The following is a 72,089-nucleotide window of genomic DNA, read 5'->3' as shown; positions in this document are numbered from 1 at the left end:
CCATTAAAATATGAATATATATGAAGTAATATTAAAATTTTAAATTAAATTACATTATTATAAATTTTAAATTAAAAAAAAAAACTTGTTAATCGAATTTTGAAATTCTTACGATTTCGAAATCGATTAAAAAATATAGAGTAACTTTATTAAGAAAATAAAAAGTTAAAAAATATTTATTAAGGTTAAAAAAAAACTTTCAAAACATTAGAGGTACAAAGTGAGATGTTAGAGGTGCATGTAAAAGGTCCACCCAATTCACATTGAAGCACAACCTTCTAAACCAATAAACATGTTTAACCTGATTACTTGTGTTTGTTCATCGAGCATCTGTTCTCCTTTTCCAAAGGACTGAGAACCATTTCTTAAAGGTATGTCTTTCTTAGAGATTGATTTCCTGATTTCGTCATTTTATTTTGATTAAATATATCTTTTAGTCTTTATATTTGATTTTCATTCTAAATTAGGTCCTCATGTTTTTTTTCTCAATTGCATCCTAATATTTGTAAATTTAAGGGAATTAAGCCCTCTTCGTTTAACGTCGTAGGCCAATTGAGAGGCTTAATTACCTCAAATTTACAAATATTAAAATGCAATTGGGATAAAAAAAACGGAGAACTTAATTACCTCAAATTTATAAATATTAGGATACAATTGGGACAAAAAACAACATGAAAACCTAATTGAAAATGAAAATCAAACATGAGGACTAAAACATATATTTAACCTTTTTACTTTTACTTTTGTTTTGCATTACGATGCATTATGATTTACAGATAAACAGTGTTTCCAAAGGAACACTGAACAATAAAGATAGAGATGACGAGGAAACATATGCTTTCGATGTTTAGGGTACTATTCTCTAAATACCCGTGTTGTCCAACATATACCTTAAAAAACAAAATCCCGAGGGTCCTGCTACCTTCCAGCCAAAACTAACCTTACTTTTTTGTTCTCCTTTCTCTACCACCGCTACCCTTTACACTGCCCTCTGTTGAATTGGCTCATCTTGCTCTGTTATGTTTTTTACAGGAGATTGGTTGTGTTCTTTTTAATTTTTTTAATTCGTTTCCAAAATTTTGTTTCCTTTTGTATTGCAGTTTCGTGTTTTTGTTACAAAATTGTTGCGGTTATTTTTGTCCATTTTACTGCAGGATGTAGAGTGTGACATGCTAATAATATTGTTAAATTTCAGTAACTGTCCCAATACAAAGTTTTTGATCAAGTTATCTTCTTGTTTGTGTTAGTAACGGTTTATCTTGGTATTACTGTTTTGCAGAATCGGGTGAATGGATACGGATTAAAAGGAAAGCCAATGATTATACAGTTTGGTCAGAATCCCGCTGCTGCTAAGTCTTGATTGAGTCCATGTATTGATGTATAACAGATGACTAATGATGCATTCTTAATTCACTCATGGCGAGAGGAATCTGCACTACCCATTAAGACCACAACATTCTGCAATGACAGTGATATGAATGCTAGTACGTATATTCTCCTTGGGCTTATGGATGCTATGTGAGTCTAGATTTCACATTGTTGGCAATAGGGGTTTTAAATGCTTACTAATATGATTGTAAGTGCAGACCAACATTCCCAATTGGAATGATTTATTAATCATATGATTCTTGGTTTGTTTTCCGCTTTGGAAGCAAAAGTATAGGGAGCTTGGATCCTGAAAGCGTTGCACAAACTATCACATTAAACTCTTCCATTGAATTACTGTATAGGGATGCTATCATTGTTATGTGTTGTCTTCCACAGATTGTCTCTAAGGCATAATTGCAGTTCCTAGCTTTGGTGCCAAAACTTACGCCGAGTGTCATTGCTGAATGTGGTAAACTTCCTTCGTTCTTTGAGATTGAAATTAATAGAAGTAGAGCATTCTACAAATTGTTAAAACATAAAGGTAATGTGTGAAGGAGTAGGCGATGCAAATGATTTGGACCATTTTCGATGAAAAATTTGATTTTATAGAAGACCCAAAAAATCCTTTATAAAGTTATAATGGAAACCATAACAGGTTATGGTGGAAACATTGTAGTCAAAAGAAGTACAATACCGCCACATATTGTAATGAAAAAGTAATGATATTAGGTCTAGAAATTCAAATAATAATAACATCAAAACATCACAAATTTGAAGTTCAAAACTTAAAATAACAACAAATCACAAAAGATCTAATCATCATATTCTTCATTCCCAATATAATTATCTATATTTATAATAAAGAATGATACAAGTATATATGACAACCAAACTTAAATATGGTAAATAGGAGATATTGTTAAAAAACAATATCTACCAATATCAAACAATATCAAAAGTCTATGTTTCCTTGTGCAATATATCTAACCGTCTTAATTATTATCATTCAATGAGGCATACCCCTCCTTCTCTTCCCCTTCTGAGAAAGCCTTGTCAAAGTTAAGTAATCTTTCAAACCCAGAATCAGAGCTATCATGCAATTCATTCTGAACCCTAATTTGAATCTTCTCTTTACCCTTCCTATTGGTGTTGGAGTTGCACCTGGACCTTTCTTAGAAGCATAGGAAGATTCAATAATAATACCACCACTTGATGGTTGCTTTCTTTTATTGGTTGTTTGTCTACTTGTATAAACTATTGGTCTTCCAATACCTGAAGTTTCTTAAAGAGTTGTACAATTAAGAGTGTGATCATCATAAAAAACCAACTCATTTTTTCTCTTATTGTAGCAGCAAGATTTATACAAAACATATCCATTGGAACTTTTCTTCCTTTGCTATTTCTCCCTTTATCATTACTAGTAATAGAAATTTAAATTTATCTTCCCTCTCATGATTATCATTGACTGAACTATATCTAGGATTGATGAAGCAGCTGGATGTTTTTTCTTTATATAATTTCTGAACTTCTTCCCTCCCATTTTTTTTAGTCTTGGTGCAAGCAACAACGTTGCCCTTCTTTGTCTTTAGATGCTCTTTTGCTATAGTAACTCCTCCTTTCATAACTTTTCCAAAATAATTACAAACAATTATATTTAAATTTGGCCCATCCATTGTGTGACAATGTTTCCAACATTGGTCACTGAAGGGGATATTCTTGAACTGCTTGATCATTGGCCATTATTATGGGTGGAAAAGAGGTGTATTTTCAAAAATAATTATACTGAAAGTGGAGTAGAAGAATAACATTGAAAGAAAAGCATACTTGCAATCAGAGGTTGGCAGTGACGACAACAATTGGCGGTTGGTGTTTGGCACTAAGCAGCTAGTTAGGACACAAGTCGAATGAGGAAGAAGATAGGAGTGTGGTTAAGGTTGTGCGTATTAGGTTAAATAAATTTTTATCAGCCTTGGCCCAATTTTTAACCATGCTTTTTAAACCCTCAGAAAACATATAACGTCGGAGCCTTGCAATTCAAGTTTATTATCTTGTGTTGTCGCTGCCCTTAGGGTTTCTTCACCCACTTTGTTGGTCTTTCATCTCCCCTAAAGTTTATTATCCGTCTTTGTCATTCTATGTTTGCCAATTGCTATGCAAGCCATGAGCTGTCATGAGAAACCCGTTTCGTTAACACCTTGTTGTGGGGTTGGAAAACCGCAAATGGTTTCCACCATGGCACACCATAGCTGAGATTTAGTAACAGTAGGACCATCAAACTAGCACTCGAATCTATTCCAAATTTGTTAATACTGCACTTGGTTTAGTTGTGTTCCTAGACTAAAGGTTAGGATTAACCTTATTAAAGGATTAGTAAGCTCTAGTAAAGGTAGGAATGAATTGTTATGTTTTGATCAATAAAAGAGGTTGACTCATTATTGTAAAAGTTAATAGTTATTGATCAACTATGGTCAATGTCAACCATAGTCAATGGTTGACCATAGTAAATCATTGTTAGTTTTAAATCTTTTTTACCGTTGTACACTGTGTATATTGTAGTATAAATACATTGTTGTACAAAACATTGAAAATGTGATATTCAAACTGTATTTCTTAGCCATCATAGATTCTTACCATCAAAGTATCGTTATAGAGGATGGAGAAAATCATTTAATAGGAGGACATAAGAATGTTGGGTTCCAAAATTATTGTATAGTGATAAAGTTTCTGAAAAAGTATAAGATATAAACAACAAATTTGGTAAGCCTTTTGCAAGAGATCTAGTCACAAGTGGGTGGAAGAAAAAGGTCAATATTGTTTTATTTGTCATATTTGAAGTCCTTGTACGATAGACATTTCCTTGATGTGATGCATATTGAAAAAATGTATTTGATATTGTGATAGGTACACTATTGAATGTTCCTGGAAATGTTCCTGGAAATTCTAAAGATGACATCAATATATCAAATGGGAATATGAACAGAATTGGCACCAATAAAAAAAAAAAAGTAAACATCAATATCTACCTCTAACGGCTCATACTCTATCTAGAAAAGAGAAAAATGTGTTTTGTATGTTTCTAGGAGTTAAAGTTCCAGAGGGGTACTCATCAAACATCAAGAACCTAGTATCTATGAAAGCCCTAAAGCTAATAGGTTTAAAGTCTCATGATCGTCGTAGAACATTTGTTATCGATAGACATACATTCCATTTTGCCTAAAAACATAAGATGGACCATAACTAAACTATGCTATTTCTTTAGAGCCATATGTAGCAAAGTGATTGACACTGAAGAATTACAAGCACTAAAAAGAGAAATTATTGTAACTTTGTGTGAGCTTAAAATGTTTTTCTCACCTTCTTTCTTTGACATAATGGTTCATGTTACCATTCACTTAGTTAAAGAGACACAATATTGTAGACTAGCTTATATAAGATTGATGTATCCAACGGATCATTATATGAAGATATTAAAGGGCTATGTGAAAATTTGAAGTTCAACAAAAAGATGTATAGTGGAACAATATGTACTTAAGAAGCTATTGAATTTTGTACTGATTACCAATCAATAGGACTTTCAAAGTCTTGACACTTAACATGAACTACAGGAGAAGGAATTACTGAAAATACCATAATGACTATATCCCGTAAAGATTGGGAACAAGCTCAATTGTATATCCTATACAATGGCGATGAAGTTGAACCATATGATGAGAGACACAAAGACACACTAAAAAAATATAATCCAACTTAGACCACCAATTGGATAAGTAAAGAATACAATGCATCTTTTATATAATGCCTAAAAGGCCACACTTTTGTAGAGTTAAATTTGAAATCCTCTTTAATTTATGACAGATTGAGATGGTTAACAAATGGTCCAAATTTTCAAGTCTTTTCTTACGATGGTTATATGATTAATGTGTGCATATTTTATACTAAAGAATGAGATAATCAAAGTACTATGCAAAATAGTGGTGTCACTTTGGTTGGTAAATCTATGCATATCTCAAGTGCTAAAAGATAGAAGTCTTATATATGCAAATATGTCGTATTTATAAGTAATTGAACATATATGGGAGTTGAATTACATGTATTTCGAGGACCCATATTTGGTTGCAAGTGGGTTGATAACAATAATGGAGTCTGACAAGATGAGATATGATTTATGCAAGTGAATTTTAATAAAGTCGGACGTCACTGATCCTGTTGATGTCAATTGTGTTGTTGACCAATAAAATAAACGATCCTGCCAATGATGATATAGAGGATAAAGATATAAATATTGAAGATGATCCTTTGTATGACATATCATATGATGATGATCCAACAACAGATGATATCTTGTATAAGAGAGATGATCATGACGAAGGGATTTTGATAAGTCCATAATTTTGTATCAACAAGAAACCTAATCATTTAAAGTTCAATTCAAAGAAGAAAAGGTTGGAGTTATAACTTTTTATTTGTATGTCTTTCCCTTTATACTAATGTTATCCCTTTTTTTTGTGAATCACTTTTATCACAATTAAATATCATCTCTTAGGTTCTAATGTTGATACATGTAATCTAGTTGGAGATGTCATCATGTACATGTGATAAAAGTGATTCACAAAAAAGGAGATAGTTTCAATAAAAAGGGAAAAACATAAAAATAAAAAATTATAAATCCAATCTTTTCTTTTTTGAACTGAACTTTAAATGCCTAAGTTTCTTGTTGACACAAAATGATGGATTTATCCAAATCTCTTCGTTATGACCATCACTCTTATACAAGTTATCATCTGTAATTGGATCATTATCATATGATATATTATACAAATGATTATCTTCAATATTTATATCTTCATCCTTTATATCATCATTGGAAGGAAAGATCATTTATTTAATTGGTCAACAACACAATTGACCAATTAACATCAACAAGACTAGTGATAAAAAATTTGTTAAGCTTGTGATGCTAAAATAAATGGCTCATCTTTGTATCTGACTTTATAAAAATTCACTTGCATAAGTCTTATCTCATTTTGTCGAACTTCATTATTGTTATCAACCCACTTGCTACCAAATATGGATACTCGAAATGCCGTGTAATTCAACTCCCATATATGTTAAATTACTTAAAAATACAACATATTTGCATATATAGGACTTCTATCCTTAGTACTTGAGATATGCATAGATTCGGCAACCAAAGTGACGCCATTATTTTGCATAGTACTTTGATTATCTCCTTCTTTAGTGTAAAATGTACACCCCTTGATCATATAACCACTGTAAGAGAAGACTTAAAAATTTGGATCATTTGTTAACCATCTCAATTTATCATATATTAAAGAGACTTTGACTTTTGTATTTTACTCTACAAAAATGTGGCTTTTTAGCCATTATATAAAAGTTGCATTGTGTTCTCTACTTATCCAATTGTTAGTCTTAGTTGGATTTGATTTTCTTAGCATGTCTTTGTGTCTCTCAACATATGGTTTAACTTCATTGTCTTTGTGTAGGATATACAATTGAGCTTGTTCCCAATCTTTCCTGGATATGGCTACTTCCTATGGTTCTCGTTAAGTGTGGAGACTTTGAAAGTCATGTTGATTCAACATTAGAGAGGTACTCAGTACAAAATTCAATAGCTTCTTCATGTATACATCGTTCCCTTATACATCCTTCTAGGAAACTTCAAATTTTTACATAGCCCTTTAATGTCTTCATATATTGCTCCATAGATAATGCTCCATTGTATACATTCATCTCATATAAGCTGCTTCACACTATTGTGTCTCTTTAACTAAGTGAATGATAACATGAACCATTATGTCAAATAATAGTGGGAAATACATTCCAAGCTCACACAAAGTTACAATAATTTCTTTTTCTAGTGCTTGCAATTTTTTAGTGTCAATCACTTTTCTATATATGGCTCTAAAGAAATAACATAGTTTAGTTATGGTTCATCTTAACTTTTTAGAAAAATAGAATGTATGCCTATTGGTAACAAATGTTCCATGACTACATGACAGTCATGAGACTTTAACTCTATTAACTTTAGATGTTTAATAGATACTAGGTTCCTGATGAGTACTCCTCTAGATACTAGGTAACAAATCTTTCATGATAACATGACAGTGATGAGTACTCTTGAACTGAAATTTACAAAACACAATTTTCTCTTTTCTAGATAGAGTATGAGTTGCTGGAGGTAGATATTTACGTTTACCTTTCTTTATTGGTGCTAATTTTGTTTGAATTTCCATTTGAAGTCGGTTTAACCTTGCACTAATGTCATCCTTAAACTTTCCAAGAACATTCAGCATTGTATCTATTACACTATCAAATACATTTTTTTTTAATATGTATCACATCAAGGAAATGTGTAACATACAAGGACTTCCAATATGGCAAATAAAAAAATATTGACTTTTTCTTCCACCCACTTGTGACTAGATCACTTGTAAAATGCTTACCAAATTTGTTGTTTATATCCTTTGCTTAAACTTTATCACCATGCGACAATTTTAGAGTTCTAAGTTCTTTTGTCTTCCCATTAAATAATTTTCTGAGCATCCTCAATAACAATGCTTTGAAGGTAAGAAATATTTTTTTCGTACCAAGTTGCAATTGCACCTAATATGTATTATCTTCACATATAAGGCATGCACATTTCCCTTTGACACTATATCCAAATTGATTACCATATGCTAAAAAATCATTAATTTTGCCAAACTAGCAGGAAACTTTCTTCCTAATACCCGTCATACACCTTTGTTTCACATATCCTTAAAGTCTTCAATAAGAGGTGCCAAGTATATGTTTGTGTCATTCCGTGATTGTTTCAAACCTAGAATTAACATGGATAACATCATGGACTTCCTTTTCATGCATAGTCATGGAGGTAGATTATATATAATCAAAACCACAGCCACCGGCTATGCTAGTTGCTTTGCGTACCATATGGATTTATTTCATCAATAGACAAAGTAAGAAGTAAGTTTCGAGGTTCTTTCCCAAAATTAGGATAATCATGGTCAACTTTTGCCATTGAGGAGAATCCGAAACTTTCCATCACATATTGTTAGGTTCCTTTATTCAGGAAACCTAGACAATAACCTCTCTTCTCACTCACACTCCACAGCAGAGGATATATTGTATGTATCGGTATTTTATTCAATCTGTAGTGTAAAGAAAGAAGAAAATTCAAATAAATGTTCCCCATGGAAGCCTTCCTTCCTACACTGGCCAAAAGGTGCAGTCTAAACCCAAAACAAAATATCTGCCCCCCTCCTCAGCCAACTCAGCTTTTATTTATAGTCTCTCTTTCCCCTATATATATATATACACACACACACACGTTCGGCCCTTCACAACCTCCTCCCTTGTAATCACTGTTCAGTATTAATATATATACTGAACAGTAACCTAAACAACAACCTTACTTCCCTCCTCTTATACCTTTAGCTTCCTAACATTACCCTCCTTTTAACATCAATCTTATCCTCAAGGTTGAAGTCCAAACCACCCTCTTGCTCTGTATTAAGACTTGGGATATCTACTCCCTTTTCTGCTGCTAGTTCCTTTGCTGTAGCACTTTTTAGGGGCTTTGCAAATTCATGATAAACTGAAGGAGTAGCCACTTGACAGATGTAGTGCAGAAAGGCATATCCGTCCAGTTCGACAATAAGTTGAAAATTTCATTCCCAGTGCATATTCAAAAAGAACTGGAATAAGCCAGTCACCATGGTCAGTTTCCTATAAATCAAAGCTTGATAGAACATTAGCCTTGCTACCGCACTCCAGTAGAGTACCAGATGTTGTCTCCTTGCAGGCATTGTGCATTGACTCTGTCTCAACAGAGTTAACTTGATCACTTTCAAAAAATATAAACCAAGGTAAGAACATGATACCAGCATGAATATAAGCATTTAACAAGGTAATTATGCATATGTTTTCAATTTTAGGTCTGCTAGTCATGGTCCCCTAGTCAATCTTGACTAGTTTGAGTATTATAAACCATTTTTGTTTCCCCTAGTCCATTATGATTAGTCTGAGTATTATAAATCACTCATGGTTCCTACATATTGTCAATTACTCCTGGTTCCCTAGTCTAGCCTGACTAACACAAGTTTAATGAGTCTTTCAATACAAACACAATTAATGTTTGATTACAAATACATATTGAATAAACTCTCGTGGAGAGAATTAATACAATAGAAAACAATCATGAACTCATGAGGTTCCTTTTCTTATGTTAAATAACATTAGATGATATAAGCTCATGAAGCTCTTTCTTTCTTTTCTTCTTTTCTCATTTTTTGAATGAGCATCAGGCATTGTAAACTTCAGAATAGATATTCAATAATTAGCTTTTTGTTCTTTTTTTTCATCTTCTCTTTTATTCTTCTCTTTTACTTTTCTTTTTTCTTCTCTTCTTTCTCTTACTTCTTCTCTTCCTTTCATCCTAGAAGCTTCAAACATTGTAGGATTAGAGATAAAGTACAATGTTGAATCTGGTTATAGCTTTCTCTTCACATTTTATCTTCCTTGAGCTTGGCTTCATCATTTCTCTCGGGTTGAAGAGCATAAAACAATATAAGCATTAAGGTAGAGTAGAGCTAGTATTTAATGATCTTTCTTGTGCATACTCTCTCTTTTTCTCTTATATTTTCTCTCTTCTATTTTTCATCTCTTCTTTCTTCTATTTCCAACAACTTCTTTTCTGTAGTTGATCTTCATTATATAGGCTTTCTTTAGAGATGATTGTTGGACAGAGTTGATTTGAAGATAGGTTTCATAGCCTTTTTCGTAGCTTGATCAGACTTAGGTCTACGTTGTAGAACAACAGTTTTTTTTTTTCACAAAAATAGCTTATACGGTCCTTCTCGGCTAGAGGCTTTGAAGAGATATTCTTATTTCTCAACGTCTCTTTGTTTAGAGCTTTCAGATAAAGCTTGATACTGCCATTTCCTGCACAGATAAAGAGAACACAATATGCAAGCACAAAAACACTTTTTTTTTATAGTATTAAATATTTTATCCATTGAACATTGTAAAGTATATTAAGTGTTCAGAGCATTCTTTTATATGTCAATGTCATTTAATTAATGCATCATTAATGGTAAAACATACAACATGTATAATCATTAGATGATATAAAACATTATATGTTTCTTCATAAGCTATAGCATTTAGTAGTCATTCCTTAGACGATGTATTCTTTAAAATGTTGTCTTTTGATCATGCATATATTGTTTTACTTCAGACGTAAAGATGTTTGGATAACCTGTTACAAGTTTTCTTCCGGTTAGCATTAGTTTAAGTAATGTTTCTCTTGATAGGATGTGTATCTTTTATCCTTACTTTCTTCTTAAGCATTCTAGTTATTAGATGCATATATATGTTTTTCGATATTGTTTAGCAACTTTCGTTAGATGATACATTCTATAAGACTTCTGCTTGATAAAACATTGTTTGAGTTTCAAACAAACACTACTCTTAGTAAGATACTCTTTCTAACGAGTTGACCTTTTAAACGTTTAAAACATTTTTTCTTACACATCATCTATTAAAAGTCAATTTCTTTCTTCTCTACAAACAATATTTCATTAAGTGTAATTTGATAAGCTTTAAAATTTGAGTTACTAGACATTGACTTTGTCTAAAAAAAACTCAAAAAAATAAATTTGAAAACATTTTCTCCACACCCACTTCTATAAATGAATTTATACCAACATTAGATTAATAAATAAACATAGGGCATATGATGTAAGTGTAGAATACATGGAAAACTACTTTTACAAACATAATCATTAAACTAAAAAATATGAATTCAAATTTTTTTGTTATCAAATAGTCTCATGAAAATATTTCGTGGTAGATGCTGCACTCCTGTTTCACTCAAACAGAATAAGAATATTGACAAAAATAAATAAATTAAGAAAAAAAGTCAACGGAGGAGAAAAAAGATGAATGATTTTCCACCTTAATACATATTCATTTTAAAATTACCTATATAAATGCATCATATTTACACAGATAGATAGCACGTTTTTTTTTTTTTTTGGTTCAGAATTCAGTTCTTTAAAAACCGAATTTTTTTACTTTCATTTTTTATAACGGTGGTCCTAATACTAGTCAGAATTTAATTTTCAGGGAACTGAATTTTGAACTAATTTTTTATTTTTATCTTTATTTTAAATTTGATTAAAATGAAAGGAGAAGAAAAAATAAAGAAATTATTAGTTTTTGTAATGAGAATATATGTATTTATATGTTTGAAATTTATTAAATTATACTTTTGAAATAATTTTCTTTATTTTTATTTAATAAAAAATATGAGACAAAATGTTAGAAATGATTTGTTTAATAATTTGTCTCTATTAATTTTGTAATAATTTTTTTTAATTATTTATAATATGATTTTGTGAGATGATATGTTTATAATATATATATATATATATATATATATATATATATTTAATTTCATTCTTGTTTTATAATTTTTCTTTTTAATTTGAGCTATTGTAATGATGAAATTGAATGAAATTCAAAATATATAACTGAATATAAAAATTGTTATTAATTCAACCAATTACACATAACAGAATTTATATTTAAAGAAAATAGAATTAAAAAAATTTTATAATATTGATGGTCTAAATCTTATATCATCCGGATATAACTCCAAGGTTGCATATATTTTCATTATTCGTGAGGTGTTGATGAAAGTATATTGAGACGAAAATTTTATTATATTTTCCAAGTGTAAGGATTCTTGAACCTCATATTTTGATCCTCATATTTTATTATATTTTGATCCTCTCCAACGTGGGTCTTGGTTTTTCCGTTAACTTTCGACTAACCCATCTCCACATGTTGAGCTATAAATATTTTTATGAGTGGCAATATGTATTAAGTTGAATGAGTGTTCTTTTGTATAATAAAACATTCCATGTGGAGGACTAAATTTTATATGTTGGTAGCCTTAAGCCCTAATATTTAAATCAACCTTGACATCAAAAGTTTATACTTTTTTCGTGTTGGAGAGGAAAAGTGTTAGAAGCATAGTTGTGGAAGCAGTGTTTATATTTGAGCTCATCAAATGTCTGCTTCATCTTCTTCTTGCAAATGCTTGGGTTCAGGGTTTCAACAGAGTTGTGGCACTTTCTGTAACGTATGATGTTACTTGTGCACTTTCTTTAACTTATTTTGTATTAGCAAAGGAAATATAACAAATAAGACAAATAAGACGACATTATTAAACATTAACAAATCACCTTTATAAATAAACAGACAATAACATTCCAAATATCAAATTACATTACATAACATTCCACTGACAAATTAACCTAGTTTCATCAACATTGATATCACAATTACATTACAAACACATATAATAACCACCATCCCCGTTAACACCTTCAACCACTTTTCCATACTAACAACAGTTTTCAATAAACATGCTATTTGTAGCTTTTCAACATCTCTCTCTTCCATCTTCATCAGCATTTGTTCCATCTTCATCAAACTTCCACCTACTTCTTTATTTCTTCCACTTTCTTCTACAGTGACCACATTTCCTTCATGAATTACATCTTCATTGCACCACTGAAAGAAGTTGCATCCAGAAGAACAATCTTCACTCTGACCCTGTCTAAGAAGAAAACACACTCCTTGAACGCAATCTTGACTCCCACCCTCTGGAAGAAGCACAAAACCACATTAAAAGTCGAATTATTGCATCCATTAAACTTACCTTGAACTTGGGGCATCCCAAAATTTTTTGCCTTTATTTTTAGGGGTTCTTGCAATGCGGAAGACTGCATTATGACCACAGAAGCAAGTGGGTTTTGCACCCTGCTGATACTGCCACAACTCTGTTGAAATCCCAAATCGAAACATTTGCAAGAAGAAGATGAAGCAGACATTTGATGAGCTCAAGTATAAACACTACTTCCACAACTCTGCTTCCAACACTCTTCCTCCCCAGCACGAACAAGTATAAGCTTTCGATGTCAGGGTTGATTTAAATATTAGGGCTTAGGGCTACAAACATAAAAAATTTAATTGTCCACGTAAAATGTTTCATTATACAAAAAAATACCCATTTAACTTAATACATATTGCCACATATAAAAATATTTACAGTTTACTATGTGCAAACGACGTGAGTCAAAAGTTAAGGAGAGAAATTTATTGTCTCAAATTAACAAATATTTGGATTCAATTAAGACAAAAAAAAAAACAAGAACCCAATTAAGATTCGTGAACAAATGTGAGGACCAAATCGCATATTTAACATATATATATATATATATATATATGTGTGTGTACAATTTTAAAATAAATATATGTTAAAAGAGAAAAAAAGAGCCAAATCCCTTTATCCAAAACCGCTCATCAAATCTAACGAAAACGCAACTCAAACACCTGTCGTCACGATCCACCGCAAGTGAGGGCCCCCCTCATACCCTGAAAGTCCCTTATCCAATGGCGATTAATCACCCAACCACAACAGTTCGCCGCGTGTCTTCCATGATCACTCTGCCGCCGTTGATTTCTGCGTCTCCCATCGCAGCCGTCCACTAAACAACAATTCAACGTTATCTACTCAGATTCCAAGCCCGCAACTTTACACGTCGATTTGCCATCACTTGTGGATAAAGTTCTTTTTCAGGGTTTTTCTCTTTCTTCTTATACTTCTCTCTCAAACAGAAACGCAGGTTTTTCTGGTTTGTTCGTTTGTGGTGGTTTCTGAAGCGAAGGAAAATTTAATGGCTGAAGTTTTGACCAAGGCGAGCCTGGTTTCTTCGTGGCATGGTAGTAGTCAACGCCACCATCGAAGACTATCCATGCTTCCCAATTCTTGTAACTTCGTTTCTGACGTTGGAAGGTTCCCTTCTCTCAAGTTAAAGTCTCAGATTCTCAGATCTTGGTCCTCTTCTTCAGAGTTTCATGGTAAAAAGCTTCTCTTTAACGTAAATAGAGCAATACCCAACAGGGTCAGTTCGCGGTTGAGAGCTTCTACTGCAACTCAGGTTTGTTATTTGACTACCCCTTGTGGGTTTAACTATACCCTTAATTTTAACTTTTTTTCTTTCGAGTAATTAGATCCTTTTTGTTGCCGGGAGTTTCGTTATTTTGCGTGACTTAAGAACCTTTTCATATGACTCTTGCAATTTTTTCTGAGGACTTAAGAACCTTTTCATTCTTTTTTAAATCTTGTTAATTTTCCTGCGAACTATTCAAATTATTTATGTATATATTTTTATTTCGTCAAGATTTTATGTTTGTCTCATGGTGTTTCTGAACATTTCTTGTGGAATTTTGCAGATGACCCATAGAATAGGTAAAGTTCAGAAATGGTGGGAAAAGGGGCTTCAGCCCAACATGAAAGAGGTGACTTCCGCCCAAGATCTTGTAGAATCACTGTTAAGCGCAGGGGACAAGTTGGTGGTGGTTGATTTCTTCTCTCCTGGTTGTGGTGGCTGCAGAGCCCTTCACCCTAAGGTATTCTTCGTCCCCTTGATCCAGTTCAAAGATCAACTCACATGACATTGTTTTATTTCATACTCTGTTAATTTGTGTTGTTGTTCTGATGTTCCTTGGGTTATGGTATGACAGATATGTCAACTGGCAGAGATGAATCCTGATGTTCAATTCCTTCAGGTAAACTATGAGGAGCAGAAGTCCATGTGTTATAGCCTCAATGTCCATGTTCTTCCCTTCTTCCGCTTCTATAGAGGTGCTCAAGGTCGATTATGTAGCTTTAGCTGCACCAATGCCACGGTTAGTATACATGCTATGTCAATTTTATTTCATATTATTATGCTTAATTTGGTTAATTCATATAATACGTGTTTGAAATTGGGTGACACAGCTATGTTTTCTGTTCTGTTTTGGCATTCAACTATTTGTTCATTGCTAAATGATTTATGATTTAGTAACACCGTTGAATTTGATCTAATTGCAGATCAAGAAGTTTAAAGATGCATTGGCTAAACACTCTTCAGATAGATGCAGCTTGGGCCCAACCAAAGGGTTAGAGGAGAAAGAGCTCCTTGCTCTTGCTGCCAACAGAGATCTTTCGTTCACCTTCTCACCAAATCCCTTACAACCTGAACATGCAGATGAAGACTTGGTTACTGCTTCCACTCCTGTTCTTAGTTCAGAATCTCTTCATTCATTGACTCTCATTTCTGAGGTCTCCAGAGAGAAAACCTTAGCCACTGCTGGGAGATGATGTGGTCAGTTTGCAAGCCAAACTCATCATCTCCCTTGTACAGTGTATAGGTTTGTTTTGGTGCAATATTTGTGAGAATGAAGATATCATTGCAGATAAAGTCTAGTATGACAGTATATGCATTGGGCATGTCTTTTTTGGATCCATGCCATGATTAGGCCAGATAGAAGTTGTGGAATTAGTTGTTACCCTTTTTTGTGTGAGGAGGATTCATTTCCTATTGTTGTAAAAAGGAATGTCATTATATTCATCAATGGAAAGTTTGTATTTTTTCTTTTCTGAAACTACTTGTAATATTCAATAATTTCCTGAAGTAGGAGGTAGTACTGATGCCAAGTGCATGTTAAGGATATGAGGTATTGTGGTTCTGAGTGCGATCACGTTTTGATTTGAAGAATTTGTGGTTGTGTTTCTTTTACCTGAATAAACATTCCAGAACCATTTTCAAAAAAAGTAGAACATCAGGTAGAGAAGCCTGCCATTTGTGAACTTTTGCATGGTGCCACTACTCATTTATCTTCTTCACGTCACTTCCACGCCTCTATTCAACAAATAAAATATTTAGGTTCATAAAAGTAGCGTATAATTCTAATACATATTAGTAGTTTTGGCTTGACTACTTTTTATAAGATTGATAACGAAATTAATTAGATTATCATAGATAAGAAAAGATTAATTAAGTTCGAATTATTTTATTTTTTTGTGAAAGTTTATTTCATTGAACATGTAATTTTTTTTATTTTTTGTTTAAGTATTTTATTATTTAAATTTTATCGTGATAATTTAGTATTATTGCTATTTTTCTCTCTAACTCATCTTAATTTGTCCTTTTTTATCTTTTTTAATTTATCAATCAACTAATTTCATTTTTCTTCAATAAGATACTTAAATAGAAAAAGAAAAACAAAATTTTCTAACATAGATTCAATTAAGAATTGAAAAAGACTTATTAAACCTAAAAAATTATGGTGAAATAAAGATTGAGCAATATGTTAAAAGGATATATGGTTAGAAAGAAGAAAATTAGCAGCGGAGGAAGGTGAAGGTAAAGGTGAAGGTGAGAGGGATGCATATTGAATAGAGAAAGGAAGGTAGAAGAAAGTGTGGGTTGGAAATATTTAGGGAAATGAAAGGAAGATGGTGGTTGGAGATTTGGATCCGTGACGCAAAACCAGAAAAAGGAAGAAAATTAGAACAAACATCCACATGCCTACATTCTGCTCCACCCCTTTTCCTCTTTCCTTTTCTTTTATACAATAATTTCATTTCAAATAATATTAAAATTCTTTTTTATCAATATAATATTACTTCCAGTACCTTCTCGTTATTTTTTTTTTATTTTTTATGTATACGAGTTTGTCTCTTTTTATTGTTTAAACTTTTGTAATGCTGAACTAGTCAAGAGTATTTTGAATCCATTTAAAGATATAAACAATTAGATTAAATTTTAGGTTTAATGTCACTGTAGGTTACTATTCATGACATCAAATAGGTCTCTTTCTTTTTTGACTTTTTAATTGAGTTCTTATTTTTATAAAATTGGATCAAATAAAGGTTTTTCGTCAAATTATTAAACATTGTTAAGTTGGGTGTTATGTGGCATGTTGACACTGTAATTTTTTGGGTTAAATATGCTTTTAATCCCTTAAGTATCACTGGTTTTTGGTTTTAGTCCCTATTCAAAACATTGATGGCATTTGATCCTCTTAGTTCTGAAACTATTACAATTAGTCCTTAAAATTGGACGGCGTTAAATTTTTGTATGATGTGGCTAACGGTGAGCCAGGTGTGTGCCACGTTTTTTTTTTTTTCTGAAATTTTTTCCACGTTTTTTCCAAACCCTTCCTTCATCACAATCTCCAACAGAAACCCTAACCCTCCTCCACCATCTTCTCCCCAGCCGCTGCCAACTTCATGCTCGTCGGCCACCACGCGCACACCGCCAAAAGGCCGCCACCACAAAAGCGACCTCAGCCCTCACCGACCACCACGAGCTCGCGCCTCCACCATACTCGCATCAGGAAAGTCCTCCGTCAATGCATATCACCGTCTCCTTAGCATGCCACCGCCATTGCGAGACCAGACACAAGCCGACGCGCCACCGTTCATCATCACCATGCTGCCAATGCCTTTTCTCGCTCATCGTCGGCATCCTTTTCGTACCGCAGCAACACCACCATGGAAGCATCTCCATTCTCGCATTCACCATCAAACCCCAATCGCAAAACGCGATCTCCTTCCTCGCATCTTCACAATCATCTTCTTCCCAGATGCACCACCACCTGCAACCAAAATCAGACCTACAGAAACCATATTTAACACCATGCATTTGCGAAAGGGGAATCGTCCTCTGCATTTGTGAAATCCAAATGAAAATTGGGGAAAGTTGAGGTTTAGGGTTTGTGGGAGAAAAGAGAAGCGTTGTTGTTTGATTCGAAGCGCGATTGTTGGTCGATGAAGAACATCGGCGGCAAATAACGTTGCATGTGCGACTGGAACAAGTTGAAGCACGAGGTGATCAGTGGGACCTTGTGTCGTGCGAGGCTGAAGCATGTGGTGAGTGAAGGTTAATTTGAACGAAGGTCAGTGTTTGTGCTTTATCGTCTTGCTTTTTATAGTTGGGAAAGTACAATATTCGGTGGTGGTCCCCCATTGATGTATGGTTTAGTGTGCGTTTGGTTAAGTGCGTTTTAATGGTCCCTCATGGATGTTTAAAGTTATTTGAGTTTGTGTGAGTGCGTTTTGTTATTGTTTTAATATTTTTTTTGTCGTCATATGTTTGCATAATAGGTGTATGTAGATATATTTATATTGTGTTGTGTGTAACGAAGGACGCTATTGACTGTTGTTTCCACCATGGAGGGAAGTTCATTAATGATGATAGCTTGAAGTATGAAGGGGAGACAACAACTTTGTCCTTTGACCCTGATATGTGGAGTTATTTTGTGGATGTTAATGTAGTGAAAAGTTTTGGATATGATAATTTTAAACATTTATGGTATTGTGTAGGAGGGGGTTTAGTGTTGGAAAATAGGTTGAAAGAATTTATTGATGACATAGGTGTCATGCATATGGCTAACTTAGTTAGGCTTAATGGTGAGGTTCATTTATACGTTAAACATGTTGTTTCTGAGGCTGAAGTGTTACATATGCTTGAATATGTTACTAATGATGAAGGAGAAGTTGAAGGTCATGGTGAAGTACAAGAAGAGGGTGAAGAAAATGGTGATGGTGTTGAAGTAGATGGTGAAGTTGATGGTGACTTACAAGAGGTGCATGTGGGTGAAGAACATGGTCATGGTGTTGAAGTACAACTTGAAGGTCATGGTCACGTACAAGAGTTGCATCAGCTTGAAGAGGATGTTCATAGTGTTAAAGTTGAAGTTGAAGGTCATGTTGATGGTGACGAAGAGCAAGAATTGAATGTGTGTGAAAGAGTTGTGGAGGATGAAGTTGATCTTTGTAATTGGAGTACATTTACTGATGAAGGTGATGAAGATGGAAATAATGAGTGCTTAAAGGGGCTAGTAGATGTGAGTGTTGAATGTGAGATGGTGATATAGACGGTAATGTGAAGTAGAAGTAGAAAGTCTTTCTGATAGTGATGATGTGAGTTTTGAATGTGATGATCATGATGATAGAGGTTTGTCAGATGAGGAGTGGGAATCTGAGAAATTACTAAGTGCAACAAATAGTGATGAAGAGGGTAATGACAGTGAAGGTTATGGGAGGTTTAGTACTTTTTGTATGCCAAAAAATATGGTAGACTTTACATGGGAAGTAGGGACTTTTTTTGCAGATAAGCAAGACATTTTAGATGTTGTAAGAGGATATATGATTATGCACATGAGTTGTTGGGAAGAAATCCAAGATCTACAGTTAAGGTGCATGTTGAGGATAATGCGGGTGAGGTAATTTTCAAGAGATTTTATTGTTGTCTGAAGGCATGCAAAGACAGTTTTGTCTATTGTAGGCCAATAATTGGATTAGGTGGAGCTTTTTTGAAAGGGAAGTATGGTGGTGCTCTGTTAACAGCTGTTGGGAGAGATGGAAATGAGCAAATGTTGCACATTGCATATGCGATGGTAGAAGTGGAAAACAAAGATTCATGGTCGTGGTTTTTGAATATTTTGATTGATGATCTTGGTGATGAAGAAGTATATTCATCAATCACTTTTGTGTCAGACCAACATAAGGTAATAATCATATTTAATTTGGTTTTTTCCTACCTCAATTCCTTAGTTATATATGGTCATAAATGTTCTTTTTAATTTTAAAACCACAGGGTTTACTACCAGTCATACAATAGCTACTCCTCGGTGTTGACCAGAGGTTTTGTGTGAGAAACTTATATTTTAACTTTAGGAAGAAATGTCTTGGTAAAAATATGAAAAAACTTATGTAGAGGGCAGCTACTGCCACTCATCCACAAAATTGGGAGAGGGAAATGAGAAACATTAAAGATGTCAATGAAGACACATTCAAGCATTTGATAGCCATCCCTTTAAGGTTTATCTTTTGTGCTTTCTAATTTATAACACTTATTGTATTAAGTTCGTTTATGCAAATGTTTGAATATTGATCATATCATGTTGGGGTGATGGGGGAAGAGCCGAACGGCTACAGGCAGTGGGGGTCGTCCGGTTGAGTGCTTTATTTCAGCACTTCATTTTCATTGTTATTATAGATACTGGTCAAGGTCCAAATTTAGTTCAACACCAAAATCTGAAACATTGGTCAACAATATGAGTGAGGCTTTCAATAGTGTCCTAGTTCATACCAAGACTAAACCAATCATAACAATGCTGGAAGAAATTAGGGTGTACATCATGAAAAGATGGGCAAAAAATAGGTCTCAGATACAGTCCTTTACAGGATCAATTTGTCCAAACATCCAGACTAGATTTATAAAGGAATCCTAATCAACCAAGAACTAGATTCCTAGGTAAACTTTCTTCTCCACTTCTGAATTGTATAATACTTTCTGCATTCATTGTTATAAACTTTCTTAATTTTTGTTCACAGTTGGTCAGCAAATAAATTGTTTGAAGTGAGACACGTTTCCTATAGTGGAGACAAATTTGTTGTAAACATAGACGACTTGTCATGCTCCTGCAGGAGATGGATCTTAACAGGAATTCTTTGTTGTCACTCCTTAGTCGCAATGAAGTTTCTCAACATTGATGGACAACAGTTCATTCCACCTTGCTTTATAAAGTCCACCTATGAAGAAACATATGCATCAATCGTATACCCCATTAACGACAACAACATGCAGGACCTAACACCATATCCAGATGTCATGCCCCTAGGAAAAAAGTTATGCTTGGAAGACCTAAAAAGAAAAGAAGATTGGAATAGTGGGAGATCAGAAAGGATGATTCTCGAATGACTAAGGGTGGTTTGTGCAAGAGATGCGAGCTATGTAAGGAGGTTGGGCACAATAGGAGTCGTTTCCCCAAAGCAATCCAACAACGTACCCATGAACATACCCAACAACCTACTCCTTCATCAGAACCAATCATCCCATCAACACAACCACTCATGTCATCATCACAATTATCTGAAGTTTGTCATGACCGCAAAAGTCAACCATATAAGTGTCTATGACTGTTGATGCAAACTTTAAGGATATTTTTATGTAATACTGAACTTTAAGACATATATAACACTTTATATTTGTATTTGACACTGAAGACTGCATTTTTTTTTTTGACAAAATATTGATATGTATTGCAGTATTTAAATGTTGAAGTATTTAATCACTGTTGTTATCTTGATTGAGCAAGTCGTTTGGTTGACTGCTTTATCTTAATAGGAAGATTTCAACAACAATCGTTCGGTTGAGTGCTTTATTTTAATAAGAAGATTTGAAAATGAGCGTTCGATTGAGAGCTTTATTGTAATCGTAAAATTTGAAAATGAGTCGTTCGATTGAGAGCTTTATTTTAATATTCAAATTCCAACAGGAGTGTTTGGTAGAGAGCTTAATTTTAATACCAAGATTTGAAAACGAGCGTTCGGTTGAGAGCTTTATTTTAATAATAAGATTTGAAAACGAGTCGTTTGGTTCATAAATTTATTTTAATATTAAGATTTCAACAGGAGTGTTCGGTTCAAAGCTTTATTATAATACGAAGAGTTGGAAATGAGCGTTCGATAAAGAGCTTTATTTTAATGCAAAGATTTGAAAACGAACGTTCGGTTCAAAGCTTTATTTTAATAGGAAGATTTCAACAGCAATCGTTCGATTGACTGCTTTATTTTAATATGAAGATTTGAACATGATTCGTTCGATTCAGAGCTTTATTTTAATAGGAAGATTTCAATAACAGTTGTTCGATTGACTGCTTTATTTTAATAGGAAGATTTAAACACGATTCGTTCGGTTCAGAGCTTTCTTTTAATAGGAAGATTTCAACATGAGTCGTTCGATTGACTGCTTTATTATAATAAATGGTTGAAAAGCTTAATTATAAGTGATTACAACTACAAAACATCATCACAACAATGACACTTAATCATCACAACTAGAGAACATCATCACATTAATTGAAGATAGTCAAATATATTGTTATTGCAGTTTTCATTCACAATCAAACTTCAACATCAACTACTGCATCCTATCAAAACGAAAAACCATGGTACATTATGGATTTGTTATCAATATTGAAATTACAATGATATTAAGCACAAAAATAAAACAAATCACCCCTATCAACAAATTTATCCATTTTTCCACAACCTTAACAAATTTTTGCAAATCAATCATCATATTCGTTACACCTCCGATTTCTTTTGTCTTTGCCAAACACTCATGCTTGTCTTCCCCCTTCAGATTCGTATAACTTATTTCCATACCATCAACACAACACCATTTGAAGAAATTGCAACCACCGTTTTCATGTCCGTTCTGTAAAAAAAAAACAATTACAACGACTTTCTAGTAACACAAACAACTATTCATCCACGTTCTTTTACCTTGTACTTAGGGTAGCCCCAAAATTATTTCCCTCTGTTCTTAGCAATTCAAGTTGTTTTGACGACTTTTTTCTCTCCACGCAGGCAAAGGAGTGACACACCACGGAAAACGACATTAGGGTTTCCATCCTGCCAGCCTTTCATGTCGAAGAAGAACAAGAATGTGAATTCTGCATTTCATTGTCCATTGCACTTCCAATCGAAGAATATCACACTTTAGTTTTCTCCCACAAACCCTAAACCTCAACTTCCCCCAATTTTCATTTGGATTTCGCAAATGCAGAGGGCAATTCCCCTTTCAGCACTTAACTTTATTTCATTTCCAACTTTGCCCTTACTTTAAAACGTCTTTTCACTATTTATCCTTCAATTTTTAATTCAAAATTAAAAAAACATAGTTCACTCACGTTTTTAATGTCACGAAATGAAAAATCACAGTGTCAGCATGCCACGTAACACCCAACTTAACGGTGTTTGATCAATTTGACGGAAAGTCTTTATTTGATCCAATTTTACAAAAATAAGGACCCTTGAGACCTCAAAAAAGAATGAGACCTATATAAGATTCTGGACGAAAATAAGGACCTAAAGTGACATTAAACCTAAATTTTATTATAACATAAAAAATCAAGTTGAATCTAGCCCAAAATAAAGAATTACGATGATAATTTATTAAAAACAAAATACGTGACAATGCAATATTAGTTGTGTTTTAATTGATGTTATAAAAATCAAAGTACTTATTAACTTGATAATGATATCAGTGCGTCAATAGTCAACTGAGTCGAATCCAACCTTTTTTATACATTTTCGACTCCATTATTAATTATAATCAAATTATATTTTTTAATTTTTTTTAATTCATATTAATGATTGTGATTTAATGATTTTTTTTAAAAAATAATAAAAATAAATCATTTGATAAAATAAAAATCTTTGTGAAAATAATTTTTAAATTTAAAAAAATATCTTTTAGTTACAAATAATAAAAAACGATGAGAGATAGTAAAATTTAGGTTTAATGTCTATTTTGATTTATATGTTTGTTATTTTTCTCCAATTTGGTTATGGAGTTTTTTGACGTCTAAACCACTAACGGGATAATGTTTAGATAAGTCAATATTAAATGAAGTGTCGGTTTTGAATGTATGTGACAAGTTAAGGAGAAGTGACTTGGAAAAATGGTAAGTGAAAGTGGTTTCATTAAAAGAAATTTGACTTCGCGATTTGACCTTTGAACTCGTGATGGAGTATACGTCTTTCAAATGTTTCATTATAGGTCTCTGGATATTTTGTTCTCTCTAATTTAGGGTTTTTTTTTTTTTCAGGATGTTTGGGTTGCTCAAGAGATTTGGGGCTTTCTGTGTTTGTAGGTTTTTTATTTGCAGGTGTAGTGAAGCTCACATATTGCAACAAAGGGTTTCTCGATCTCGCTTATGGATTCGTGGTGATGGCCTAAGGGTGGATTTCGCAACTTGGTGGATTTCGCAAGGATTTCACAAAGATGGAAGTTCGCGAATCACTTTTGGGTTCAACGGAGGATTTCACAATGGTGTTGCTCACGTTGGTGGGAGGCTGATGGTGAACAGCTGTGGATGCTCACAGTGGTTCGTTGTGGCTTCGAACTTGGTGGATTTCGCAAGGATTCATAGTGGTCCAACAACTAGGAATGGTCACTCGTAGTTACTTCAATAGTGGATGACAGTGGTTCAATTTAGGTGCTAGGGTTTCCGAGCCACCCTTCAAAAGCAGAGTCAATTTCTCCACTTTCATAAAAACCACTTTTCACGTCATATTGATTTAATTTGCTACGTACATGAACATCTGACACCTCACTCAGTATTAACTGATGTGGAAACTACATTAACAATTTAGACATTGTAAAAAAAAAAAGACCAAATTAAACAAATTTTATAAAAGAATACAATCACTATAAAAATCGAAAAAAAAGTCAAAGATCATTTTAAATAAAAATGAAAAAAATAAGGATCAATATTAAATCAATTTGAACACCCTATAATTTTGAAAAAAAAAAGTATATACTATGTTGAGATGCTTATTAATATTATTAATAGTGAGACAGAATTTAATAAATAAAAAATAAATAAATAAAGTCTTAATCGATTATGCTGTACAGTTCAAGTATACGTAAATGTATTACTTTGTTTTAAAATTAATGCCCAATGCTTACCATATTGTTGGAGTGCAAACAAAGTCTCACATCGAGTAAAAGAAGGTTTGGTCATGGGTTTATGTACACATAAATACCTCTAATGATAAGAGGCCTTTTGGAGTGATGTCAAAAGCAAACCCGTGAGGGCTAGGCCCAAAGTGGACACTATCTTACCATATTGTGGAGATCTGTGTGTGTGTCGAACCTGTCCAACAGTGGTATCATAGCCTGGTTCGGGTCTGGTGACCGGGCTTAGACGAGTACGCCCCCCCATGATCAGATGAGCCAGGCAGGAGGCTAGTGGCGGATTGTCGGATGAATCATGAGAGGCAGGGAAAGCAAGAGAAATGCTCAGTGTGACCATGGATCGTGAAAGAGGGAAAAAGAGAAATGCTCCATGTGACCATGGTGTACTCGGGGATGAAAAGACTTCCGCAATGGGGGAGGAAGAAGACCGTAGTCCTTTGTTTGAGGGAGGATGTTGGAGTGCAAACAAAGTCCCACATCGAGTAAAATAAGGGCTAGTCATGAGTTTATATACACATAGATACCTCCAATGGTAAGAGGCCTTTTGGAGTGATGCCAAAAGCAAACCCGTGAAGGCTAGGCCAAAAGCAGACAATATCTTACCATATTGTGGAGATCTATGTGTGTGTCGAAGCTCCTCAACACTTGCTCTATTGGTGAAGCTTCCCTTAAAAGTATTTGCACTTAAGGTCGTTCCAAATTTCCTCTATTTTATCCAACCACAATATGCATTGACATATGAAGGGTAATACATAATGTATAATCTAGGAAATAACCATGTTGTTGCATCGCTTCCACGCTTGATATATGGGGTCTTTCATGGGTGGCTCAATCGTAGTGCCATCAACGAATTCTAGCTTGTATTTGGCACTTAGAGCAATCATCATGAATATGCTCCACGAGTGGTAATTGCTCACATAAGACCGGGTGAAACCAATGAATTTGTAGGATTCTCACCAGGATATAGATATAGAAAACTATGAATAAAAACTTCATTTGTGAAATCTTTAACATCTTTTGAATCTCCAGTCATGATGAAAGAAGATCAAAACAAAGAAAAAACAAGATAAAAGAAAACAAAAAGAAGAAGCGGAAGAGAGGAAAAAAATCAAAGATGTGTAATAAAACATTTAAAAAAAAGTGCTTTAATACCATCTTAGAAACCTTTATTGAATTCAACGGGGCATTCACTGAGCCTATTGCCAACATTAAAGAAGATATTGTGTTACGAAAAGGTTAACCCATTCATATAAGGCCCAGAAATTCCTAAAAAAACACCCCTCCTTAAGAAGCCGGCCCTTGGCGGCTTGGAAAATTCGGGACTCCCCCAATGGTAGGAGTAGGTTCTCCCAAGGTTCGAACTCGAAACATCGGGTTCGTTGCCAAAGCTCTGATACCATTGTTACGAAAAGGTTAACCCATTCATATAAGGCCCAGAAATTCCTATAACATATTGACATCATGATCCATGACATTAGTAGAGTAAAACAAACACAAAGAAGAGAAACAAGAGAAGAAACGAAGGAAACATCTCATTTATGAAATATTGGTATGAGTTTCAAGGGAAAAGAGGAAGGAAGGCTTATAGAGAGTAAAAACAAGAAAAAGCAAGAAAGAAAAAACTGTCATATCGATGAGCGTACAAAATTAGCACTGGGCAAGAAGATTCAGTATTTTGAGAGTTACTTTGGCTTTGAAGAAAAATTTCTTATAACCATGTGAGATCAAAGATATTACCAATTTTGAAAATGCTTAACTTGATTTAGTGCACAATAAACCATCTCATTATGGGTATTTTAGAATTTAGCTTTATTTGTTATTATGTAGAATATATAGGTGGTATAATTTTGTTTGCTATACTTTTTCTATTTTATATTTTTATCTTCTTTTCCATGATTTCCATTTTTATTTTTATACAAACAATCAATGTTACAACATTTGTGTACATCAATCAGGTATGATCCTTCTATTAGTATTTATGAAATGAATTTCTTTATTTTTCTTGAGTACCCTCGTTATCGCATGAGATGATCTCATCGTTACAAGTTCCATGTTGAAGGAGGATTACATGAAGTGACACTTATCTCCTCTCATCCCTTTCACAAAGTTCCAAGCAAATATATGATTTTAATAATTTTTTTTATTATCTTAAATTCGAATATAAACCATGTTGTTTCATCCACGGTATCACAGAGAATTGAAAAGAGTATTTTATGCCATATCAATATTTTCCATTCGATCAACTACCATACTTGATAATTCTATTACGAAAAACACCAAGATAAACCAATTTACAAGTTTAAAGCATCAAAATAAACTTTCAAAAAGTTAATGGGATACACTAAAAATAAAAAATAAATAAATTAAAGGTGTAAAAATGTAAAATATTTAATAGATTTTATGGTAAAAAAAACTAGATCCACAATGAAAAAATTAGTGATTAATATTTATTTAATTATACTAAACTTTGTTTGGAAAAAAAAAAAAAACTTAACCTCCTTCAATACGAATCATAAAATTGAGTTTATATATGAAACGACAAAGAGTGATGCCGTGGTAGAATCTCCGCGTCGTCTGAGCAAGCAAGTAGTAGGCAAGCAAGCGAGTGCAGAAAAAAACCCTAAAACCCGAATCAAAGAGCAATTGGACCATCACTCTGGCATTGGGTGAAGTGAGAAGCGTGATCAATGGGTGCGAGTCGAAAGCTCCAGGGAGAGATAGATCGTGTTCTCAAGAAGGTTCAGGAGGGTGTGGAAGTCTTCGATAGCATCTGGAACAAGGTGCTTCATTCGCGTCTCTCACTCTTTTTGCTATTCCTTTTCCAATTACACTGTTTCTGAACAAAATGACGGGTTTCGTTTGGGAATAGGTTTACGACACGGACAATGCTAACCAGAAGGAGAAATTTGAAGCGGACCTCAAGAAAGAGATTAAGAAGCTACAGAGATATAGAGACCAAATCAAGACGTGGATTCAGTCCAGTGAGATCAAGGACAAGAAGGTATTTTTTTTTTATTTAAATTAATTGATTTATCCAGCACGGTGAACTGTGGGTGTATATTTGACTCATTTGGTAGATATAACATGAGACGATAATATTAATGTATGTATGCTTTTGATTTACTTTTAGGGAAAATCACGAGAAGAAGCTCTCAGGTTAAGATTTAGATTCTAAGCTGTTTTTCGAATTCACTAATTCAAAGGCTTATTTTCAGTACTTGGAAATCTGGTTGGTAAAGTGTCAGCGTACATTTTGCTGTTAGCCTTGGGTTGTAGCGTTTTTGGAATAGCTAATTAATAAAGCTCATTTTTCAAAAGCTCTCTCGGGATATATGATTGTTTCCTTGAAATGAGTTCGACCAAATGTGCATTTGTTCATAAATGAGTTTCCAGGGAGGCTAGAATCTATGGCTGTGTGGATTGTGTTGACATTTTAAATATTGAATGTTGAATGTTCCTGGTTAGATGGTAGTGCTCCTTGGTTTGACATGTTTGATGAGGACACCGGGTGTATAACATTTTAAATATTGAATGTTGAAATTTAGCCACACGGCTGAGTTTGACAATGCTTTCTATTTTGACATCTTGACATAGGTTAGTGCCTCATATGAACAAGCTTTGGTGGATGCACGCAAGCTAATTGAACGAGAAATGGAAAGATTTAAGATATGTGAGAAGGAAACAAAGACCAAAGCATTTTCTAAAGAAGGCTTAGGTCAGCAGCCTAAGACTGTGAGTCTTTGTCCTGGGAAATATGACCTTTTTATTTGTTGTAATTTTGTCTCTTTTTTGGGTTTTTCTTGGTGTTCTAATGTTGTGCTTATGTCAATTTGGGCTGAGTAATTTGTTATCTCACTGTCTTATAGGATCCGAAAGAGAAAGCTAAATCAGAGACAAGGGACTGGTTAAACAATGTGGTATGAAAACAATTCCTTTGAATAGCTTTTAAGTTTTTTATGTGTTCAATATGGCTAATACATGTTTTTTGTAGCTCATGTCCAAAGTGCTTACTCAGGAAAATTGGTAGCTTCATTTTCTTTCTGTCTAGTGTTTGTTTATTGGCAATGATAATGTGTATAATGCTGGTGGACTGTTAAGACCTTTTCACTATTGGCAATATCTATAAATTATTATAGGTTCTTCTGATTTTCATCTTTTAGAATTGTGTTTATATTAGTCTAGTGTCTGCTTTCCTCGTGATGTTCATTGGAATATCTCTTTGGTAGTATATAATATTATTAAAATGAGTTCATATTAATTTGACTTACATACTTGTCTGTCTCATCATTTTCAAATTTTCTTATTATTTTAAATATTGAGTAGGTTGGAGAGTTAGAATCACAGATTGATAACTTTGAAGCAGAGCTTGAAGGGCTTTCTGTTAAGAAGGGAAAGAGCAGGCCACCCAGATTGGTATGAATTATTTGATGTATTTTTGTGTGGAAATGATGGTTTGCCTTTCCCGTGGCCGTTGACATGTTTCTTTTGTTTTCCAGACACACCTAGAGACATCAATTACTCGGCACAAGGCTCATATAAAAAAATGTGAATTCATTTTGAGGCTACTAGATAATGATGAATTAAGTCCTGAGCAGGTTAATGATGTTAAAGATTTCTTGGATGACTATGTTGAGCGTAATCAGGTTTGTCTTGTAGATATTGTTCAGCTTTACAAATTCCACCCAGCACAATTGTCTATTCAAGAGTATTATGGATAGTTAATGCTAAATCACTTTAGAAGAGAGAAATTTAGATATTACTACTTTCTATACTTTGAACCTTAGGATATACCAATCATCTAGGGTACTTGGAAAGAAACCTTCTATTTTTTACTCCTCCAAGTTACTAAGTTTCCTCCAAAAATAGTGCAATGTTCAGTACTGGACCTCCTTTTAGTCACTATCCCTGCATGGTCAGCGTCAGTGTAAGCTTTAAGAATTGCAGTCCCTTTCCTTGTATATATAAATTTCTCTTCGTATGGTTCTTTTAAGGTACTGTATAATTCTGAGTGGCTTGTGAGTGAATGTGTCAAACAATGGAACAAATTGACTTACCAAACTTTCAATGAGTACACTCTCTGACCTTGTGAGTTATATAGATTAATAACAAGACGCTACAATATCTCTTTAGCCACCACTACACTATCATCTGCATTACTCGATTGAGGTTTGACTGTGTGGAGTTATTTATAGGTTTATGCGCTGTCTTACCTGTCTCTTGAGCAAATTTGTGACACATTTTCTGTTGAGATATGTAAATACCTTATCAGAGTGAGACACCTCAATTCCAGGAAATACTTTAGTCTCTTAGGAGTTTTTATCTCAACTCCTTTGCCAGACTTTGTCTCAAGATTTGTTCCTTCCAATATGCACATATGCTTACAACACAGTCATACCTGCTTAGCTCGAGTATTTTTTAACATGCTTCATGCTTAAGTGTAACCCAACATGATGGTCTATTTATTTGTATAACTATAATGCACGAATGTGATATGTATATTGGATAATATGCATATCTGATACAATGACACGGTTCTAAAAATAATAGGATATGGTACATGCAAGATACATGTTTAAAAATCTGTAGAAATTTGTAAAAAATAATAAATGTATAGCTACTATTTTCCAAATCCAAACAGAAGTCACATTTCTTAAACATTGCCGAAATAATAAATTATAAATCATTGTCATCATAAATTACTTTCTATTATTTACATATAGGAGTACCTATCAATTTCAGTGTTTTTTACAAATAATTTATGAAGTACAGTTTCTTCTTTGGTTTATGAAGAAACACTGTTTATATGTTTCTATATACGTATACTTCTATCTTTCTCGTAGTTTTATTGTTTATAAATACTTTCAAAGCGTGGATACTCCACCAGCATGTGTTAGTGAAGTATCCAAAAATATTAGGGTGCGACATGTGAAACAAGTAAAATATCGGTGCTTCATTCATTGATACATATGTGAAGTATCCTAGTGTATCAGGGTTGGATAAATATTGGACATGGATACATGAAGCAAATTGAAGTATAAGTGCTTCATAAGTTTATATTCAAGGGTGGTACAAAGACAAGTAATGCTAAATCAATTTACAAGAGAGCAAGTAAGATGCTACTATTTCCTAAGACACATTTAACGTGGATATGTCAAATATCTATGATACTAGGAAAAACAAACCTTATGAAGCTCGTATTTCCTAAAATTTCCCTTTTCCAATATTGCCTCTTGTGAAGCCCATTTGTGCAGTTTTGAGAATAGGATGAAGAAGTAGATGAGAAGAGATAATGAGTAGGTTTTTATGCTCTTTGGACTAGGAATAGGAAATAAGGGAAGAAAATGAAGAGAAGAAAAGCTTAGTTCTCTCCTCACTTTTTTGATTGGATAAAACGGAAGAAAGGAAATAGAATTATGTTTAATGACCTTTTTAAAGTACAATTAAATAAAACAAGCATATTTTTGGTTATTAGAAACTCTTGCATTTTTGTCTCAAAATGGAGAGACGAAATTAGAGGCATGCGCATGCCTCTCTTTCCATCACTGCACTGCACTTCTGAACAAGGACAATTTCTAAGGAAGTGTATTTCTCTCTCACCCAGGTTTTTCCTTTCAAAATCTTCGGTTTCAAACAAGTGTAAGGGTGTGTTTGGAGGAAGAGGGATGGTTTTTTTATTATTTACGTAAGCATTTCCCCTTCTTTAAAAAATCAAAATTAAATTAAATTAACAAAATGATTGTCACATAACCTTCCGTCAATTCCATATATTTTTATTATATAAATTCTGTATAAACATTTTATAATTTTTATTAAAATAAAAATTTCTCTAACTACCACCCAAACGTTTCCTAATGCTTGATTCTGCACAAAATTTATGTATTCTTTCTAGGTTTCCGTGTTTTTCTTTCTAATTTTCATTTTCTTCTGCAGGAGGATTTTGATGAGTTTAATGATGTTGATGAACTGTACAGTTCATTACCTTTAGACAAGGTGGAGACCCTAGAAGATCTTGTTACAATTCCCACTGGTCTTTCTAAGGTATCTGCTTAATCATTCTTGCCTTGGTTGCAAACATACCATTCAAATACAATTGGATGTGTATGTTGTAGATTTGTTTCATAGAATTGGTATATATCAATTAATTTTGGCGTGTTAGCATTTACCCTCTGAGTTATATGTATAGATTGTCCATTTTCTGATGCCTTGATGAATGTTGTGGTTCTACACCTGGAAGTAAGTCCACACATCATACCTTCCCCAAACCCTAACAGCATTAGGTTCCTGGGGCAGTAATGACCATTATTCTATTATATTTTATGATTGTTATTTATGTTGTGCATATTGGTTCTAGGCTTCCCATCTTTGAAATTCATTTTCTATGCTAACATTTTCCTCATGTTAAAATATTAGAATAATTAGAATTATTCTTTCAGGAATCCTAATGTATGTATATTTTCAGGTGGCACCTAGTCTTGGCGTGAAAAATTCTTCAGCAGTATCAACATCACAATCAGCATCAGCATCTGCATCACAAACATCTGTATGTATTTTTTGTTTGTATGATATGAAAATATTTCTTAGGAGTCTATTGAAATTTGAAATGTCGTTGTTTCAGAATATTATGCAGGGCTCTTGCTTTTATTTAGTTTATTTTTCTCTGCTTGGATGCTCCTGTTAGATATATTTTTGTAAATGAGGTTGTTTTTACACCCCTCCTCCAATTGTTATTTGATGGTTTGCAGTGATGATAAATACTGATATGAGCAATCAATTTTTTTGCTACAATCAGTTTGTAAAAATTTTAAATTCCTAGGCTTATTGGAAGCAGTGCTGCATTGCAAGATGGTGTTGCAAAATAATAATAATAATAATCAACTTTCAGGAGACAATGTAAAGGATTTATACACTTTCAACATGAAGAAAACACTCAAAAAGTAATTATTTTAACCCAAATTTTATGTATAAATCTTACATTTGAAACTTGATAGCCAAGATTAAGCAATTTTTTATGAAGCGTCTAGTAGTACTTTATTACAAATAATTGTAAGCAATGGGATTATGATAGGAGTTTCAGCTAGTCCATCTGACTAATCACTGTTTTCCTTGGCTAGTTAACAGGTAGAAATGCTGCATTCTCATACGATGTCATTTAAATAGATAGACATTATTGTTAATTCCAAATCCAGGAAACTGTTATTTCTAATCATCAGAATACTTCTGTCCAGGAGCAAGCTGATGACACAGCATCCCAGGATAGCAATTCTGACAATGTTGCCAAAACTCCACCTCCTAAAAGTGGTGGAATTGGTTCTACTGCTTCAACTCCTACTGGCAACCACACTTCTCCGATTTCTGTGAATGTTTCTAGTCATACCTTGTCTAGTCCGCCTGCTGTTGCAGCCATACCTAGTTCAAATTCCGTGCGGAATGTCTTGGAGAATAGTAATGTTAGCAATTCATCTTCTGTAAATCAGCCTACCTCTACAAAGGAAGAAGACATTAATAGCTTCCCTAGCCGGAGACCATCTCCATCACTTTCTGATGCAACACTTTTGAGGGGAAGAAACTCTCTATCAAATCAAGCAACAGCCAGCATCCCTCTTGGTTCTGCAAACATGGTCCCAAGCAATGGGGCCCTTGGATCAGTCTCTTCAGCCTCTGAAATAGCTAAAAGGAATATGTTGGCAGCTGATGATAGACTTGGAAGTAGTGCGATGGTGCAGCCTCTTGTATCCCCGATAAGTAATAGATTGATCTTGCCTCAGGCTGCAAAGGCTAATGATGGAACTGTTTCAGTTGACTCTGGTGCTGTTAATGATGCTGCCACAGCTGTATCTGGGAGAGTTTTTTCCCCTTCTGTGGTTCCTGGCATGCAATGGAGACCAGGAAGTCCCTTTCAGAATCAGAGTGATGCAGTAAGTTTTTCTGTCCTTAATTTTCCTTTACTTTGCTATGTAGCTTTCCTCTATGTTAATTTTTTGTGGGGTCTGAAGTGTGAACTATTATTGGTTAGTAAGACCCTCCAGAACAACTGCATTTTCTGTTGGTGTTTTTAATTGTAATTTATCTGAAGACATCTGTATTGGTTGCAAGTATGGAGATTTTTTATGTGGTTTCAAGGTATGGAATTCATTTATGTATATTAAAACATTACTTGCAACTAGATTGTTATACTAATGGTGGTTGATTAGTTTGATCCCGCAAATAGTATGGGAGGATATCAGCTTTTGGATTAAAACCAAAACTAAAATATGTCTTGTGTTGACATCTAGAATCCAATTTCTTTATAAAGCTGTGACACCAAGTCATCATAATTTATTTTATTTTATTTGATAATTGCATTTCATTTAAGACCTTTAATGCAATTTAATACCTCTGGGGTGATCTTCCACTAATAAAATATGTATGTTTTTGCTATGTGTATGGGTGTGAATCCATTTACATGAAAAATTATTACTTGGGCCACAGTTAGATAACTACATGGATGGATTCAAGTAATGGTCGGATCACTACAAATGTTTCACTCGCTGTTGTTATTGCTAGGTTGAATGAAAGTATCATCCTGGTTCTGTTATTGCATATGCAAAATTATTATCATCGAATAGATCTTGTTTAATCGATATTTCTTCAGGGCCAGCTTCGTGGAAGAACTGAAATAGCTCCCGATCAAAGAGAAAAGTTTTTGCAGAAGTATCAGCAAGTGCAACAAGGGCACAGTACCCTTCTTAACATGCCTTCTCTTGTTGGGGGAAACCATAAGCAGTTTTCTGCCCAGCAGCAAAACCCCCTTTTGCAACAGGTACTTGTTTATCAAATTTGTCTTTTCTGTGCTTTTTTTTTCTTAGAAGATTCATTACGGTCCACAAAACTTGAGCTATCCAGCCTAAACATGCATGTTCTTCTAGTGTTACTTTTTTCTTGATTTTTAATGTGGTTCTTTACTACATAAGCATTGGTCCTCTTAATATTCCAAGCTAAATTGGACACCTATTTTTAAATCTGTTTCAGTACAGAGTGATGGAGAAAGTTGTACAGGGGAAAGGGAAGAAATTTCATGTTTCTTTTTGTTGGTCATTGATTACTGCCTGATTATGAGTGTATTACTTAAATATGGATCCTGTTTATGTGCTTGCTTTGGTAAGAGTAGAAATTAAAGGAATGAATGTTTTTTCCTCCGGGTAGAATATGAATTCATGGACCATCCAAAATCACCAGATATTTCATCTTGTAGTATAAAGTAGAATTGAAAATTTTCAGACTGGTGTGTGATTAAGTTGCAAATAGTAATCGATTGTTTATAATGCCCATGAGGAGGATTGTGCAGTGAGTGAATTACTTGTTTGATCAGTTGTAGTCTGATTAGTTCTATTGTCTGATCTGTTGTTTTCTGTTTGTCAGTTATCATTGACAGTTTATTTGTTACAGTTACAGCTGTCACTGGATGCTTGTTAGTCAGCTATTATAACCGATTTCATCATTTAAATGAGCCTCTGTAGTCTATATGCATTTGCTGTCAACAGAAGAAGCTCATCACTTGTAAACTCGGATATTCAATACAAAGTTTTTTTTTTTTTTTTTTTTTTTTTTTTTTTTTTTCTGTTTTCTTAATATGTGGTATAAGTATCTGTAAGTAAATATGGCATACTGTTAATTCTCATTTTAAAGTGTTGTTAACGGTGTTTTTCTTGAAGCTTTATGTTTTCATTTTCAATTTTCCTTCCATATGTACCTTTCTTTATGAATAACTTAATGTGACTAAAACTTATTTTTCTGTTAAATGATAATATATAACCTATAACTCCTTGTATGACATAATTTCTTATACATCAGAAAAATGTATTTTATATGACGTAGTGTAATGTATGCAGTTTAACTCTCATGGCTCATCTGTTTCTTCTCAATCTGGTATTGGACTTGGGGTCCAGTCCACTAGTCTCAGTGGTATTTCTTCTGCATCACTACAGCAGCCACCCAATTCTGTCCATTCCCCCTCTAGTCAACAGTCACTGATGCCAGGTGTTTCTAAAGATTCAGGCATGTTTTGTTAGTAAAAAGTCATATGTTATTGTTTTTTCCCGAATAAATTTTCTCCTTTTAAATTGGAATACGTTCTCTTCCTTTCCTTTCTGGGCCCAATGAGTGATTGGAATAATATGGTTATATACGGGGGTTCCCATAGTACTCAAACCATGCTATTCAGCTATGGTTATTTTCCGATAAAAGTTGAACACATTTTATTGATTTCTGAATTTCCCATCATCTAATAAAGTGAAGATTTATTGTTGGAGATCTCATATCAACTAGAGATAAGATCAAATTATAATATATAAGTGAATACAAACTTTATAGTAAAGTTGAGTTAAACTTAAATTCTACTTTTTTTATCGTGATATCAAAGCATATAAAAACCTCTATCTTAGTGAGATTTGTTGAGATTATTATATCTTTTGCTATTAGGTTCCTATCAAACTACCATCAAATATCTATTTCCATGCTTAAAATGACTAATTCCCCGTGCATATGGTGTGCTGAAGATCTTATATTGACTCAAAATAAGGTCATATTGTAGTATATAAATGGTACAAACTTCATCTTATAAATAATTTTTTTGAGGTTAAGAGTTAAATTCTTATTTCTTAACTGTGATAAAATGTGGCTATATTTCCCTTCGTAATGAATATTATTGTAGGAGGCTATTGTCAGCCCCTGCTTCCCAATAAATAAATATCTGAGAGGTGTTAGTTTAGCAAGTAAATTCAGAATAACATATCTGTGTAGTTGGACTGTGGATCAATTATAAAATAGTACTGAAATGACTGAATCAATATCTAGTTCAATATCCAAGCCCATCTATTATAAAAATATAATTATTCTAAATTAGAATACCTAATACCAGTGTTGGTGTTATTATGAGATTATTATATTATTTGTATTATGCAGACGGTGGCAATTCTAAGAGTGAAGAACAGCAGCAACATCAGAACTTTCCTGATGAGCCAACAACTGAATCTACTGCTAGCAATGTGATTGGCAAGAATCTCATAAATGAAGATGATTCAAAGTCAGCATATGCTGTAGATTCTCCTGTATGCCACGTAATTCTTAATATGTTTGTATATCTTACTCCAATATATAAGCATCTACAATCTTGACATGCTTGTAATGCATCATATGCTGCTTCAATAAATCTGGGATCATAAGCTGGGGAAAACCTGGGGTCTGGTCTTCCTAGTGTTTCAATTAGGTAATTTGATGAAATGACTACATTAAATTACACTTGTAGTTCTGATCAATTTCCTTCCAAGCAGAAGTAAAATATAAAATTTGTAAATGCATTTTGAATTTTGAAGGAACAGAGCACATGCATGTATGGAACTTCTTTATTCTTTTTCTCCCATTTAGTCGTTAGATCGTGTAAACAAATTTATTACTTCGATAGCATCCATCTGATTTGAAAACCAGTCGATCAGCTCTATTGTAGTACTTTTGTGAGTTAAGCTGATGAGACATGAGCTGAATAGAAATGGTAGGACTTCCCTGATTTGCAGATGTCTAAATATGCATTTTGATTGATGTATTTTTATATATGTGTATTTATGTATATGTGTATGTATGCATGTATAATTTTATTATTTGATGATGATCTGGGTTGACTATTTGTTGATTAATGCTGCAGGTAGGAGTGTCTGCCTCTCTTCCAGAATCTGCTCAAACTTCCAGAGATATTGATTTGTCTCCCGGCCAACCATTACAATCCAATCAACCTACTGGCAACCTTGGTGTCATTGGTAGAAGAAATGGTGCTGAACATGGAGCAATTGGTGATAGTTTTAGTGCATCCAGTGTTAGTTCTGGTGGAGTGCGTGATCAGTTGTATAATTTGCAAATGCTTGAGGCAGCCCACTTCAAAATTCCCCTACCCAAAGACTCTGAACGGCCCAGGAGTTATACACCTGTATGCATTGCTTATTACAATCATCATTGGATATTCTATTATATGCTCGTTGATGAATTTTGTTTGGTAATGCAGAAGCATCCGACAATTACACCTCCAAGTTATCCTCAAGTACAGTCACCTATTGTTAATAATCCTGCCTTTTGGGAGAGAGTGGGTCTGGAACCATTTGGCACTGATACTCTATTCTTTGCATTTTATTACCAACAGGTATCTTAAATTTCTGGGATTAAAGTATTGGGTCTTTCTGCCATGTGGGCTTATATGTATTTTTTCTACAGAATACTTACCAACAATATTTGGCTGCAAAGGAGTTAAAGAAGCAGTCTTGGAGATACCACAGAAAGTATAACACTTGGTTTCAGCGGCATGAAGAGCCCAAAGTTGCTACTGATGAATATGAGCAGGGAACTTATGTGTACTTTGATTTCCATATTGCAAATGATGACATGCAACATGGATGGTATGCTGTGCAAACATAATTATTGATATTTGCTGCCAAACTTTTAGTGAATGCTTGAACAATGTTGTACATTGTTTGACTTTACGCTTGTGTTTGTTCTAACTCGTCTGTATCTTGATGTGGTTATTCAGGTGTCAAAGAATTAAGACTGAATTCACTTTTGAGTATAATTATCTTGAAGATGATCTCCTTGTATAAAAGACGCCACCCGGTAACTGTTTATATTTCTGTGCTTAATAATTTTGAGGAATATTTTTCTATCAAACTGATTAGCTAGTTTTTGCTTTGAAGTCTTATCCAATCAAGTAAAATACAAACTTAATGGAAGAAAACTGTCGTTAAATTTAATAGTTTTCTTAAAGACTAGCTAATTGGAATCATTCTCAGCTAAAGATTTTAAAGTGACAAGGATAACAAAATTGCTTTTCTAGAATTCACATGGTTTGATTTTTCATAACTTTTATTGTTTTTTGTGTTGACGTAGCTTGGGATCTTCAATTTTAAAAATGGTAATTACCGGTATAAGATACCAAAAAGAAAAAATATGAAATTATGCTACTATTCATGCGGTTAAAGACCTGACCGTTCAGCTTGCTGCGTTAAGTTGAAGCATATTTCTTCAACTTTTTCCCTGAGATGTACGTATTATTTGGAGAAATGCTCTGCATTCAGAAGGACCGAGTTATTTCCCATATTGATCGATGTTTGTTACAGTGTAGCTATTCTTTTTAAGACCGATATGCAAAGATTGATTTCGGAGGTATCTTGAAGTGTTTGAGATTCTTTGGTTCTCTATATTGGCCCTTCCAAATCTTTGTTATGCCTAACATCTCATTTTAGCTGATAAGCTTATTATCCTCAAACATTGGTAGTCTCTACTTTACAAAGCCTTGTTTGTTGGTTTTAATTATAATAGCCCATGTCCTTGCAGGTACTGCGAGATGTTTGGAATTCTTGACCAGAAAGATATTTATTCAATGCACATGGTGACTAGCAGTCTGTTAGGCTCCCGTCCTTTATCAAAGCAGTGCGTTTGTATTTTCTTCTTCATACTAATTTTCGTAGGTTGATACTTGCTTGTACGATTCTATTTGCAAGGATTAGCATAATATGTACGTTTTCCCTTCAAATCTTGTCTCTATTTGAGCTTTGTTTGGTCATTCTTCTTGTTTAGGGATAATGAAAAAGAAAGAAAATATGATGAAAGAGTTAAAGATAAAATAATGGAAGCCTGATTTTGAGTTAATATTCTTGAGTTGAGCGCTAAATACACACTTAGTTGCATTATACATACCGAAAGATGATTAATAGAGGACAGTTCCCAAAAAGAGCAATTAAACTATCTCAATCTCCGAAGATACAATGAACCTAAGCTAATTGGAAAAAAACTGCAAGGGCATGGGCTGTTATAATTAAAACCAACTCAACTGTAACCTAGGATTGATCATCAAACCCATTTCCGACTGAACCAGTTGATTTCCTTTGATTTATTGACTTGACTGAGTATATCCTATGAACTTCTTTCTTCAATGCCAAGACAATTGATATTTTGAAATAGAACTTTTAAAAGGGAGGAAATTCCTATTTTAGCCCGCCTTTGTTGTGTTTCCTTTGTAGATGCCTTAATTGCGACCTTAAAGGTGGGTAATTTAGTCTCCAACTAACTAGAAATATGGCTTCATAAAACTTTGACAATCTTGAAACTTAAGAGCTAATTTCATAAGATCCAACTCAAATTCTATGAAGCATTATGTATTGCGATGGATGAACTGTTATTGGACTAAGAATTTAACTTTCCTGATGGTCTTACTGGACAATAGCAACAGATGGTGGCCAGAGATTGACTTTTGATGGAGCCAGATTGACATGTTTTTATGGCCATCTGAGTTGACAAAATCAGGTGTGGGATTGAACTAAGATCAAATTCATGTGAGTATTATTGGGTGCTATAGGCAAATAATTTATGAATTATTTCCCTCTCATTTTTTGCAAAATATATGTAGTTTTCCCAACTAAACCTTCTCTTCCCACCCTTGTTTCTCCTAGCATACACTCTCCATGTCTTGGGCCCTTTCTCCTATTTCCAAGCCCACATTACCAACTACAAAATCTCGACTAGGCACCTAAATCAACATCAATAATTTCACAGGTATCTCAAATTTATATATATATATATATATATATATGAGAAAAATCAATGTGGGAGGATAAAATCAGAGCGCACATACTATGAAAATCTAAAATGAACTTATACGTTTCTACAAAATTTAACACTAACAGATTGAAATATCGTCCCACGAATGAGACATCAAATCTCATATAACTGGAAAGTATGATACATGATCTGACTTGAAAGCTCATGCTAAGATTCTCATTTAGTTATTTATAATTGTAACAGAAATGAATGATATCTGTATAAAATTTATTGCTATTCAGACTGATATGTGACAAAAAATGTCAATCTTTTGGCTGGGAAAGATGTCTCATACTGATATATGAAACCTTTTTTTTTTCTTTGATCTGGGGAAAGATCTTTTTCAAATTTTATTTCACTTAACATCTCCCTTGAGTTTATCAAGGTCCAGATTATTTTTCCCTGGCTATACAATATTGCACTGTTTTTTTTATTAAGTTATAGGATCGTATGTTGGTATATTGTAGTGTCATATAAACCAGGGGAAGTTGGTATGCACAGTTTTATTTTTTTCGAGAAAGTTAAATGCTGTTATTGGTTGTTAATTGCATGAAATTTCAAATATTTAATGACAGATATCGACCAAAGGCTAAATATGCACTAAACATATCGGTACTAGAGAAAAAAAAAGGAAACTTTATTAAATGAGTACAATTTTTTCAATTTTACTAAAATGTATAATTTAAAAAAAAATCATCAACATAGATACATTGTTATTGTTTTCTTTTTTTTTTTCATTTCTAAAGTTAAACACAAAAATATAAATAAATAAAATTCTAACAAATTATAAAACAAAGAAAAATCATATACTAAAAAGTTGTGTACTTAAAGGAAGATTTCTATCTTACAAATACACATTAAAATTGTGTTTATCAAACTTAAATTTAAATCACATAGTATTGAAGTTATGTTACCGATGCTCAATTTCAACTTAAATCACTATTGAACTGAAGTAGTGGTACCTAACATGACTTCATTATAAATAAATAAAAACTAAAATAAAAGTAAATTAGACTAATCAAAATCACGTGTGTCTCACATTACTTTTCTAATAGTACTGAAGTCGTATTAGTTAACATTTAATCTTAGAATAAAAACAACCTTTTTAGGGTTAACATGGAAATTAAATTCTTTAGTTTTAGGTATTCATATATTTGTTTTTATTTGATTAATTGTAGGATAGTGGAAACAAATCAATTTATATTTTTAAATATAAAAAAATAAAGTTAAGAATTGAAATTAAAATTAAAGTTAAACATGAACAATGTTGCATAATGGCAAAATATTTTATAGAGGATTATTTGTCTACTTATACGAGACAAAATTCCATCACTAATCCCTAAATGTGGCATAAACAAATAGAAAGATCAACTACTAATGGTATCGACAACAAAATGAATTATCTAATAAAAAATAATTTAAAGAAATATTCTTATTATCGCAACGATGTAACCGGAGAAACTGTTCTTTAGATAATAAATTCTCATCTTTTGTAAAATTTATTTATTCATTTTATCTCAGTGTTTATTTTTTATTTTTTGAATAAAACTCATGTTAGCATCATTATGTACTTTGTCATCTAAGTTAGCTTAATAATCCAAAAGTCATTTATCATTGTCTATCATGTAAAAAAAATTATTAAATAAGGAAAATAGTAACATAAAATATAGGAGAATCAAACCAAACCCATGTACAAAAAATAAAATGCAAACTTTCAAATAAGCTAAAACTTTAAATACAGGAAGTTGATACCTATTTAAAAAAATTATAAACTAATAATAAAAGGCATAGTAGAATACTATTAAAGTCTCTCCTATTTTCCAAATCTAAAGTAATAAACTTATCTCACAATGATTTCCTTCTAGAAAATATGAGAGACCTTAAACCCCATGTATTGACAAATCTTCAAACTCTTTCCGTATCTCCCACGAAGAATCCAAAGAACTAATGAAGATGAAGAAAAAGCTTGATAAACCAAAGTAAAATCACATTCAAGACAAAGATTTCTAAAACTATCATTCCAAGGATATTCAATAGCATGAATAACGTGCATTATTTCAACATAAATATGAACCTCAAGAAAGAAGAAAAGTTACCAATATACTCTCATTTATTGCATTAAGCCACTACAAGCAGCAACATGAGAGCAACCTTTAGCAACTCCATCTATATTAACTCTGATCCAACTAACCACAGGAGGTCTCCAAGTGACTTGAATAGAAGAAAAACTTTTCACAGGTAGAGTATGAAAACACAAGAAAAACATTAGAGGGGATGAATAGTATTTTTGAAATTCTTTCTCAAAGTAGTATCTAATAGCTTTAATAGCTTGTAATGAAAATGTATAAAGATTATAAAATGTTTAGATACTAGTTTTTATAATGAGTAAATGGAAAACATTTTGAATAGCAAAGCAATAAACCATATATTTTTATATTGGTTCACTTAACCTAAGTTACGCCTAGTAGATCTTTAAAAACTCTTAAGGGATTCCACTGATCTTTTTGAAGATTACACGAGTTTTTCCTCTCAAGGATCTTACTGAGTATTCTCACCACTCTTGATTTACAACAAATATTCTAACCATTCCCTAGTCAACATGACTAAACGAGTTTTGTCACTCGTGGATCTAACCCTAAACAACTGTCTAAACATTCAACTCAACCCGAGTTGAACAAGCAAGTATTTAAGCTCTCTTCAGAACTTACAAAAAAACCACAAATGGATTTTCTACAAGATATAGACGATTAACTCTCAGTGAGAGGATATGTTTTTTAATACAATACAATTTGTGACATTTGACGGTGTTTCTCTCTTCCACTAGAAAGCTTCATACGCTATATGAGCAAGCTATTCTTTCTATTCTTTTTTCACGTCACTATTCTTCTTATGTTATCTTTCTTGCGTTTTTCATCAATAATATCTTCTCTTCAAGCTCTCTTCCATATATAGCTTCTGTTGAAAGATGACCATTAGACACAGAAGTTTATTTCTAAAGAGCTGATAGCCTTTTGATATGAAGTCAAAATAAGTCTACTTTGTAGGATTCAGAGCTTTTTCTCATAGCCAACTCAAAAGATCCAACTCACTCTATTTTACTCAAAAGATCCAACTCTCTTACTAACTTAAAAGCTGAAGAGTCTTTTGCAGTTGAATTTTTTCTATGTTCCAGCCCTCAAAAGCATATGTTAGAATTTCTTGATCTACTCATATCTTATTTTCTTTTCAAAGATCCACATTCTGAATCTCGATAAGAACAAAAATTAATATCAATTTAAGAGTTCGAGATATTTTTAGTTTATTGTATGATATAATAATAGTTTGTAATTGATTAGAATGGTTATGTTTTTCAATATTTTGAATTTGATATTAAGGTTTGCTTTATTTATTATACAACTTATTTAATAAAATGTTTTTTTCATTAAATAAATATAAATTATTCCTCCCAAAACTATCTCTTTCATTTTTATTTTATTTATATTGTTGATTTTTATTTTATTTATATCGTTGATATAACAACATAAACCCCTACTTTATTAACATTTATAATTTTATCCTCTTCTATGCTAAATTTGATTTGTACTTGTTTTACTGGAATTCTCTCCTTTTTATATCAAGTATGATGTTTCCTAAATGAAATTTAAAGTTTGAGCGTTAAGTTACTATAAAATAGTTGTAAGGAATCACTTTAATATATAAAGAGTCTTAGTCTCCATACAACATGTTTAATAAAAGTTTTTCAAGAGAGTCTATTTTTTTTTCAATAGCGAAAATAAAGAAACGGAGATTTGCACGTAGGAGCATGAAAAAGAAAAAAAGATTACAAAATTCAAGAAAAGTTTATTTATTTATTTTTTAATGTGATAGAGAAAGTTATAAAAATCAAGCATTATCGATTATAACATGTAAATAATCAATTATGCATAAATATTTTTAATTATTTATTAATATTTATGTTTTTATAAATTATAATAAAAAATAATGGTTTTTCAATCACCTCTAATTAAACTTTTCGTTCAAATCTACTTATTTTTTATTAATTTAAAAAATCTCAATTTTTATTCTTTTTGACTTCTTTTTCTATTCTTTCCACTCTCACTTCATTCAATCAAAGCTATGACAAATTACTCTAAATCATTAATATTCTTTTTCTATTCTTTTTCAAATTTGTCGGTTCATTCTTGTCTTCCCCTCATCAATTGATTCCTTCTTTTCTCTTCAACTTCTCTATGGTGCTTTTCAAAATCTTTTAATATATACTGTTTACAATTAGCTCATCACTTTTGCAACATCTTGGTAGTTGTAATTAACCTAGCTCCATTCACATTAACATTAGCTTTGTTCTATATTACCTTAAAAAAATCTAGAAGTCGTAGGTAACAGACATCATAACGGGAATGATATATATGCAAGTAAAAACAGTGGTAATGTATCAATTGAAGAAGCAAGTTACAATCAATCATTCATTAATGAAGCAATAAATATATATATGTTTAGAAGTAAAAGATAAAGGATGAGAGATACAGCATGGAGAGATTTATAACTTCTCAACTAACATTAATTCTCACTTTTTCTTTTTCTAACAAGTGCAATTTTCATTCATTAGTTTTGGAGAAACACACCTTTCTTCAAACGGCTAAAGATGAATGTATGGTATGTCTTACTGCTCACACTTTATAATAACACAGTACTCAAGATACTAATAGAAAGGAACAAATTCAGTAGTGGTTTTCTAGCAAAATGAGGCTTTAGAAGCACCATTTTTCTAGAAATTATTTTCTTATATTTTAATTGTTTTTCTTTTTGAAATTGTACAGCAAATGGTATTTATACATTGCTCTAGTTTTTCAAACTAACCCTTGTGAGTCCTACGAAGCTTATTCAAAGGAGTTTGATCCTGTGATTTGTTCCTTTCACTACATCAGGCTTTCTATGTTCTATATCAATCATTTTGTATGTTTGTTTTATTAACAAAATTTTGAGTTTCAAACAATTTTTTTTTTTTTTGCGTATAAAAGTTATAAATTCCACACTTTTTTTTAATATAATTATGAATTAGCAAAGAGTTGAAGTAAACTCTTTACTTGTTTAGGTTGAAAATCCGTCTTCTTTTAAAGTTAGCATTACGTCAAAATTAGGGTTTATAATTCTTAATCCTCTTCTATTAATTTCCTTGTTAATTAGATTGATTTAATTAAAAATAATATGTAAATGTAATACTTGTTATTTTATTTACTAATCTACATCGTAGACAATGAATGCAACTTATAATATTTTTTTGGTTTTTTGGTAATTAAATTAATTTTAGTTTGGCTTAATATTATTGTTGGTCTCAATTTTTGTCAGTTTTATTCGAAATGGTCCTAATTTTTTTAAAATGTTCAATGTAGTCATAAAAATTGTAATTTCTGTTCAATTTAGTCTTTTTTGCAAACACCGTTTAAATCGTTAACGGCCAAATGTCCAACTGTGCAATCAGTGAATGACATGTCATTTAACTATTGACGTGGATACTTTAACCGCACCACCACCACCTTATATTCTGCATAATGATGAGTTTTGGATGATTTCAGTATTCATAAGGTTATGTGAGGCTTGAATGCATGCATGATGTATTGAGTATGTTTCCTCGTGATTTAGGATTGATGTATGTGAGTTTTGAACACTTGAATTTTGTCTAGGATGTGTTTCGTTTTGGCGATAATTGATTATCACTAGTTATAATCAACTATTTGCGCATTAGTTTTAAGTGTTGTTTCGAGAATAATTAGTTATTTAGGATGATAATCGATTATCTCTTCTTAAGTGATGAATCTAAAAATTATTGTGTTAGAACCACTAAGATAATTGATTATCTTAAGTGATAATCGATTATAACAAGGTATTTCGGGTAAAGGTGAACGTTTCGGGAATAATCAATTATCCCAAAGTATTTTTATTGGAAAAATGTGTTTTTGATGAAGAATGGACGTGGACCAAGCTAGAGAAGAACGTGATGATAATAAAAAAAAAAATGAGATTAATGATTATGTTTAGGGTCAGGTTTGACTTATGGTTGAGGTTTGAGCATGAGCGAGTGTTAGGGTATACCTGAGTATGTGGTTAATGAGCATGAGAGTGAAGGATAAGTACACTAGTTATACCTAATAAATCTTGGTTCTATCTGCGAATATGTGCTTCCTTTTTCCTAGTGTGCATAAGAAAAGTTGTTCAGGTATTAAACCTTCCTTGTCAACTAATATAAGTGAAAATTGAAATCTGCATTCTATTAAGTTATCTAGCTTAGGTATTTTGAGACATACTAGAAGAATTATTGCGTGATAGTAATGGTTTCAATCCTATTTATGGTCCAAAACTCTAAATCTTTTAGAAATCTCTCCAAACTCAAACTGTTCTTTGATCATGCCCTCGGGTAATGACTCATTGCATAATCAACTATATGACCAAATAATAGGTCGTCATAAAATCCTTTTCTTCCATTAGTGATCACAAGTCAATTATGACTTGGCTCATCTAGCATATGCCATGAGATCATTGATGCACCTTGCAACAACATAGTCTTTAGGTCTCGAGCATAACTAAAAAGACTATAAAGGGAATTGACAAGATTCTCATAACTTCACAATCCTCCAATATAGAGTTAAGTGAAAATTATTCTAATAAAAGAGATAATAAAGCATTCTGTTTTTTTCTTGTTTCTGAGGGTCTTTTTATTATTGCTTTCCAACCTCTTGGATTCCTCTCAGTCTTTATTATAAAAAAAAAAATCCTATCAACACAAATACTCTACCTTAAATGTCTTTCTATTATCACATAAGTCCTCTTGTGTCTTATGGTCCTTTCATAACATTTTGATTTCTTTTATCTTTTTAGCTTAGATTTGTAATTTTTAGGAAGTTTTTGAACCTTGTTCACTATCTCGATATCGCCAGTGCGTTTTTGAACCTTATTCATTGTCTCGATATCGTCCGACATTACTTTACTAGCGCCCAACACTCCCAAAAAATGCAAGAATTTCAACACTGACTCGCACTGACTGTTTTTCACATAACTTTCTCTGCAATTGTCCAATTGAGTTTATTCTTTTTGCATTAAATTCTAGATTCAAAGATATTTAATTTGAGTGGTAGTAAATATTTTTTGGAGCTTTGGACAAATGAAGTTTAATCTGAAAGGTAGATTACTTCGGTAGGGATAGTTTTAGAAATTCTTGCAAACATGGTGTATTTAGCAAAGTTGAAACACACCTCTTTTTCATTTGATGTGTTCTATCTAATATGATGTTTATGCTTCTATTGGTCAACTTATAATTTCATTTCAACTTGTTGTGAAATTTACCCACATAATTTTGACATTATCTCTTCTAAACTTGATGTTTGCTCTTATTTTGTTTGTAGCTCACTGTTTTTTTTATTAAACTCAACTAGGAAATCTCATTAAATGTGTTTCTTTAGTGTACGCATTGATGTGGGTATCTAGGGTTAGAGGTAATGGTAACAGTCTAATAACCATTTAAACTTAGGTAAAGTAGAATGGTGTATGTGTTGAGAGTAGCATGAAGTCTTAGTTTAAAGGTTTTACCTTAACCTAAGACACGAATAGGATTAATCTTGTGTGTGGTAGGATGAAACCCATCGACAATGGGTTTGTAAAGCAATAGAAGCTGCCACAAGTGTAAAACCTCTTGAGATTTGTTATCAATGCATATATTTGGATAATTGAAACTAGAAGAGTTTGACGATATGTATGATTTTTGCGTGATGATTGTAAGTATATCTAATTTAGTAATTAAATGGTATAATATGTTGTGAATAATGAGTGTGTGTGTGCACGTGAATGGATGTATTATTTGTTTTCATGTAACTTATCCTTGTACTTATTGGTCGTTGTATTTTGTTTTCTCTTCTTTTGCGATGATCACAATTATGATGTGAGCAGATGTAGATCCAAGTTTAGAGACACCTATAAAAGATAAGGAGTCAACCATTTGAGTTGTTAAATACCATGAGAGTATAAATTGTAATATTTTGTTTTAGAGTATTTTGTTGATCTAGTGGTAATCAATCCCTTTTATACAAACTTCTTCCTAACTACGAGTAAAGGCCTAACATAATATTATTATTATAGTTTTATCTTTAAAAAATTGTATTAATATACTTTGTACTTGGATAATTTGACTTTAAATATAATTGTGAAATATTTTATTTTAATGATTTTAAAATAAATACTTTGTTAATTTAACTTTCGGCATTATTATGAAATGTTTTATTTTAATAATATTATGTTATTAAAATGGAACATTGCAATAAGTTTATGTTTTCATGATGTTCAAATTATTATTATTATAATTATGAAAGTAAATTTACATAATTTTTATAATTTTAATATAGGTGATTTTAATTTTTTTTAAGAAATTTTTTATCATAAATATTTTTTTTAGTTTAAGAAACAGTGCAATTTAAAAAAAAAAGTGAATTAAAAAATAATTATATTTAAAAATAAATCATGTAAAAAGTAAAATTGAAAAAAAAATGTGTAAAAAATCCTCCTAGATTATAAATTATAGATAATATAGTAAAAAAATTAAAAATATTTTCAAAAATAGAAAAAAAATAATAATTTGAAGTATGAAATAGGACACCTGGCGTGCTAATAGAGTTTTATTATTTTGGTTTTGAATAAGTACGCATAACCTTCTCTGCAACTTAACAAAATCACTTTTATCTTAAATCAAATCTTAAATGAATCTAATGAGTTTCTTTTTGTGCTCGTGGAAACCGTGCTCTTTTAATTTCGGTGAAAGTTCTTTCACACTATTATCGCTTTTATTATGAACTCACCACATAATATTCATTTTTCAAATCTCAACATCACACTCTTTTTTATACACTTTTACACTTTTTTTTTTTTAACTTTTCAGACGTTATAAATGTTATAAAAATGTTTTTAAAGGTATATAATTTTCTTAAAATTACATGTACCTTATATGGCGAAAATTTTGTGCTTAAATAAGGTAAACTTACCATAAATGTTAAAATATTTTGATATTTAATGAGTTCTTCATAAATTTTTAATCTTTAATAAATTTATGAGTGAAGCTTTTTCAAATAAGTCTTTTCACAATACTGTCATGTGACTTAACAAGTAAAGGATATGTTAATCTATTTAACATTTTAGTTAAGAATATTAAAATAAACATTAAGACTTTTAAAATTCAAAATATATAAAAAAAAAACAACTTGTCAGTTTGTAACTTCTCTTTAATTGCTCATAGGAGTATAAAATAAATAATATATACATGTATACCTTACATATATATATATATATATATATATATATATATATATATATATATATATATAAAGTGAATATATTTTAATAAAGTATTTGCATTACAATAATATGATATATTGACTAAAATTTTAATGTATAATTATTTAAATTACATTATTTTGAATCTAATTAATATATATACACAAACAGGTCAGTGCAACATTTATTTTGCCACAGAGTACTTTAATTGTGTTCAAATAAATAACTAGTAATATTTTGACAAATAAATTAATATATTTGGATGAAAACTGGTAAGAAAATGTTAATAATATAATAAATGTGAGATATTAACTTTGAAATTTTAATAAATAATTCTTTGAATTTACCATTTTCATTCTGACAATTAACTCTCATGCCATTTTGATCCATGCTATATATTTTTTCTTTTTATGTAGATAGATATACATTATTTTAATATTTTTTAACTGTTGATTAGTCCATTATACTTGTTCTATTCTATTAATCTCATTTACATATTAATTATAAAATATGAAATATATTAAATACTTCAATATTTTAAAAGTTATTAAATTAAACTGATATACACATAAAGTTTAACTATTTTTCAAATTTAAAACTATGGACATCTTAAGTTCATGAATTAGATATACCAGCTTTTTAATACTTTTTATTAAAAAAAATTATTATGAATTTTACATAGAATTTTATTATAATTTACATCACATTATATCTTATTTTGATATTCACTTACAAAACATTCTTAAAATTCAAATTAATAAAAAAACTTAAAATGTTTATAAATATAATGAGTATAAATAATTATTAAATAAATATTTTTTAAAAATTATTAATTATATTTATAAGATTAATAAAAATTATGAATTTATATCTTCATTATAATAATATTTACTTCAATATATAATGCATATAATAATATTACTATTATTAATAATATAATAATACCTTATCATAAATAATCATTGTAATACTTCATATATATAGATATTACTTTAATAAATGAAGGTTTAATTGTTTCATTATAAAAAAATTTAACAAATATTATTAGATTATGTTTTTTAATAGTATAGTTTAAACTTTCAGACTAAATGAGAAAATGTTAATATATAAAAATCTAGTAGGCGAGTATACATATTTAAAACCATTTAATTATAAAATATTAAATTTTTTTAGTAATTATATTCTATCCTAACCATGTGATTTGTATAAGTTTTATTGATATTTTAGTTTTGAATGATTCTCTAAAAATTTATAGAATCTTTTAAATCTTATAAATCCATAAAATTCTTAGAGTATAAATTCTTTAAAATCTAAATGAAAAAGTTAATCATAAAATATTTTAACAAAATCTTATCTATCATAACATATCTCCAATAATGTTTATAGAATCTTTCCATACAAATTTATTTTATATACCAAAATAATCTTTTAAAATTTCAGCCTATTAGACATTCTTGAGAACTCAATTACTTACTAATGTTACAAAGAACTAAACCCTAACAGAAAAATAAATATTTACAATGACCTTCAATCAACCATAGCCAATGACATTTTTTGATCCTTTCTTCAACCTAAAGGCTAAGTGATTCTCATCAATAACAGAAACTTGTCTTTTCATGGTTTTAAATTTCATTATTATGATCATCGTCATACCTTTCTCCTTCAAACTCTAATTCCTTCTTCTTTACTCTTCAAATCTTCTTTTAACTTCTCAAGTGATAGCCGTTATAGCTATCTAGAACAGCGGTTAAGGTTGCTCCTACAATAATAATAGTAATTAAAAAGCGTGTGGGAATTTGGCTCTGTCAGTTCCCACTACCCCACTTTCCCTTTCACAAGTTCCAGAGTTCTTTTCTCAATAAACCTTTTCCCTCTCTCTCTCTCTCTAACAAGATTATAGAGAAACTGGTTTCGTGTTGTTCATCTGGGTTTGGGACATCACATTCTCTGCCTCATCTGTTTCTCTCTAGCAGAAGGAACAAACCAATAAGAGACAAGGAGAGGAAACAAGAATAGGCTATTTTTTTGGGGTGGTTTGTTTGCAAATATTCTTATATCAAGATTTTGTTAATTTTGATTTGTTATGCTGTTTCTCTCTTGGTTGTCTTTTTTGTTTTTCGATTTGTTTACTGTTTGATCTTTCACCCCATTTGGTCTATCACCCTCTCATTGATCGTGATTTCGTGTGTGAAAAAGTTGTGAAATTTCTAACCCCACTTTCAAAAACGGTTGCTTTCTGCTGCCCCACTCTCCACATAGAAACAAGACAGAGTTTCCGTTTATGTTTTGTTAACCATTTACATACCCATTTTAGCTTTTCCTCTTGTGTTCCCTTTGGTTTTATTTTTGCTTGAAAATCTTGTTATTATTTTGAGAGGAAAAGCTTTTGTTGTTCTTTCAATGGAAAAAACCTGGGTTTTGAGATGGGTGTTAGTGGTGGGGATGATGTGTTGGTGTGGGGAAGGGATTGGTGTTAATTGGGGAACCCAAGCAACACACAAGTTACCGCCAGAAACAGTGGTTCAGATGTTAAAGGACAACGGTATTCAGAAAGTGAAGCTTTTTGATGCAGATGAATCGACCATGAGTGCATTGGCTGGGACTGGGATTGAAGTCATGGTGGCTATCCCTAATATCCAGCTTGCTGAGATGAATGACTATGGCAGGGCCAAACAGTGGGTTAAGAAAAACGTCACGCGTTACAACTTCAATGGGGGTGTTAATATCAAGTAAGTTTTGTATTTTTTTTTTCAACCTCAGTCAACTGCTTCAATTGTTGTTATTATAAATCTATTGTGTAATTTGGCCCTCCTCAAATCCATTAGGGTGTGTAGTTTGCACCAATCTTAGGTTTAAACTTGATTATCGTTATTGTATACAATTTGTTTTTCCTTTCTTACTTTGTTTTCGAATGAAGTTTAGAGGTTTTTTGGTATATGATGTGGTTGTTACTTGTTGGTTTATCTGAGCATTTTAAACAAGTGCATTCGATGCCATGTCCTTGATTCTCTGTTTTAGACTTGTTGGTGAATTTATGTTTGCCCTACTACTTTTAATTCTGGCATTGATGTTGCTAAATGATGGCTTGCTTGGGCTTCTCCTCAGGAAAAATCTTCTATCATTCACATTAGGAGCGTTTGTTACTGGTGATGGCAATCAACCTGACCATAATAATAATAAATAATAATCATTCAAAAGTGTCAAAATACGTAATATTATTATTATTATTATTATTCAGTTTAGGGACCAACCCTGGAAATGTGTGAAAGGAATCTTTCAAAAGTGAACCCAAAAGTTGTCTTTTCTTTTTATCAGGGAAGCTCTGTGTATAGGGCGATCCCCCAGAATTAGATTCTTTTTTTGGTAGTGGTGCATGAGAAGTCCTTTGCAACTTTGTTGTGGCATAGGAGAAGAATATTTGTTCTAAGAATCATTATTCCGTTCTAGAAGGTGATTGCTGCGGAATGTTTGAGGGAAGAGATATAAAAGTGTCAAAATTCTCACATAGGATAACTTGTACATTATCTTACCATCCATCTTAATTCCCATTGATATGTGCAAGTAACCAATGGATGTGAGGAGTTTTTGGTATGAGCATGTAGCATTTTTGGGGAAGGGAATACTTTTTGTTTGTCTATTATGTGTGCATGTATTAAAAAAAGTATTCCAAGTTTAGACATAATCGCAAACAGAACAAGGATAACTTATATTTTTAGGGTATGTTTGCTGGTGCAGTGACTTGCAATTCTGCATTGGTTAACGAGAAGTTTAAATAAAATTAAAGGAGCTAGAAATTTAGTGTCTAAATAATGGAACCTGTTGAACATTTCTCTTAGATGCAAAAGGTTTCTTATTATATTATTAAACACCACATGTTATGCTTTGTTGGATGGATATTCAATATTATTTATCTTAACTCCTCTTGAAATGCTAATTTTTGTCATTCTTCAGCAAACTTGTAAAATATTTTTGGTACTAAATTGTAGGTGTGTAGAATCTTGATTATAACACAAGTAGCAAAATTAGCAGAGTCCATTTTAGTCATTGGATTGCTCAAACTCTCGAATAATTGATTTGCCAAGTAAATATTACCAAATATCACAGCCATATGTTGTAGGAAGCATTAAAATACTGTCTTTCTGGTGTTAAAACCATTCTGTCAATTTTGATTTTCGAAACAGTAATTTGCAATGAAATGTATACTTTCTTTCCCTGCCAAAACACCGTTGATTCTTCTTTTTGGCCTATTCAAATGTAGGATTATGCATTATATCTATATTCTTTTGTAGGTATGTAGCAGTTGGGAACGAGCCATTTTTGAAATCCTACAACAATTCGTTCTTGAATATCACCTTTCCTGCTCTGCAGAACATTCAAAATGCCCTTAACGAAGCAGGCATTGGAGACAGAGTGAAGGCTACAGTACCCTTGAATGCAGATGTGTATCAGTCTCCAGATCAAAATCCATCTACAGGAATATTCAGGCCTGACATCAGTGGTCTCATGACCCAGATGGTGCAGTTTCTCAGCAAGAATGGTGCACCATTTACTGTGAACATTTACCCCTTCTTAAGTCTCTATGGAAACGATCATTTTCCATTTAACTACGCCTTCTTTGACGGTGTAGACAATCCAATAAACGATAATGGTATTATATACACCAATGTCTTTGATGCAAATTTTGATACCTTGGTTGCTGCTCTAAAATCAGTGGGGTTTGGAGACCTTCCTATTTTGGTGGGAGAAGTAGGATGGCCAACAGAAGGAGACAAGAATGCCAATGTTGGCTTAGCTTTGAGGTTCTATAATGGCCTTCTGCCAAGGCTTGCAGGCAATAGAGGCACACCGCGCCGCCCTGGACACATTGAAGTTTATCTTTTTGGACTCATTGATGAGGATGCCAAGAGCATTGCACCAGGAAACTTCGAACGCCACTGGGGAATATTCAGATATGATGGACAACCCAAGTTTCCAATGGACCTTTCTGGTCAGAACCAAGAAAAATATCTGATAGGTGCACAGAATGTGAAGTACCTTGCTCCCAGGTGGTGCATGTTTAATCCTAATGCTAAGGATCTAACCAACCTTCCAGATAACATCAACTATGCTTGCACCTTTGGAGATTGCACTGCACTGGGATACGGATCCTCTTGCAACAACCTTGATGCTAATGGCAATGCCTCGTATGCCTTTAACATGTACTTCCAGGTGCAAAATCAGAACCCCATGGCCTGCAATTTTCAAGGTTTGGCCAAAATTACTACAGACAATATCTCAACACCCACTTGCAATTTTATCGTTGAGATAGTTGGTTCTTCAGCCTCTTCTTTGATTCCCTCACTTGTTGCTATCTTGTTTGTCAGTTTATTCATGATCCTATTTTGGTAAGATTTCTTTGTACATACATTAGAGGTGCTTTTTTTATTTATTATTTTTATTTATGGCTTTATTGTTTCTTGTTTCTTGGAGAGATACTCTGCCTACTATTTTAATCATTAATTTTCAGATTCTTTCAATAAAACTATTCACACCTTGAGCTCTAATAGCAGTCAAGTTATGCATGTGGGATATTCTTGTTTATTTTTTCTATAAAAAGATTTAAAAATGTGAAAATTTATTTAAGAAAGCTTAGCTTCATTGTTGACATGTTAACTTTGAAAGTTTGCATTGGTTAAGAGAGAAAATTCTAATTCATTTGAATGTAACTATAAAAACACTCCACCTTTGAAATATATATATGATAAGGATAGAGACTAAAGAAAAGCAAGGTCATCGATTAGGTGAATGCCGACACTGAAATGACCAATTACGTTTAACCACAAAAGAGGGAGCATGCCACGATGCTAAACATTAAAATACTGGGGACCAAAAGAAAGATGTTCGGAAAATTTGAAAGGTATAATCATATGCAAGTTTTAACATTAGTTCTGAAATTTTCAGAATTAAAAGTTCAAGTTATCTCGTGTTTGTAACTTGATGTATAGAATTAGCATGGTGCGTTTCAGTAAGCAAATATTCAAATTAGTCTTTTATTTTAAAGATGAAGACACATTAAATTCCTTTCTAGAATGGTTTTAAACAGCACTTTTTGAAACTAAATAAATGGGAAAGATAATTGAAAAGCTTGATTTCTGGAGAGCTCTTCACTGGTATTATTACTGCCCCTATAGCCGTTATGTTTGAATTGGGCTAAATCTGATCACACACATTCACACAATGAAAATGCATGCCCAGTTCCCTGTACTTTTTGGAATCAAATTATATTTGGCTACCTGTTCATCTTTCTCCTTTCATGTGATAATATTATGGTGGGACCATATTGGTTTTGAGGAGGCAGACAAAGAAATTGAAACTCATTGGCAGAGGTTGCTTTCAAGTCTCAATTATGAATGCATCCTCCAACACCTACCAAGCTCAATTGAGGTATTTGGTTGATGTGATCTATGTCATAAAATAGCACTGATTATGTACCCCCATACTGAGTGTATATAGGTGGAGCTGCAGAAAGATAAAAAAGTTTAAACAAAAAAAAAATCAAATATAATATAATATACAAACACTTTTGTTTAATTATGTCTACAAATTCAAAGGAAAATTGGTAAAAGAAAAGGACTAGTAGTAGTACATTGATACATGTAGCACAACCAAAGTCTGGTGCATATTTAAACCTACCTAGCTGTTATTATTCCTGATAAAGTGATAGATACATTTTCATTTTTCAGTCTTCATTTTTCTTTTGACTTTTGTTACTAATAATTAGAGACCATTAAAACATCTTTTCAATAATTCATATTCTTTACAGCTCTAAGACAGGGTCATTCTGCTTGGTGTTGGTGACATGCTCATATTCCATCATGTGCACTGTGGCGTGGGTTAAAGTTGTTAACTTTTGTACCTATTATGCATTGGACACAGACACAAGAAATAGCCTCATAATCAGCGATTCCCCCTTTGACTGAACCTCAGATTTCAAATTTAAATTTTGGGATTAGTGAGAATTTGATGGATTAATAACGTTAGAAACAGTGTTATCAATCGTTTCAAGGTGGATGGATATCTTTTAAAATCATAGCAGTGGCTCCAATCTCCAACAAGTTCATGTCTTTATACGGTTGCTGCAATCTAGTACTGTGAAGAGTCAGGTGCTTGGTTTATGGTGTGTGATGTGTGATCTGTCAATCCAATGTCGGCTTGGATTTGGAACAAGGAATCATGAGAATCTATCGAATATTTCGACAAAAACAACAGTTTAAATTAACATTAACAGAGGAAAGTTGTGATTAGGGAATGTTATCCATAAAAATATTCCAATACTCAAGTTTGTTATGTGAGATAGTGATTTCTTTAAATCTGAGTCATTTTGAAACTTGTAAATGAGAATGTGAAAGAGTATAGAGTTTCTATATTTTGGGCACATATAATATTTGTTGAAAAATTGTTTCTCAACCTTTTGAACTCAAATGTGTATTTTATTGACTATGAAATTATTTTAGTTAGAAGAATCATGGAATAAAATTAAAAACCACACAAGCACGATGGGATAACAAAAAAAGAAAGAAAATCCACTCACTAATGGAATCAAGTGGTGATATTCCCATATTGATTTTCAAATACTACACGTTATTGCCTTTTTTTTTTTATGGGCAAAGTTTAAAAATAAAATATCAATAAAACTACATTCTTAATGTTAAAGGAATAAAAATCGGTGGCACTACATTTCAAAATTAACAAGGAGTGCTATGTCTTAAAGTCAAAATAACACTTATGGGTTGCTTTAATTCTAATTATCCCTCAAGTTTGTATTATTTTAAATATTGTTTTCTACTTTTAGAACAATCTTTAGTGATTTTGTAAAATTATCTGTAGCAGTGAAAAATAATTAATTTATATTTTTTAGTTTTCATATATTTTGAGACTTTATATCGGGGTGTTTGAATAGGTCATGAAAAATAAGATTTTTACTCAATATAATGATAAACTTTTGCAAAATATTTTTATGCAAATATTTTTGCTTTGGGTACTTTTAAAATTCTTCTTAGTCATGTTACCATTTTAGCACAATTGTGTTATACTTTCATGGTTGAATATACAAAATTAGTTGTTTTTCTTAAAATCATGATGTCGCACCTAGATGAAATGCATATCTTAGGATGTTTTTTTTTGTTTTGGTTTTCAACCAAATTATTTGTGTTATCCAGAAAGCTTCGCACTGGTGTTATTAATATAAAACTTTTGTATAGTTGTATTCAATTTTTTTTTCCTTTGCTTTCAATCTTCTCTAGCAACTGTAAAATTGATTTTGAATTTCTTCAAAATTTTACTTTTATGTTGCTTTGCAATGATAAAAATATTAATATTCATTTTAAACAACTTTAACATGAAGAAAATGAATCACTGGGAGGGGTTTTTGAGTAAAAATAGTGCAAGTATTTATAGTGACAATAAGGTGTTGTATTTTTTAGAGTGTGAGAGTTGGTACTTCCCTCCCTAAACTTTAAATAAATAATTATGTACCTTTCAGAAGTTTACTCTATCTATAATTTGATCATTACAAAGATTATATTGTGCTTTTAAGTAACTCCAATTTTTAAAGGTTTTCCATTATGATATATCGTTGAACTTTTTTAGTGATTAATAAAGTCTTTATCATCCCATAATTTTTCACTTCAACATTTATGACGTTAAGTAATAAGTTTATGGATTTGAAGTTGACTGGATGTGTTAGATATATTATCTTTACATTATTTTTATCTTTTATCTCTAGTTAGTTTGTTATTATTTCTTATTTGTATTTTGGACTTATCCCATATTTTTTCTATTATAAATAGAAAATTCTATGTATATATTTAATACAAACAAGATTAATCTCATATATAATTTTCACTATATTCAACATGGTATCTAGAACTTAAGGTTATTATGAGAAAAAAAATTTTGTTGCCTCCACCAATACACCTGTTACTATCAACAACGATATTGTATATCATTGTCAGCAGCGCCATCGTCTATTGTTGTCACTATCGGAATTCCAGTTTCGATCAACGATCACATGTTTTTTATTATCTCGATGAGGCGATCACCGTGCCGTCAACGACGCCTTCATCGGAGCTCATATGCGCTCTCAGTGCCTTTTGAAGTTGTTGATCTACTCTCTTTTCCATCGTGTGTGGTGACACGTCTCGTCTCTTCTCAGTAACGATTCAGAGCATTGAGGTCACTTTGTTTCCTCTTTTAGGTTTTTCGTGCTTGGTTACACGTCTCCTCTCCTCTCAAGCAGTTATTTAGAGTGTCGAGGTCACTCTTTTTCCATTTTCAGGGGCCTTAATTGAAGATTCTTTGATTTTAAAGGTTTCTCTCTTGTTCATCAATGGCCTCTTCGACAACTGTCTCTTCTGACCTCCCTTTTGTCTCCATTGCATTTGATCCATCCATATATGCTTTTTCTCCCGTGGCAAAGATGACTTTTGTTAATTTATTTATAGTTGTGGTGACTCTTCAACAATGACCTCTTTATCCATTGGATGTCAAGAATGCATTCTTCTACAATGATTTGCAAGAAGAAATTTATACAGAGCAATCTCCCAGATTTTTTGGTCAGGAGAGTCTTTTGGGTTGATATTTTATCTTTTATGTCATCTTTGTTAACAATTTGGTGTCACTCGAGTGCAGAAACATATATTTTCACTAAATTTTTATTGATTATATTAATAACAAGCTTGATGCATACTTTCTATACACTAGCTTGAGAGAGAGTGTTGAATATATTATCTTTATCTTATCTTTATCTTTTATTTTTAGTTAGTTTGTTGTTATTTCTTATTTGTATTTTGGGCTTAATACATATTTTTTCTATTATAAATAGAGAATCCTATATGTATATTCAATACAAGGAAGATTAATTTCACACATAATTTTCACTATATTCAACAGGATGCATCATTTTTGAAATGGATAATGTTGTGTCGATCAACTATACAATTAATAAGTGCTTTGTCAAAATGTCACCAACATAAGTGTTTCCTAAGGGGGGACATCCCTACCTTTGTTGTGTCCACTCTTGGGAAAGCATCTTATTATCATTCTTCTTATCAATGAACATCCTCTAATAATTTCCTTACATCAATAACTATATTCTTACTATCTTGATGGCTAAAATTGTTAGAATTATAAGACTGAGTTCAAGAGCTATGATTAATTGAACTATCTTCAATTTTCAAAAATAAGATAAAAAAATATTATTTAATTGATTGATAAAGAACACATCATATAAGCTTACAAAATATGTAAGATAAATATAATATGAAATATAACAAGTAAAGAAAAAAAAAAGAGAAATAGAGAGAAACACAATATTTATACTAATTTGCTATGACATAATAATTACATCTAATTGTCTAATCATAGTGATTATACCAAATCCACTATAATTTTAAGTTTTATAAGAATCTTTCATGAAACAAAAACATAAAATACGCCAATAAGATCTTCTAACACTAGTTATGAAATCAATGATAAGAAGACCATTAAAACATTGTGTACTATATTTATTCCAAAAGTATATATGCAATTTAAAGAAACATGTGTATTAACATTTTAAATATAACTAACGAGCATTGCTTGGGTGATTAAGTGAACCATAGAAAAACACCATAACACAATTTAAACATATTTATGATTTTTTTTTAAATATCTTTTTCATTTTTCACTTACTTTAAATATACATAGAATGAGAAAAAAAAATATACGTGTTTCTTAAGTCTATAAAACACAATTTGATTTATTTATATAAATTAATCTAATATGAAATTAACCTTACTTATTTGTTAAATGAGTATGCTAAATTTATTGAATGAGATTTTGAATAAGTTTAATTTCTAAATAAGGTGACTGTAAAAAGAGATATATTATCAACGAAAAAGGCATGATCCATTCAGTTTATTATAAAAATAATAAATCTGTTATATAAAGTAAATTATAATTGGAAAATAACTCTAGAATATGTATATACAAAGTGTCCACGGCTACTACGCTCATACTGTGGCTAACTTTAGTATTGAAATATTGATGCAATTATTGAGATTAATAATTGACATAAATTCCTTAAAAGGTGAATTTCAATTAACAAAAGGGAAGACGTTTTCTTTTGTATAACCCAATATATACACATTAATGTAAAGATATTATAAATAAGCCAAAACTATAAATTCATTCGGAGTGTAAATGTTACCTCATTATCTAACCAACTTTATTTAGTATTAGTATACACTCATAGTTCATGCATATATCAAGAATCACATACACAACTTTCAAGAAGACTAGTGTATTAATAACATTCTAAGACTTTGTACTTGTCATTGTTTAATCACTACTGCTTCTCAAGAACTATAGCTATCACATGTATAGATCTTTCCTAGATCCATAGATCATGACAGGATAAATTCTATATCTCACAAGTTCAGCCATTGTCAATACTCTAGATATAAACTTTCATTGACTCTCACAACTAGTCAGTATGATCTCATTTTAATCCATAAATACACCTACACAAAGCTAACTCATTTTAGTACTCTCACTTTAGGAATAACTACTTCATCATTCCACTCATATTCATCTTAATTCACAGTAAACATTACCAAATTAGTAAACACAGTCATAAGAAAATAACAACAAAACAACATATCACACATAGTTCATTCATCACATTCTTTTATAATCTTAAATGACCACACCTTGCCATACATACGTATTTTACCTCAATCCAAACTTATCTCATAGTATCAGTCATCTATTATTTATTTCAATTTACATGTTAATAATTCATTTTTTATTTTCAATTGAATAAGCATGATATTCAATTACAATATTTCTATTAAGTATATCAAAATGGAAAAAAGTATTTCTCTAACCATAGACCTCTAACTGACAATCCCAACAATCAAAGCAAAGAATCATTTGTCAAAATTTCAGCTTGAACCAATGATTAACGAATTGGGATTTAAAATTTTACCAAAACAACCCATAACCTAAAATAGGGTGGTGCCCAATGCTAGATCCCTTAGTGCTCATTGATAAGTGAGATCCCAATACGATCAGGGGACCCCCTGATAGGCTCCTTTTCAAGCTAGGTTGGGCCAAAGCATGAAGATGGGACCATGAAAGTGAGGTTGGCGCGAAAGCAAAGGGTGGATGGAGGGGATGCTCTCGGTTTATGAGTGTTTGTGGAAGGATGAAGGTGTTTGATAGTTATCTTGAGAAGTTGGGCCACCTTTAGAGGAAGGTGGCTAGAGGAGACCACATGAGATGCTTTAGCCTTGACTTTAGAGACTAATAGAATGACTCGTTATTTTTGTAGCATTTCATTACAAATCTCAAAGTGGGTTTACAAAGGGGAGACACCTCTATTTATAGATGAAGATGTCTCCAAAGAAGGCCAAAACCCTAAAATGATATCTTGCACCAAACCTTAAAAATCCTAACTTGGTGAAGGAGAGCTTGACATATAACACTCTAACTTTTAGAAAAATTCTCCACTCTTAGAGTGTCATGTGGAAAACCACTTTAGAAAAAGTTTTTCACTAGGAAAATGACACATGACCTCTACCTTTATAAGAAAACTCTATACTAAGAGCTTGTCATGTGGAAAATGACTTTAGTAAAAGTTTCCACTAGGAAAATGACACATTACCACTTTGTAAGAAAACTCTAAATTAAGAGTTTGCCATGTGACCTCTATGTTTCATGTGGGACACCCTCCACCAAGATAAGGTTACAAAATTAATCACCTAAGATTATCTTAAGCTAGGCGCAAATATTTCCCTACAACTTAAGTAAGATTGTTCAAAAATCATATACTACTTGGCCCTTAATGCAAGGCTTAAAACAAATCCTACACTACTTGACCCTTAATATAAGGTCTAAATACTCCTAATCTACTAGAGGTGCTCCATGATGGCCTAAGGGGAAGAGCTTTGTTTTACCTTGCATAGATGACTGTAACTCTTATTGAATGTGTTAGGACTATGGCTAGGAGGTATGTCATCATCACCCAACACCCTAGACCTTCGGAGCTTACTATCAATTGGGTGCTCAACAGTCCCAAAGTTTCACCCAACGCTTTGGACCACTAAAGGTTAGTGACTTATGTCCTAGAAGTGGTGTTCAATGGTTCTGTGGAATCGCCCGACATTGGATCAAAGTTTTAACTCCTAAATTGACTTGAATGAGTTATCTAACTTGATTATCTATACAACTTTAGTTCCATCTTAGTTTAAAATGTCTTATTTTAGTTCAAAATAACCATAAGATAAATCAAATTAGACAATCTTAACCAAATTAAATCAACTTCATAGACAGTGATACTAAAACAACCCAAAAATAATATTTCAAGTAATAAAATCACAATTCAATTCCATTATTATACTCAAACAATTTACTAATATTGCTTAACATACAAAATTCTAAATTTTACTATTCATAGTTTACACATCAACCTTATTAAATTAACACAAATACAAGTAGTTAAACACCACATGCAAGCCCAAAACATCCCACATATAACAAGTTTCTTAATAGACCAAAACGAAAAGCAAACAATGAACTTACTATGTTCAAGATTATGATCAAGTAGGATTGTAGATCTTGACGCCAAAACTCCTATAACGTATTTTGATCGTCAAACTATGAAGTCAAATATCTAAAGAGAAGGCAAAAAAATGTATAGAAAAAGTTTTTGAGATTATAGTTCTCATGAAATGATATTCAACTAATAGAAAATTTATTTATAATTAAAAATTTTTATGAAAAAAATAATAGAGTGTCATCATTAAAACTAGTACTACTCTTAAATTATTTTCTAAATCCTTAAATTCTCCTTACAAGAAAAATTTGTCCTAAAAAAATTCACTTATTAGATAGGAGATAAGGATACATTCTCCTCATTTCCTCTTATAGAATCAACCTAAATTTGTTTGACCTACTGTTCCATTACATCTTTTCCAAATTGAAAACCCTATCCATATGATATTTGGTATGATGTTCAACCGTTTAAACTAACCTATACAAATAGATAATAACATCCATACAATTGTTTTCTTCTAAATCGAAACTTCCAACTATAGCAACCGATCACTTACTTTCTAATACTCCACATTCACTCTTGACACACCATGTAACCAATACTCAACAACAACTTTCTTCAACTTATCATTATAGAAACACAAACCTTCCCTTTGAACATGAGAATTCCATCTTCTCTCAACTTGAAATCATTAATTTCATTAATACTTAACAATTCTATGATATATCTTAAACTAAGATCGTCTAATTGCCCTTCCTTAACCCTTTTAAGAAACTCATTAGTTTTAGTCAAATGACTATAACTTACTTGATCCACTCGTAGCTCCACTCTAAAGTTCAGATTTTGTACTTCTTTACTCAATATAACTCTTTGAGAAGAAAAACAATTTGAATCCTCTAAAGAAAAACAATTTGAATCCTCTTTTTGTTTAATGTTAAATTAACTCTTCCTCTAATAAACACATTGTGATAATTACCATAAATTAAATATAACTTCAATCACCTTCAACATTAATAAAATTCAAATAAAATTAAAATTGTTATATTAAAAGAATAATTACTTTTATTAATACCAAAAATAAAATGCATCAATACTCAAAGTGGTTTTTCACCTTATTATGTTACATAACATTACCATATTATACTCGTAATAAGCAACACATTATTCAATCATACCTCTCCGCCAAACTAATCCATATTTATTTTAATAATATGATTAGAATGAATTATATAACAAATGAAAAATAGTTAAACTGAGTTATTATCTTATTTACCAATTAGTTATTTTTAGGTTTAAAGCATTTAGTTGTCCTTATTTTCGGGAGGTTTTCCCATTTTGATCCCTGTCTTATTCGAATCCCCAATTGAGTCTCTATAAGTATTAATTTCAATCAATTAAGTCTCTGCCGTTAAATTTAGTTAATGAGATTAACTTTTTTGCACAACTGGGAGGATGACCTGTTAATTTCTATAAACGTGCCCTATTTAGAGTTGAAACGTGGCATGAATTGAGTCCCATAAGTGCTAATTTCAATCAATTTCAACTCTAATTCATGTCACGTTTCAACTCTAAATAGGTCATGTTTACAGAAATTAACAGATCATCCTTCCAGCTCTGCAAAAAAGTTAACCCCGTTAACTAAATTTAACGGCAGAGGCTTAATTGATTGAAATTAGCACTTATAGGGACTCAATTGGAGATTCTAATAAGACGGGGATCAAAATGGGAAAATCTCCCAAAAATAAGGACAACTAAATGGTTTAAACCTTATTTTTATATTGAACTTGTTGATATTACTGAATCATTGCATAAATGAAAAACAATGTTAATAAATTCTCTTTTAATCACTAATGCAATTTAAAAATTCAATTTAATTATATGGTGAATCAAACATTTCTGGTAAGAGATGTGTTATTTTTTAAGAAATAAATTATTAACAACGGAAATATTGGCTATATTTAAAGATTATATTGTTCTAAATAAGCTCGTATTACTACTAATCAATGTGAACTTTGACCTCAAAGATTATATTATTCACATTATATAAATATATTATTTTATAAGATATAAGAATGCTAACGTTCTAAATTTTATTGAACCCATGCCAAATAATATAAAATATTACTAATTATTCTTAGGAAAAAATGACATATTTTTACATATTGTTAGGTTTAATTAATTTTTAAGTCTTTAGTAAATTTAAGTATTTTTAATTGAGTTTGTATTAAATCTCTTTATATTTATATTTGAATTTTTTTCTTTTCCAATAATGATTAATATAAAATAATATTATAATTAATGTAAGTGTGTGATTTTTACTATTTTAATTGAATATGTCTTAAAAAAAATATTTTCATCATCACTTATATATCAATGATAATAACTAAGATAGTCACATGATTATCATAAGTGATGATGTGAAAGTCAACAGTATCAAAAACTTCCACACCTAAATATAAATAATAATAATAATAATAATAATAATAATAATAATAATAATAATAATAATAATAATTTCTAGTTGTTATAAATAATGAGGTAAAATTCATCGAAAACACAATGACTTTAAGTTGTTATTTAAAATTTATCTGTAATTTGAATAGTTTATGTTTCCACTTGTTACTTATTGTCAACTTGTTAGTTTCAAAATTTAAATTAATTAAAAGGCTAAAGTCAGAGTAAACCATTGAATAAAGTTTAAAATTAATAAATTTAGTGATGTCATCAAATTGACTTTATTAAAAATTTAAATTAATGCTATTCCAAAATTTCACCATTTAAGCCATGAAATATGGCACTATTCCCTGACCAAAAAAATACTGTAACATCTCTAGGGTCAATTTTGTGATGTGACATTGCTAACTAATATTGTAAATGAAACTATGCTTGTTAAACAAATGTCTTAATTTATTTTTTCAAAATCCTCGTAAAATTACTCTTGAATTTTTTAATAAATTAATCCAAATAACAACTATCTATTTATAATTCTATTTTGTAGATCTATATTGCAAAAATTACATAATAAGTTATGCGCTTAAAACCTGAACTTTAAAAGATGCCACATAATATCAAGTTTAAGACTTTAAACTATAGGAATGAAAAATTATATTACATTAACATAGTGTGATTTTATGACATCTTTATATGTATAAAGATAAAGTTATTAGTTTGGAAATTTTAATTTTCTTTCTTATTTTAGTAAATTTTAAATTTCACCATTTTAATTATTTGAAATATTTCTAAATTTTAATTTTTTTATTTCAATTTTTTTTTTTAATTTATCAAATAAATAAGGTATTCTATTAAATTACTCCGTCCAAACAGCAGCAGGTAAAAATCATTTTTGGAAGAGAAAGTTTTTATGAGGGAATTATGTTATATAATTATAATTTTTATTGAAAAAATATTCCAAAGCTTGAAATTACTCCTCCCTGCAGGATCGAATAAAAAGGATTGGAGGGTAGAGAAGGAGAAGAATTTCCTGAAGAAGCTGTTTCCCATATATGCTCCATTTTTGGAAATGGAATCAAATCACAGTAAAGCAGAAGAATAATAAAATAATGAAATTTGAGGAATTCTCATGTTCTTGGATATTGTTTAGGTTTAAGAATTTGAAAGTCACGTGCATGTGTGCATATTTCGTAATGGATGAAATGACATTATCTTCTCTCTGTGCCAGTGCATGCCAACTGCATAGTATAAATAAATAAATTAAGACCACTCCCACATGCTTCTACTGACAGAATTCGATACCTTTTGCTTCTGCAGATCATAACCTTAATGTTTATTACAGCAGACATCATTGTTGAGTTTAAGAAATGTGTTGTTAAGAAGATTGAAATGAAATAGTTTGTTCCTAAGAAATGAAGTTTGATTTATACATATAAAAATGAAAGGCTAATAAGAAGAAACACTAGTGATCAGAGTAAACAGACATCCTCATCTCCATGACTTTCTTGTGGGAATTGGAGTGCAAGTAGCTAACAAAAGTAGGACTCTTGGCTGGCCTATACTCTGGTAGCAACCTACCAGACTTGTACCTAACTCCACATGCATTGCAAAGTGTCTTTGGACCTAATGGTCCTGCCCTCCACTGTGGGGTCCTCTGAGCCAAGCAATGGCTGCATCTCCTTGCCATTGCTTGTTGACCACTGCTACCTTCAACCTCACACTCCCCAATCACCATTTTCCTCACTTCTTCCTCCTCCTCCTTTGGCTTAGGCATCATCATCAGTTCACTGTCAGCCAACCAATATGCCTGTTTCAGGAGTGGAGGGTCAGAACTCAAGGCTTCATTTTCGGGGTTCAAATGGTGTGACCATACGCTCAAAGGGTCCTTCGTTCTAGGGGCCGAAAGCCTTTTCCTTTTGCTCCTCGCCTTCCCAGGCACAGCAAAATTTTGCAAAGGACACTCATTCTCTTGGGCGGCCCTCTTCAATGTGTTGCTGCTGCTGCTGCCTGTGCTTGTGCTTATGCTTATGCTTGTAGTACTATTCTTAGCCCCACCGCCTCCCAACACAAAACTTGGGGGACTCGAAAAGCAGTCCTCAACAAACTCCGAAAGCCACTCCAACTCAACATCCACTTCCTACACACGTTTGGTGGAACAATCCAAAACAACATGTTTTAGCAAACAGTTTCTCAAAGCATGACAGTAGAAGTTGCAAAGAAAAAGAAAAAGAAGACAAGATTAAAGTGAGGAACTGACCGTGTTTTTGGCAGAGAAGAGGTCATCAAGGCTGGTTGAGCAAGAAGAGGCAAAGACCTGGTCTTGGTGGCATTGAGTTTGGCACATATTCATGTTGATGAGAGGCTAAAACTCAATGAATGAGAGAGAGGAGAGTGAAAGAGAAGAAATAGAGAGAAGTGAAGGATTGTCTGAGGGTAGGCTTTATTAATATGGGGCTTGGTATTTTGTCGGCAGATAAAAGGTTAAAAGCAAAAGAAAAAGAAAAATTATGACTGTGAAAGCTCACATCACTATCTGATGCAGACAAAAACACCAATCACCATCTCTCATCTCACATTAACCTTGTTTACCCCAAAACATCATTTAGCTTTTTTTGTGAATGAAGGAAAATTAATTTTTAGGTATTAGATGCCTCCCTTTCACTTTTGCTTTGCTAAAACATCTCAAAAGATGCATTCGGCACAGACTGCTTCTGCCACTTTCAGATTCATTTTAAATGTTTTAACATTCAGATTCTTCCAAAATCTTTTAACTTTTCCTGCCTTCAATTTTCTCCTCCTATCGAACCTAAACTTTATCTAACTAACAACATTTAACTTCAATTCTATTATTTTACTCTTTCTAAATTACTCCTTCAAACTAAAAATCTAATCATTTTTCCACTTTATCAAATTTTCTTAATGTCACACACCACTATATTTGGATAAATATTGATACGTAATATTGTAAAAAAAAAATATCTTGTAAAGTGAGTAAATTAATTGGTGGAAGTTTTTTTTTTTTAATATAACCATTTTCTCTTTTCTCTTTTTTTGAGAAAGTTATTTATGTCAAGAATTTCAAATTCAAATTCAAAATAACTGATTGTTTTGACTTTAAGGGTTTGGAGCGCACATAACTTAAAAGTTCACATCAATAAAACATGCCATGTTATAATAATTTATTAGTAGTACCAGATCAAGAAAAAATATTTGATTTTTATAATTATTGTTATATAAATTTCACATAGACTGTACTTAAATTTTTAATATATATTTGTTTGAAAAGATGTTAGATGTAGTAGTCAAAAGTTTCAATATTTGAAAACCTACAAGCAGTGCTGTTGTTCCACTTGTCACTCTTATTTTACATATGTACATACCCATCCATCAATATTTCAACAATTCATCTCTTTTTACAATTTTTTACTTGTAACTTTTAGTTTTAAGCTTTTCAATTTCAATATACACCAACTATATATTTAATTTCACTTTAATTTATAATTTCAATATACATCAATATGGTTTCTTGTTGATTGCTTGAAAACTAAAGAATTAAAGCAAAATAAAATTCCAGCACCAATATGTGAATGATGAACTATGGTGGGCCTAAGTTGGATGAGTAATTTATTGAAAATGAATGATCATGAAAGAAGCAGCTTGAAACAGAACCTAGAGAGTAACATAACAAAATCAATATGAATAATTTCAATACTCCTTTTTCCTCTCAAGTCTCATATCACCACCTTTCACATGCTTCTTCTTTTTTTAAAAATTGGTAAATATATTTAAAAAATTCAACTTCATAAGTAAAATAAGTTAAAAGTATAATAATTAATGAAATTATTATTTGAAAAAAAAATAAGATTTAACAATGTTATCCGAATGAGTTTGAGATGGGAAGAAGAGACATGAGTAATGAAGGTTTGCTATCTTGCCATGCTATGGTGTCTAAAAGAAGGAGAATAATAGTATCATGAAGAAGTGATTGATGATGCATGGAACTTGGACATGGTGAGAAGAGGAGTAGGACCCATAAATAGTGAGAGTTTGGTTTCAAGTTCTAGCCACCCAAGTGCTTGAAAATGAAGCATGAAAGCTTGTTTTCGATTTTTGATACATCTAAATTTTTTACACATTCAATATTATTTTTACTTATATTTTATTTTTTTTAAAAAAATATATAAAATTTATATTTTTATAACTATTTTATCTTCGTATTCATAAATATATAAAAATGTATCATAATACTATTCCATGTAAATAAATGTAAAAATATGTCGTAATATCATTGCTCGAATAAATAACCAGGTATACACATGCCATCCAACTGCAATTAAAACTGTTGAGTAAGTCACCTCTTATGTTTTGACTTCCATACATTATCTCTCTCTGAGTGCCCTGAGATGGAAGAAAAAGGGCACATCTAAATAATGAAGGGAACACTGTTCCCTACTTTTATTGGAAATGGGACTCATCACTCTTCACTGTTCAACCAATAATTTCATCAACCAAACTATTCCAATAAATCAACACTTCTTTTACATAACATGTAAATTCAATCCAATTTTCTTATTAAATCTCAATTTTACTTTCCAATGCAAATATTCTTCACCCTTTTATTAACTATGGAGATACATTATGAGTATTAATAGGATTTCAACAAAATTATAAAAAAATTAACACCAGCTTTAACTTTAGCTTTAAAATAATGAATATGCAAGTCTTATTTTTCATTTACTATTTTTATATATATAAAATAAAATTTATATTTAGTTATAAAGTTATATAATCTGTAATAATTTAAAAGGAAAGTGAATTGTATATGCCGGAATTAGAAATTTCAAATGCCTCCTTTTCCTTTTTCCTTTATATATGCTATTTATTTGAAATCCACGTCACGTTTACACCAAACTCACCTTTCCCTTTTTACATCAATCTTCTGTCCACAAACTCAGAGTCCTTCTCTTTCTCATTTTTTACAATAAATCATACATATTCTCAATATTTACAAATAAATTCATAATTATTGGTGTTACATCCAGATATTTATTGTTTATGAACAGTAAAAATAGTAGATTTTTAATATTTATTTGAGGTATCATTTTAGTAAATAATTAAAATAAAATTTAATTTATATTTTATTAAATTTAATTTAATTAAAACTAAAATTAATTTATTTTATAAAGCCAAATTTAATTAAAATTAAATTTTAATTTATATTATTTTCTATATTTTTTGTAATTTTATTGATATTTTATTTTAAAAATTTATAAAATATTTTTTGTTAAATATTCACATGTATCCATATATTTCAAAATACTTGTGGATATATTTTAATCAACAGGGGAATTCTTTTTGTTATGAATTGAATAATGAGTAAGTTCTAAAACATTTACAATGGTACATATATTCAACGAATAAGTAATAACTGAATTTATAGATCAAATCGATCCATTGTTATTCCTAATCAAAATGTTATAACTTTATATATATATATATATATATATATATATATATATATAACATGTCTTAGTTTAACAATTCTTTATAATAAAAAAGTTTATAATAACTTATTTAAATTTTAAGTAGTTAATAAATATAAATATTTTAATTAAGGTTATTAAAAAAAATTGTCATAATAAGTATTATTTTTAAAAATTTATTTAAATATTTTGTAGATTATTTTTATATGAATTATATAATTTTTACTTTTTGCCTTGTTGTATATAATTTAATTGATCTTTTATAACACTTAGCACTCAACTTGCTTTTCTCTTTATAATAAAGAATTGATGGGAAAAGTTGACAAAAATTAAGGAAGGTTTAATTGCTTCTTTTGTTTCCAGTTTGGTTGAACTGTGTCAAATTCGTCCTCTTTTCAGAAAAATGTCAATTTCGTCTTCATATAGAAAAAATTTGTATCAATCAAGTCATCTCCGTTAAAAATCATTGCTTTCATAACTCACTTTATCCACTGTAATATCAGGGATCGGACCCATGAAGTGGTTATTATTCAAAACTCACTTTAAGTTTTTAACATCATTAGTTTGTTTTTAATGGAGATGACTTGATTGACACAAATTGTTTAGACGAAATTGATATTTTTCTAAAAGAGACGAATTTAACACACTTCAACCAAACTGGGGACAAAAAAAACAATTAAACCATTAAAGAAAGAAGAAGTGAATTTATAGATGAAATTAATACAAAATAAAAATAATTATTATGTCATCTCATTAGCAATGATATATCTATATAAAAATAAAACTATTTTAAGCACTTAATATAATAAAAAAATAATAAGAATTCAATTATAAACATTCAAATTTATAAAATTTTTAAAATTTAGTTAA

The 72,089-nt window shown here is 31.6% G+C and overlaps 4 protein-coding genes across 8 annotated transcripts; 3 read left to right on the top strand and 1 right to left on the bottom strand.

Moving 5' to 3' along the window:
• Positions 1-298: 298 nt before the first annotated feature.
• On the top strand, positions 299-15,888 carry LOC106753897 (thioredoxin-like 1-1, chloroplastic). Of its 2 annotated transcripts, XM_022777655.1 has the most exons (6): positions 299-371; positions 1,280-1,484; positions 14,077-14,399; positions 14,695-14,871; positions 14,986-15,150; positions 15,335-15,888. In XM_022777655.1, exons 2-6 carry the CDS (start codon positions 1,388-1,390, stop codon positions 15,602-15,604), a joined length of 1,032 nt encoding a protein of 343 aa, XP_022633376.1. In that variant the 5' UTR covers positions 299-371; positions 1,280-1,387; the 3' UTR covers positions 15,605-15,888. The 2 variants fall into 2 exon arrangements, with proteins under 2 accessions (XP_022633376.1, XP_014491252.1); XM_014635766.2 differs by lacking the exon at positions 299-371 and having other exon boundaries at positions 888-1,484.
• Positions 15,889-27,324: 11,436 nt separating this feature from the next.
• LOC106753911 (general negative regulator of transcription subunit 3-like) lies at positions 27,325-39,449 on the top strand. Of its 4 annotated transcripts, none has more exons than XM_014635795.2 (17): positions 27,325-27,565; positions 27,655-27,786; positions 28,380-28,517; positions 28,652-28,702; positions 29,109-29,198; positions 29,282-29,428; positions 31,716-31,823; positions 32,245-32,325; positions 33,011-33,700; positions 34,417-34,584; positions 35,654-35,801; positions 36,726-36,880; positions 37,462-37,740; positions 37,816-37,950; positions 38,022-38,203; positions 38,335-38,414; positions 39,135-39,449. In XM_014635795.2, the coding sequence occupies exons 1-16, from the start codon at positions 27,473-27,475 to the stop codon at positions 38,399-38,401; spliced, it is 2,664 nt and encodes an 887-aa protein (XP_014491281.1). In that variant the 5' UTR covers positions 27,325-27,472; the 3' UTR covers positions 38,402-38,414; positions 39,135-39,449. The 4 variants fall into 4 exon arrangements, with proteins under 4 accessions (XP_014491281.1, XP_014491279.1, XP_022633501.1 ...); XM_014635793.2 differs by having other exon boundaries at positions 35,654-35,819; XM_022777780.1 differs by lacking the exon at positions 39,135-39,449 and adding an exon at positions 38,688-39,107 and having other exon boundaries at positions 35,654-35,819.
• A 12,004-nt stretch (positions 39,450-51,453) lies between these two features.
• Positions 51,454-55,252, top strand: LOC106753998 (glucan endo-1,3-beta-glucosidase 8). The gene is made up of 2 exons (XM_014635928.2): positions 51,454-52,438; positions 53,999-55,252. Exons 1-2 carry the CDS (start codon positions 52,110-52,112, stop codon positions 55,095-55,097), a joined length of 1,428 nt encoding a protein of 475 aa, XP_014491414.1. The 5' UTR covers positions 51,454-52,109; the 3' UTR covers positions 55,098-55,252.
• Positions 55,253-67,019: 11,767 nt separating this feature from the next.
• LOC106753816 (GATA transcription factor 9) lies at positions 67,020-68,159 on the bottom strand. Its single transcript, XM_014635673.2, has 2 exons — positions 67,994-68,159; positions 67,020-67,873 (listed from the first exon to the last, which is right to left on the bottom strand). Exons 1-2 carry the CDS (start codon positions 68,084-68,086, stop codon positions 67,199-67,201), a joined length of 768 nt encoding a protein of 255 aa, XP_014491159.1. The 5' UTR covers positions 68,087-68,159; the 3' UTR covers positions 67,020-67,198.
• Positions 68,160-72,089: the final 3,930 nt, after the last annotated feature.

This window comes from Vigna radiata, unplaced genomic scaffold (assembly GCF_000741045.1).
Source record: "Vigna radiata var. radiata cultivar VC1973A unplaced genomic scaffold, Vradiata_ver6 scaffold_7, whole genome shotgun sequence".
In the NCBI taxonomy this organism is placed as follows: domain Eukaryota; kingdom Viridiplantae; phylum Streptophyta; class Magnoliopsida; order Fabales; family Fabaceae; genus Vigna; species Vigna radiata.
This window is presented reverse-complemented; position numbering and strand designations above follow the sequence as displayed.

Excerpts from the sequence above, each read along its gene's own strand:
- LOC106753816 (XM_014635673.2), bottom strand. The coding sequence starts at position 68,086 with ATGAATATGTGCCAAACTCAATGCCACCAAGACCAGGTCTTTGCCTCT. Across the intron at positions 67,874-67,993 it reads TCTTCTCTGCCAAAAACACG|GAAGTGGATGTTGAGTTGGA; the intron begins GTCAGTTCCTCA and ends AAACGTGTGTAG.
- LOC106753897 (XM_022777655.1), top strand. The coding sequence starts at position 1,388 with ATGACTAATGATGCATTCTTAATTCACTCATGGCGAGAGGAATCTGCA. Across the intron at positions 1,485-14,076 it reads TGACAGTGATATGAATGCTA|AAACGCAGGTTTTTCTGGTT; the intron begins GTACGTATATTC and ends TCTCTCAAACAG. Across the intron at positions 14,400-14,694 it reads GAGCTTCTACTGCAACTCAG|ATGACCCATAGAATAGGTAA; the intron begins GTTTGTTATTTG and ends GGAATTTTGCAG.
- LOC106753911 (XM_014635793.2), top strand. The coding sequence starts at position 27,473 with ATGGGTGCGAGTCGAAAGCTCCAGGGAGAGATAGATCGTGTTCTCAAG. Across the intron at positions 31,824-32,244 it reads TTCCCACTGGTCTTTCTAAG|GTGGCACCTAGTCTTGGCGT; the intron begins GTATCTGCTTAA and ends GTATATTTTCAG. Across the intron at positions 37,951-38,021 it reads TTGCATTTTATTACCAACAG|AATACTTACCAACAATATTT; the intron begins GTATCTTAAATT and ends TTTTTTCTACAG.
- LOC106753998 (XM_014635928.2), top strand. The coding sequence starts at position 52,110 with ATGGAAAAAACCTGGGTTTTGAGATGGGTGTTAGTGGTGGGGATGATG. Across the intron at positions 52,439-53,998 it reads AATGGGGGTGTTAATATCAA|GTATGTAGCAGTTGGGAACG; the intron begins GTAAGTTTTGTA and ends ATTCTTTTGTAG.